The 61,342-nt window shown below is 41.0% G+C and overlaps 3 protein-coding genes across 14 annotated transcripts in view; 1 reads left to right on the plus strand and 2 right to left on the minus strand.

Moving 5' to 3' along the window:
* Nucleotides 1-5,769, minus strand: part of LOC112415437 (zinc finger protein 432-like) — a 37,785-nt gene extending 32,016 nt beyond the window's left edge. Inside the window, 2 exon segments of the mRNA XM_024768442.1 lie at nucleotides 3,906-4,093; nucleotides 5,543-5,769. Coding sequence (XP_024624210.1) covers nucleotides 3,906-3,920 — 15 coding nt within the window. The 5' untranslated portion in view covers nucleotides 3,921-4,093; nucleotides 5,543-5,769.
* Nucleotides 5,770-8,264: 2,495 nt separating this feature from the next.
* ZNF613 (zinc finger protein 613) lies at nucleotides 8,265-53,372 on the minus strand. 12 transcript variants are annotated; one of them, XM_024768419.1, is made up of 11 exons: nucleotides 33,024-33,226; nucleotides 32,468-32,580; nucleotides 30,512-30,712; nucleotides 27,804-27,930; nucleotides 27,432-27,524; nucleotides 19,209-20,837; nucleotides 16,801-17,019; nucleotides 11,450-11,593; nucleotides 11,087-11,182; nucleotides 9,554-9,610; nucleotides 8,265-8,483 (listed from the first exon to the last, which is right to left on the minus strand). In XM_024768419.1, exons 3-7 carry the CDS (start codon nucleotides 30,530-30,532, stop codon nucleotides 16,976-16,978), a joined length of 1,914 nt encoding a protein of 637 aa, XP_024624187.1. In that variant the 5' UTR covers nucleotides 30,533-30,712; nucleotides 32,468-32,580; nucleotides 33,024-33,226; the 3' UTR covers nucleotides 8,265-8,483; nucleotides 9,554-9,610; nucleotides 11,087-11,182; nucleotides 11,450-11,593; nucleotides 16,801-16,975. The 12 variants fall into 12 exon arrangements, with proteins under 12 accessions (XP_024624187.1, XP_024624177.1, XP_024624176.1 ...); XM_024768409.1 differs by lacking the exon at nucleotides 33,024-33,226 and adding an exon at nucleotides 33,580-33,681 and having other exon boundaries at nucleotides 16,801-20,837; XM_024768408.1 differs by having other exon boundaries at nucleotides 11,450-11,577; nucleotides 16,801-20,837; nucleotides 33,024-33,225.
* On the plus strand, nucleotides 43,312-47,010 carry LOC112415425 (zinc finger protein 84-like). Its single transcript, XM_024768420.1, has 3 exons — nucleotides 43,312-43,570; nucleotides 43,856-43,948; nucleotides 44,659-47,010. Exons 1-3 carry the CDS (start codon nucleotides 43,420-43,422, stop codon nucleotides 46,302-46,304), a joined length of 1,890 nt encoding a protein of 629 aa, XP_024624188.1. The 5' UTR covers nucleotides 43,312-43,419; the 3' UTR covers nucleotides 46,305-47,010.
* Nucleotides 53,373-61,342: the final 7,970 nt, after the last annotated feature.

Below are 61,342 nucleotides of genomic sequence, written 5' to 3' on the forward strand. Positions count from 1 at the left end.
AGAGACCAATGTGTATATTTCTTATTATTTCACAAAAGGCTAACATCATATTAGATACACTGAAAATATAACGAGTGAACTGAAATATGCATTTGAAAAAATAACTAAAGATGAAGCAGATGCAGAAAGAGACAGAAAATATAAAGGAGAGTTTACTAAATATGGAGAATACACTGAGGTCTAACATAGGCCTCTACATAGTTTTTGAAAGAGATTATAGAGAAACAGAGAAGCCGTATGAAGATCTCAGGAATTAAGAAAATTTTAGAACTGATTAAACATCCTGTAACTCAGACTTAGCCAGCCAGCAAAGCCAAGCAGGAAATCTGCTTTTAGATGAGTGAGACTGAAGCTATAGAACATCACTTGCAAAAGTCAGATTTGGAAACAAACTAGAAAGAAAAGACTCGGGCTTCCCTGGTGGCGCAGTAATTAAGAATCCGCCTGCCAATGCAGGGGACACGGGTTCAAACCCCGGTCCAGGAAGATCGCACATGCCGTGGAGCAACTAAGCCCGTGTGCCACAACTACTGAGCCTGAGCTCTACAGCCCTCGAGCTACAACTACCGAGCCCACGTGCCACACCTACTGAAGCCTGCACACCTAGAGCCTGTGCTCCGCAACAAGACAACTAGAAAGAAAAGACTCGGGCTTCCCTGGTGGCGCAGTAGTTAAGAATCCGCCTGCAATGCAGGGGACACGGGTTCAAACCCCGGTCCAGGAAGATCGCACATGCCGTGGAGCAACTAAGCCCGTGTGCCACAACTAATGAGCCTGAGCTCTACAGCCCTCGAGCTACAACCACCGAGCCCACGTGCCACACCTACTGAAGCCTGCACACCTAGAGCCTGTGCTCCGCAACAAGAGAAGCCACTGTAATGAGAAGCCCGCGTGCCGCAATGAAGAGTAGCCCCCACTCGCTGCAACTAGAGAAAGCCCGCATGCAGCAACAAAGACCCGATGCAACCAAAAATAAATAAATTAAATAAATTTTTAAAAAAAGAAGTGATGAGGAAAGGATTAAAAAAAGAAAGAAAAAAAAAGAAAAGACTCATTACCATCAAAAGAAAGACAAAATTGATGAAATGAAAACAACAGAAGCCAGAAAAATGTTGTGATGAATATATATTTGGTCTTTGCCCCTGGTTCCTGGAACACAGTTCCAAAAAACCGTGGGCTCTCTAGGGTGATAAGAGTATCTTTTGTGTGCTCATGAGATGACCGGTGCCTGGTCCCCAGAAAGACCCCCAACCTCCAGGGAGGGAACTGGCATTGGGAGTTGAGTTCAGTCCCCAATAGCCAGTGATTTAATCAATTTGTGCCTACATCAGAAAACCACCATAAAAACCCCTAAAACATCAGGTTCAGAGAGCTTCCGTGTTGGTGAACACATAGAGGTGCTGGCAGGGTTGTGCTCCCAGGGAGGAACTTCTGCGCCCCTTCCCCCATACCTCGTGCTATGCATCTCTTCCATCTGGCTATTCCTGAGTTGTAGCCTTTAGAATAAACCAGTGAATGTACGTAAAGAGCTTTCCTGAGTTCTGTGAGTCATTCTAGTGAATTACCAAACCTAAGCAGGGGGTTGTGGGTACCCCCGGATTTAGAGCTCATCATCAGAGGCTTAGGTAACAGCCTGGGACTCTTGACAGGCACCTAAAGTGGGGGCAGTCTTGTGGGACTGAGCTCCTACCTTGTGGGATCTGACGCTAACTCCAGATAGTTAGTGGCAGGATTGAGTTAAATTGTAGGACACCCAGTTGGTGTCTGGAGAGTCACAGAACTAGGAGGTGTGAGGAAAATACCCCTACATTTGGTGTTAGAAGTGTTCTGGATAACTACAGTCCAGCAGTGTGGAAGGTCTTCAATGTCCTGATCCTGTGGCCATGCAGCCTAGGCCCAAATGCCACCAGGGAATGAAATGAGACCTGCTTGTCAACCGAGCTGCCAGATGAGGGGAAATCTGATGGGATAATCTATCCCTGTGTTCTTGCAGAGATTACATCATAGAGAAGAGAGTTACTTGGTTGAGCAAATTCTTTTCTTTTTCTTTTTTAAAAGAGGCGGCAAATTCTTAACACTGCTGATCTTACCACCTTCTGAATTTTTTCACATGAGATGTAGATCCATTTGGAAAAACAAAACCTTAGGTTCCTGCCTAATTTCACACTCAAAAATAGTTTGTCTCCTGTTTAGAGTCCTAGCCATAAAACAAAAGAATCTGTGAAAGGAATAGAGACAAATATGAATTATGTTCATGTCATAAACCAAAAACCATAAAAGAAAATAAGTAGTAAACTTTATAAGAGGAAAAATTAAAATGTCTGCATTGAAAAAGTTACCGTGGATAAAGCTGAAAGAAAAGTGACAAGCTGGGAAAATATTTTTTATAAACAAAAGAAAGAATCAATATGTAGTGGATAGGCATGACTCCTATTAATCAGTAAGAAAAAAATCATTTTGTTACCGTAAAAATGATAAGGACAGGCATATCACAAGAGAAAAAGAATCCAACTGGCCAATAAATATATAACATGGATTTCAACCTTACCTATGATGAGGTAAATGCAAAATAAGGTAAAAGAATAAACATTGGACCATCCAGATTGATAAAATTATACAATTTGATAATGTCCTATTATTAAGTACTGGCAAAGATTTAAGGCATGGATGATCTCACACATCACTTACTATGTAGCAGGCATGAAAAGGAGCAGGACCCTAGAGGGCCTCCCCAGGACAGATAGACACACACACACACACACACACACACACACACCACACCACCATGTGCTCAGCCTGCCTTTTGTCTGCAGAAAAACTTTAAAGAATAAATTTAATCAGAGAAGTGAGAAAATGCATACACAAAGGAAAACAGTCCAACAAGACCAAATAATAATATTTTAGTCATTAAACAAAGTCAAGGTCCTTTAGTTCCTCTTCCAGGGCTATAGATAATATTCTAAGCCATATCCTTTGAGCTGTTTTGTAGATACTGAAACCCTCACCAGTTGGAAGAAGTTAACTACATGACGACCAGACTGTAGCCATGACATAAGCTGCCAAAATTCCAAGAACTGGCTTCAAGGAAATGGGAACAAACCAACCGTGGAACTAAAGATTAACTGCACTCAACACAATCAAGATGACGCTGATCAGACCATGGCATGACCGATTTCAAGATGACAGCCAGAGTTGACTATGCTGTTTCTGCATGCAGCCCCCTCCCTCTGCCTATACAGCCCTGAAACTCCCCTTTAAAAGCTCTGGCCCACTGACTGGCAGTGGGGAGTTGGCCTCTGGACACGAGTCCACCCTCTTCCCCCAGTTGCCAGCCTCTGGAATAAAACAAACTTTCCTTTCCACCAACCTTGCCTCTCGAGTTATTGGCTTTCAAGCAGCGAGCAGCCAGACCTGACTTTTGGTAACAGATACTCATCTAAATGCTTTGCATAGTTTGACTCATTTCTTTGAGTACAATTATAGACGAATGGAATTTTATACAGCTAATATTCACAAACAGTTGCAGTCATTATTCTATTAGATGCTTAAATTATACTATCTCAGGCCAAGGGGATGTTCTTTAGAGTATAATTCCACTGATGTACAAAACATAACAGACGTATTTATGTACACAGATATGTACATGAACCCACATGCATTTATAAATAGGCACACATCTACAGGCGCACACACAGAGTCAGTAACAGTTACACATTATGTTCCCACACTAGTCATTTACTAGGAATCATAAACACTATGTTCTTGATCCAACTTTGCCATGGCGTTGGAGTTTATCTACAAAATTTATTTCTCTCTAGATACTGAACTGATTTTTCTTTTTTTTTTACAGGCCTCTACAAATCCATTCAGGAATAAAGGAGAGAATAAAACAAGACATGAGTCACCTGGGCCTGGATCATTTTCTTCTGTTCTCTGAAAATAGCTGGCAATGCAGAGGCTCTGTCTTTGTCTCTTCTGGATATACCAAAATTTCTAGTTAGATATAACAGTCGCCAAAGTATCCCCAGAAATAACAATATCTAGGTCCTGGAAACTCCTCTTCCTTCATTCATATCTTGTCTCTTGTTAGCACCTGTGGGTTGAAAAGCAAAATTACTTCTGGAATTGTATTCCTTCTTCCTGTGCACTCACCTTAACACGTGGTCCCCAATATTTCTGTCTCTTCATTTGATTCCCCAGCTAATTTCACACCCCGGGCCAATGAAACCTAACTCCCTGAATATATGGAAGTAGCATGAATTTGAAAGGGAAAGTGGCAAAGGAGAATCAGCATAGTACTATATTTCAGTGGCAGGTAATTTTCAGACAATTATAGAAATGAGGCCATCTGGGCAGTGAGAAACTGTAAATTCTTCCTTTAAACTTTGATGCCCTCAAGCCTCTTTAAAAGTCTGCATATAGGGACTTCCCTGGTGGCGCAGTGGTTGAGAGTCCGCCTGCCGGTGCAGGGGACACAGGTTCGTGCCCTGGTCCGGGAAGATCCCGCATGCCGCGGAGCGGCTGGGCCCGTGAGCCACGGCCGCTGAGCCTGCGCGTCCGGAGCCTGTGCTCCGCAACGGGAGAGGCCACAACAGTGAGAGGCCCGCGTACCGCAAAAAAAAGTCTTCATATCCCCTGTTTACATACACATTTTAATATGAGGGACAATGAACACAACAAAAGAAGAAGAGAGAGAAAAGGAATATAAGCCATAAATACAAATTTAAAAAACAATTCAAAAATATAAATACTGGGAGAGGAGCAGCCTTTAAATATTCACATATAGAACCTGAAAAGAAATATGCAGTCAACCTGCAGGAGGAATGATAAAAACAAAACTTAAATGAAAAGATTACTAAATTGAGATATGCTGAATTGTTCTTCCCCCAAACTTCCATTTCTTTGGGTTCAAAAGGAAGGGGTGCTGTAGGGAGCCAAAAGGGATTAGAAAATTTGTGGTGGGGCGGGGACTTGCACCTGAAGCTTTCAGGGAACGTTAACTAACGTTCACCAAGTCTGTCCCAGCAGCCAAAGTCTGGGCTTAACACACGCATTTATCAGGGCTCCTGAGCCTCCGAGCCTTCTGCTGTCACACATCCCTGCACGAAAGACAGTGACCATTACCCCACCGGATTAATACCAAACCAGGTCAGATACACACGTACACTGACCTCCCTTAACCGTTCCTCGACCTTTGAGCTCCAAATTATCCGAGAACCCGAACAAGTCTCCGTATTCATTGACGAACCCCACGCCACCAGTTGTCAATCACCCCCGAAGACCTTAAACCCTGACCTCAGGACTCTCGGTAGTTGATCTGTTCAGACCTTTAAACTCTGACCACCAGAGCCCCCATGATTGACCCCAAAGACACCCCGATCATAGACATTGTACTGACTCCTCCATGCTCCCTTCAAAAACAAAACCAAAGCACCATCCACCCTTGCGCCACCTTCCCAGACTCAAAGGAGCCACAGCCCACCTAAAGGCCGACAGACCGCCCCCATCCCCGTCTTTTCTACAGCCAGACCCACATACCCACCTGGTTCTCTCCTGAACCTGCAGCGACCTCTTCAGGGCCTAACTTTATCCCCCAAACTCCTTTTACTTCTGGTCCCCTCGCCCAGCCCTCTCTCCCGAGACCAACCGACAAGGGTCAGCGACGTTTCTACCGCGTTTCTATGGTGAACGGATTGGGGGTTTCCGGCTTTTCCTTATGAGGTAATACGTCCGCGCCGCCACCACAGGCTCGGCGCCCTGGGGTCGCCATCTTTGCGCACCTGACGTACAGAAGGCGCGGCGGCCGCTGAGAGACCAAAGCTGAAGACTCTCGTATTTCCTGGTACCTCAGCCCCTTAAAGGAAAATGGGGAGATTTTAAGAGGCTCGAGCTCATACAAAGCAAACATGACGTGGGGGTAAATTCATCTGAATGGACAGGGCCCGCTTGTGGACGGTGAACGGCGCAAATTTTTCAAAGGCCGGAGCCCATCAAGACCGAAAGGGCGCAGTACATTCTGAGCGGCTGTGACGTCTCGGCTGCGTGGGAAGTTAAAATTGCTTCTGGACACCTCGATAACTGGTTTAATTGCGAAAAGATTTAGAGGCCGTATGAAAACTTAAGCGTGCTTGGCAAAAAAAACCCTGGCGGCGCGCTGTAGCCGTTTCGGGTTTGAGCCGTTGGGCAGGAGCACCGTGGACGCCGCCCTCTTAGAGGAGATTCGGTGTCCGTACTGCGGGGCAAATGCTGTCTGCGGAGCTCGGCGTGGAACTGGCAGATGGAAGTGTTTGGGGAAGACCAAGGTTTGGAAAAGTGACAGTACGGGGGATGCAGCGATCACAAAGTGAGCGGAAACGGTGGACGTTGTGAGCCTCTTCCCAACCGTGCTCCTTACCCAGCCCATCCTGGGCAGCACTGGACCGCCTTCTGTCACTACAGATTAGTCTGCGTTCTTTTCATAAAATTAGTAGTGTCTGTGCTGGCTTCTTTCACATAGCACGACTGTTTTGAAATTCATCATTTTTAAAAAATATATTTATTTATTTATTTGGTTGTGGCTCACAGGTTCCTTAGTTGCGGCAGGCGGGCTCCTTAGTTGTGGCATGCGAACTCTTAGTTGTGACATGCATGTGGGATCTAGTTCCCTGACCAGGGATGGAACACGGGCCCCTTGTATTGGGAGGGTGGGGTCTTATCCACTGTGCCACCAGGGAAGTCCTGAAATTCATCATTTTAAAAGTATCAATAGTTCGTTCCTTTTTTGTTGCTTTAGTATTCATTGTTGGATATTCCAAAATTTAATCATTCACCAGTTGGTGGACCTTTGCATTGTTTCCAGTGTTTTGGATACTGCCAGTGGAACTTCTACGAACATTTGTGTGCAAAAAATAAAATGACCTCAAAGAACTGGTTTTCCCACAGTCCTATGCGTCTTCATCAGGTCACCAAGAAGTCTTTGTCAGACATTTACAGGCCTGCTACCCATTTCTAACCCTGCTCCAGCTCATATTCTCTTCCTCCTCTCACCCCAGCCCTGAGCTAGAACGCTCATTCACCCTGGGGAAACAGATCTTGAGAACACAGGCTGTGGCACAGATGCAAAGTTCACCTACTTTCTTCAATTACGTTCAACTCCATAGGACCTTGTAAGTCTCAGAAAGCACCGATAAAAGTCATATAACGAAAGGTCAAAGCAGGAAGTCAGTTTTATTTTCTCTCACTGGACCGTCATTACCATGCTGGCCCAGTCTCTCACCTGAGATACTAGAATTGTCCCTGCTTATATCCTTGACCCTTATGATCTCATCTTCATAGAACAGGCAAGGCGATCCTTGTAAAATGCAAATCAATCATGAAAATTTCCTGTTCTCAATTATCTAATGACTACATTACAGGATTGAATAAATATTAGATGGCCAAGTTTAGGTGCTTAAAAATATTATGTTGGAGTAAATTTACCCGATAATCCAGGGTTTGTGATGGAAATGTAGGACAGCTACTGCATAGCAAATTTCCATTTCTTGTTCTTTAAGCAGGACTCAAGATTTTTTAGCAGGATATGTTTAATAGATCAAGGGAAAGACGCTGGATAAGAAGAGGGGATAAGAGCTCCACTCATAAGAGTAAGAAGGAATGAAAAAGATAAGGAAAATCACATGTCTAATTGAACAGATACAGAGGGGATGGAATCTTTTTTTGGGGGGGGGATGGAATCTTTGAAGTGATGGTAACTCTCAAAGGTGATAGGCCTGTGAACAAATAAATACAAGGTTTCTTCTTGAGTACATCCCAAGGGGATCTTACCACTTTTCATCTCCTATACTTTGTTCCAATGTACAATGAAACTGACCTTCGGGATGAAACCATTTCCACAATCTACATATAGAGGGTTTCTCTCCAGTCTGAGTTTTCTGAGGTAAAATGGTACGTGATTCAATGAGGAAGGCTTTGCCACATTTAGCATATACGTAAGGTTTCTCCCCTGTATGGATTTTCTGGTGTCCGGTGAGCCTGGACTTTGTGGTATGTGCTTTCCCACGTATGCTACATCCATGGGGGTCTCTCTCCCAGGTGAATTCTCTGATGTTTAATGAGCCGAGACTTCCTGATGAAGGATTTCCCATACTCACTGCATACATGGGATTTCTCAACTCTGTGATCTCCCTGATGCTTAATGAACTGAGCCTTAGTGCTGCTGAGTTTTCCAATTTCAGGCAGTTTTTGTATGAATTTGCTCATGCTTTGTAAAGAGAGGATTTCCCATCTCTGTTACACCCCACAGGGTTCTTTATTTCATAGCTTCTGTTCTGATTTTACTACATTTAAATTTGCAGAATTTCCATGATTTTGTCTTAAAGGAAAATGCTTTTGGGCTGGATGAACAGTATTTTCAAAGGCATGATGTTCGTGGCATTGTTCCATCCGCTTTAGGCATCGTTGGTTATGCAAGTGTTCCTCCAGTTGATCATCAACTTGCTTGACTTCTAGAAAACATGAGAACGTGAATGCTTAGGTGTGGATCAAATCTTTAGTGTTGGTTGCATGATCTCAGTACAAAAGAATCTTTAATAATGTTCCTTATAATCCTGTGATAAGCCATAATGTAAAAGAATATGAAAAAGAATGCATATATATATAACTGAATCACTTTGCTGTACAGCAGAAATTAACACAACATTGTAAATCAACTATACTTCAATAAAATTTTAAAAAATGTTCCTTGTTTCTTAGACATTGGGAAAACCACAATACACAAAAATCAAGTCGCAAAAGCAGAAAGTGTACAAACAAGTTGAGGTAATTCACAACGAATAAACGTAGATCTGGCTGCTTTCTAAATACTGCCTTGCAAAATGTGCAAAGGTACTAAAAAAAAAAAAAACAAGTCACTGTTAGAAGAGAAAATAGAGGTGGTAGGAAAACCTGATCCAAAATTACAAGGGCTGGGACTTCCCTGGTGGTCCAGTAATTAAGACACTGTGCTCCCAATGCAGGGGGCCAGGGTTGGATCCCTGGTCAGGGAACTACATCCTGCATGCCGTAACTAAGAGCCCGCATGCTGCAACTAAAAGATTGTGCACTCGGCAATGAAGATCCCATGTGCCACAACTAAGACCCGGTGCAGCCAAATAAATAAATATTTAAAAATAAAAAATTACAAGGGCTGCTTTCTTTCATTCAGCAAATCCTTGTTAAATGCCTATTATGTACTGGCCATAGTGCTGATGTTGGTGACACACGAACATATTCTTTCTTCTCACTTGTGTTGACATCCTGGTTAGCAAAAATGAAATAATAATAAATAAATAAATAAATGGATGGACCTATAGATTATCATATTAAGTGAAGCAAGTCAGAGACAGATATCATATCACTTATATGAGGAATCTAAAAAAATGATACAAATGAACTTATTTACAAAACACAAATAGACTCACAGACATAGAAAACAAACTTATGGTTACCAAAGGGAAAAGCCAGGGGAGGGATAAATTAGAAGTTTCGGGTTAACACATACACACTACTATATATAAAATAAACAACAAGGACCTACCGTACAGCACAGAGAATTATACTCAGCATCTTGTCATAACCTATAATGGAAAAGAACCTGAAAAAGAATATATATAATATATATATATATATATAACTGAATCACTTTGCTGAACACTTGAAAGTAACACAACACTGTAAATTAACTATACTTCCATAAATAAATTAATTTAAAAAACAATCAAGCAAAGAAAAAAAGGAAGAAGCTACAAACTATGAGAAGTGGTCTGAAGGAGCAAAGGTGATGGAGAGAGGTGGAGGAAATGAGGGTATATGATAGAGTGAGACACGGCTTCCTGATGAGTTCAAATTGTGGGAGAGGGAATAAAGAAAACAGAACCTCTGGAGAATTCCAGACTGGGACAAAGAGAAGTCTTAGTCCATTCGAGCTGCTATAACAATATACCATAGACTGGGTGGATTATAAAGGACAGAAATTTACTTCTCATGGTTCCAGAGGCTAAGAAGTCCATGATCAAGACGCTAGTAGATTTGGTGCCTGGTGAGGGCCTGCTTCCTCATAGACAGCGCCTTCTAGCCCCCACCTCACATGGGATAAGGGACAAGAGCTCTCTCTGGGTCCTCATGACCTAATCACCTCTCAAAGGGCCCACCTCCTAATACCATCACCTTGTGGTTAGGGTTTCAACACATGATTAGGGGGGACCCCAACACTTAATCTATAGCAAGAAGCTAAGAAACCATATAAACACACAGAGATCAGGTTATGGTGTGGGTACAGCATTTAACGTGGGGTTAAATGTCAGGAAGGGAAATCACTATTTCCCAACGAAGCAGGAAGATGCACTAGTTAGAAGACTGCTGAATTCAAAGATCACTTTTCTTTTTTTAAAAAAAAATAAATTTATTTATTTTTGGCTGCAGTGGGTCTTCGTTGCTGCGTGCAGGCTTTCTCTACTTGCGGCGAGCAGGGGCTACTCTTCATTGCGGTGCACAGGCCTTTCATTGTGGTACCTTCTCTTGTTGCTGAGCACGGGCTCTAGGTGCACGGGCTTCAGTAGTTGTGGCCGTGGGCTCAGCAGTTGTGGCACACGGGCTTCATTGCTTTGTGGCATGTGGGATCTTCCTGGACCAGGGCTCGAACCCGTGTCCCCTGCACTGGCAGGAGGATTCTTAACCACTGCGCCACAAGGAAGGTCCCTTCAAAGATCTTTGGAGTAAGAGCAGGAAGGTAGAATCTTGTAGCAAGGCAGGTGGAAGAAATAGGCAGAGATGCTGTGACAGAGGACAAAAAAGGAGAAGATGTAAGAAACCTAAGAAGAAAAGTAGGTAAACAACAAAGAAAATCAAGATGTATGTAAAATAAACAGGGACCACTGGGATCTGATCTCAGAGGAAGAAATGGGGGTCTATTTCCCTTTAAACACCTGTGAAGAAAAAGCTCTCATATAGGAAGATAGATAGATGCAGTTGTTTAGACATCCTCAAACACTCTCACAGCCATGGGACTTTCTCTTACTGACTAGAATATGACTTCCCTGGCCACCCACCTTGCTGGTTATCAGCTACACACCTGAACAGGTTCAACTGCCGTTTTCATCTTCTATTGGCCACGGTTCTTCCCCTCGTTCCAACTTGGAGGATGCATCTGGTCTGCAGGCTTGACACCCTGTCCACGGGAAATGACAGAAGACTTAGACACATCAAATTGGGCTGGGATGTCAAGATGGGAGAAAGCTACCTTTGAGGGAAGTTTTCACATCTGCAAAGGAGAGGCTTTTCTCTCAGGAGAGGGAACATTATACACTTGTCTGGAGCAGAGAAGGATCTGAGAATCTACTCCTTGAGAGCATTGTAGATACTGAAGAATTAAGCAGCTGAGAAAAATGGCCACTGACTGAAGATTCTCTGAGGGACACAGGGGACACGTCCTCACCCACAAGACACCAGGTTGCTATGGTTCTCCAGCATCACATCTGGGTACGGGTCCTTCTGATTGGGGTCCAGGAGCTGCCACTCCTCCCACGTGAACTTCATAGCCATGTCGTCATATGTCGGGGATTCCTGTCACAACACGGTCCTGTTTAATATAAATTGTTTCCCTTCTATTGATGTAAGGAAGAAGGCATGTAAAGGAAGTTATTCTGTTATTTTCACCAAATAGGCTGCATTAATACAAGTAGTTTTTAAAAAAAACACCTTGTAATAGAAGGAAAACACTATTGGGATATTCTGCAATTATACATTCATAATTCTATTTATTCAACAAATGAGAAATTTGTATAATGCGTAGCCATTATATCCTCTTGCTAACCAAGAACTATATATACATAACTCTACATATATGTACTTATTTGCCAAACACTATACACATATGGGTGATATCAAGATTAATAAAACATATTATTACATTCATCAAGGGCCTTCCCTGACTTGGTGGATCAGAATTCACCATGTAGAGACAAGAGATGCCAGAATTACAAGAGATGACATGTTTAATAAATGTGTTTAAAATGTTATAAAGAATAAAGTATTTTAGGGAATTCCCTGGCGGTCCAGTGGTTAGAACGCTGCGTTCTCACTGCAGAGGGCCCAGGTTCTATCCTTGATCGGGGAACTAAGATCCTGCAAGTTGCACAGCACAACCAAAAAAAAAAAAAAAAGTCTACAGAACAGGAAACTATAGCAGGCCTTAAGCCCTACACACATGAATGCTTTCAAACCTCATTTTCTTCATTTATAAAATAGAGATTAAAATGATCCTTCCCTTGAAAAATAAGAATTAAATAAGAAAGCTCTAAACCCCATAGAAATATTGACTGCATATTCATTCAAAAGTATTTATGGAGCATCTACTCTGTGCCAAGCACTATTCTTGGCCCAGAGATACAACAGTTAATAATAAAGTTTAAATCCTTTTTTTTTTTTTTTATGTGAACCATTTTTAAAGTCTTCCTTGAACTTGTTATAATATTGCTTCTGTTCTTTGATGTTTTTGTTTTTCGGCCCCTAGGCATGTGGGATCTTAGCTCCCTGACCAGGGATTGAACTTGTACCCCTGCATTGGAAGGCGAAGTCTTAACCACTGGACCTCCAGGGAAGTCCCAATAATAAAATCAAAATCCTTGGAAAAAAAAAAGAACAGGAAACTATAAAGAGAAAATTGGTCAGATTTGAGGAAAAAAGTAAAGAAACATACGCCTGTGGCATGTGTCCACACGAGTTAAAAGCTTATGTATAGGCCTTGAAGGGATAATTAGTGAGCTAGAAATTACCCAAAAGGCAACACAGAGCTACTGCAGTTAGGGACAATATTCCATAAGACCACAATAATTTGCAAGAGGGGTTCAGAACTCACTGAAAGCTGTTCTGCTGAAAGTGAGTTACAGTTAAAGGATACAGATTAACATCAGCCAAGGGAAGAGGCTTGAAGGGCAGAGCCCAGGGAAATTGCAAACATGGAACTTCCAGCTGCCCTCCCACAATGGAGTCATGGGCAGTGTGACTTTTTTTTTCCCCTTTACTGATTTTTTAATTGAAGTATAGTTGATTTACAATGTTGTTATAGTTTCAGGTGTACAGCAAAGTGATTCAGTTATACATTCATATACATATATTTATATATATATTCTTTTTCAGATTCTTTTCCCTTATAGGTTATTACAAAATATTGAGTATAGTTCCCTGCGCTTTACCATAGGCCCTTGTTGGGTTATTTATTTTATATGTAGTAGTGAGCATTACTTGCTTGGCATAAATGTGTGACCGCAGGCAGGGAGTACCACCAACCAGGGGAGCTCCCTGAACCCCGATGTCCAGAGGCTTAACTGGGGCTGGGTCACATCAGCCTGGTAGGACACCCAAGTGCTTGACTTCAGTCTCTAGTCCCTGCAGAGGTCCACTGACACCATGGTATCCACAGCCTCCACCTTAAATCACATTGTGGGTGTGGCTTTTCCTTTTTCCCTTGCTGATTTTAGTCTCTATCCTTTCTATAATAAATGTAACCTGGAGGATAACAAGATTTCTGAGTTCTGTGAGTTCTTCTAGCAAATTATCAAACCTGAGGGGGGTCTTGGGGACCCCCCAAACAAAAGGGAACTTCCTCGTTTGATAAACATATATAATTAAATATATTATTAAAAATATAAAATATAATATATATATATATATATATCATTTAAATGAATAATTGATTTTTAACTCAATCTCTAGTCCCGCTCCCTTCCCCATAGTATAAGGGATGGGGTGGAGAGTTCCACGCTTCTAATCATGATTTGGCCTTTCTGGTGACCAGCCCCATTCAGGAGCCTACCCAGGGTCACTTTATTAGAACAAAAGACACTCCTATCACCCAGGAAATTCCAAGGGATTTAACAGCTCTGTGTCAGATGCTCCTATCACCCCCATCACTCAGGAAATTACAAGGGTTTCATGACCTCTGTGTCAGGAACCAGAGGCAGTGACCAAATATATATATTTCTCATTAAGGCTTTGGGATTAAATATCTTGCTCAGGAACATACTCTATGTGTTAGGACTACAATCTGCACCCAGGTCTGCCTTTCTCCAAGCCCATGACCTTAACAATGGTTGTATTCCCTTACCAGATACCCTCAGAATAAAACTTACCTCTCCTTGTTACTTCCTTAAAGGAGTTTACTACCCAGAGCTCCCTTGGAGGATGGCCACGAAGTCACAGACGCAAAACCTGAACTTCTGAAATCATCCCTTATAACACTGTGGTACATGAAACCACTTTCTTCCACAAAGATAGAAACACACACAAATTGGTTCAGCCACTGTGGAAAACAGTATGGAGATTTCTCAAAAAACTAAAAACCGCAGGGAGAGAGGAAGGAATAAATCAGGAGTTTGGGATTAACAGATACACACTACTACATATAAAACAGATAAACAACAAGGACGTACTGTAAAGCACAGGGAACTATATTCAATATCTTGTAATAACCTATAATGGAAAAGTTCCTATACGGAACTGAATCATTTTGCTGTACATCTGAAACTAACACAACATTGTAAATCAACTATACTTCAATTAAAAAAAAGAAACTAATAATAGAACTACCATATGACACAGCAATTTCATTCCTGGGTATACATCTAAAAAATGAACTCACAAATTCAAAAGGATACATGTACCCCTATGTTCACAGCAGCATTATTTATAATAGTCAAGATATGGAAGGAAACTAAGTGTCCATCAACAGATGAATGGATAAAGAAGATCTGGTGTATATATATATATGGTAGAATACTACTCAGCCATAAAAAAGAATGAAATTTTGCCATTTGCAAAAACATGGATGGACTTTGAGGGTGTTATGCTAAGTGAAATAAGTCAGAGAAAGACAAATACTGTATATCACTTATATGTGGAATCTAAGAAATAAAACTAGCGAATATAACAAAAAAGCAGCAGATTCACAGATACAGAGACCAAACTAGTGGTTACCAGTGGGGAGAGGGAAGTGGGGAGGGGCAAGATAGGGGTAGGAGATTAAGGGGTACAAGCTACTACGTATAAAGTAAATAAGCTACAAGGATATATTGTATAACACAGGGAATAGAGCCAATATTTTATAATAACAATGAACGGAGTTGACCTCTAAAAATTGTGAGTCACTATGCTGCACGTTTGAAACTTACATAATACTGTCCATCAAATATATCTCAATTAAAAAAATGTTTTTCAAGATAGAAACACACAAACCTCAGGCTCCATGATTGCCCCAAGAGCAGCAGATCTGAGGCTAGCACTTCCACAGCTTTCTACAGCCCAAACCCTGGAGCCTGGGTGAAAGATTTCTGGGGTAAGTCACCAACTTCCTGGATCATCTTGATCTCATCTTCCACCAAACATGGCCACAAATTATTCTCTGATGATGAGCTTCTGTGACTTTCCTGCATCCTCCCAGCTCACAGGGCCCCTCACCTCCCATCCTGTATCTCAAATATCAGGACTTGAGTTTGAGGCCCCAGGACCTTCATATCTGACTCTTTGCAACACCATTAAAAGAAAATGTGTACAGCCCAAATGCAGTGCTACTCAGGGGCAGAAATGAGTGAATGAAGCTTCTTAGAGGCATCCAGGGTATATTACTTCTAAAGTCAACTCTTCCAACGAGCATCCATGGTCCTCCACCGAGGAAGGAACAGCTGAAGAGCTTCTACTTCATTTTTCAGCCTAAAGCACTTTCCATAAACGGAATCTCTCCTCTTGCCTATAGTGGCTATTTCTTATCTTTGTCCCCAAGGGAGCAACTACTTTTACAGAAAATACATGTGTTTGTGTGTATAGTGTCTGTGTACGTATATATGTATTTCCCTAAAGAGGGACTCACTTGAAGGACTGAAGATAAAGTAACAGTCATTGTCTGTCCCAGTGGCCCAGGGATCCTGGGCCTCCAAATCTCCAGCTTCTCAACACAGACACACGTGGGCCTCCCCAGATACTGACCATATGACCCTTTGTTAACTGTCAAATCTGGAAAAGACACTACCATTTACTGACGACCAGACAGATCCATCAGTTAGCCCAATATAAACTTGAATGGCATTCACTGACAAATACCACTGTTACGGGCTTAACTGTGTTCCCCCCAAATCCATCTGTTAAAGTCATAACCTCCAGTACCTCAGAATGTGACTGTATTTGGAGATAAGGTCTTCAAAGAGGTAATTAAGTTTAAGTGAAGTTATTACAGTGGGTCCTAATCCAATCTAACTGGTATAATGTGAAGACACGGGGAGAAGATGGCCATCTACAAGCCGAGGAGAGACCTTGGAAGAAATCAACCCTGCTGACACTGTGATCTCAGATTTCCAGCCTCCAGAACTGCGAGAAAAAAAAAGTCTGTGGTACTTTATTATGACAGCCCCAGCCAACTAACACGACCACCACCGACCCCAGTTCTCCATCACTGAGACACACAAGGTAGAGCAACCCACTAAGACTCCAAACCCTGATGTTGGGACTCTCATTTGACAGACACGTACAACTGCGTAGAGTAGGTGGTTACCTGTACTAAGGAGAAAGGAATTAGCTTTCAAACGTATACAAACGTTTGCCTAAAATACACAAAGATGGAACATTGGAGAGTGCTAAATAAATGATACGGTGACTGTTTGGCAAACAGCACACTTAATAACTGTTAGCTATAGTTTTTATGAATGCGAGGGGTAGAGGAGTAGGGGATAGACGCTGGTATGGCTTTCTTAAAGAGGGCGACCAGGAATTCCCTATCCCATTAACGTTTTCATTTACCTGGAATGCCAACCTCTGAAAGGTGAGTTCAGCACCTGGTCCTCAGGGCAGGCTTGGGCAGCCCATTCGGGAACCCAGACGGACGATTTCACTGGGAAAGACGCCGTGACTGCCATGACAGGACGTGCAATTCACAAGAAGTGGAAGGGAGCTGCACTCCGAGTTGAAGAAGAATCTATTTCTGAAGCTTTACTGAGGAGCATCTGTCCTGAATCCATCCTGTGAAAAGGCCACCACTTTGCATGTTTTGTTCACCAGCATATCCTGTGTCTACAACAGTGCCGATGCTCAGAAATATATTTGTTGTAGTGAGTTACTCACACACCCAGAGTTTGGAAATTCAATTATGGGACAGCCACTCCATTGCAAATTTCCACTTTTTTGTTTTCTTCCTTATAAGCAGGACTGTTTTTAAGCTGTATACATCATTATTGGATCAAGGGAAAGAACCCTAGGAATAGAAATAGAGGACAAGGGCCCCAGCCCCAGGAGAGAATGAATGATGAGGCTAAATCACGTCTCAATTCGTTGAGCTACAGAGGAGCTTAGATCTTTGAAATGGCGGCAACTCTAAAAGGTGATAAGCCTGTGGACAAATGTAAGGCTTGTTCTCCAAAACAGTCAAAGGGATCTCACCATCACCTGTCTCATGTACCAACCTCCATTTTAATTAATTTTATTTTTTGGCCGTGCCGCATGGCTTGTGGGACTTATTTCCCCGACCAGGGGTCAAACCTGGGCCACCACAGTTGAAACTGCCAATTCCTAAATACTGGGACCGCCAGGGAACTCCCCAGTCCTCCATTTTTAGTGATGTTATTTTCTTCCATTAATTGGGCTTATTCTATGGATCCTAGTCCTTCTTTGATCTGCCCTTTTTATAGTCTGACAGGAGCCTCTATTCAAGAAACAAATGTTTCTTGGAATAATACTGAGCCTGAGAATTGCTTACCAGTAGCTCCTTTCCTTCAGTGACAAAAATAAATTTGATTGGTTAGTCCATGAGGTCATTCATTCGCCTTCATTCATTTTTCAAATCTACATATAATTCATTTCCTATTTTGCTATGTGCTGGGGAATATACAATTATCTATACACTGTCAAGGAATTTATAATCTAGGTGGATGTGAAAGATTTTAAAAAGTATCCATAACTTTTTCTATGTAAAATTAAGTAAATCCTTTCCCTTTCCCCCTCTGATATGTCCCTTAAACAGGAAATTATCAGGATACTTTGTTCCTTATACTATATGTCCTTTTCAACAAATGTAGGTGTACACATCCTTTGATTATCTTTGCCAGAGGGTAAAATTGCTATAGACATGAAACCTAGCTTTAAAAAAATTTCCAGCTCAAAGGCGGCAAGGACTTTCTGTTAAGTTCATCACTGACATCATCTATAGGTCCTAGGACAGGACCAGGTCAAGGAAACAGTTGTTAAAGTTTTTCTGAGTGGTGTGTGTACAGGATGGGAACTATCTTCTAGGGCAAGAGCTTGGCTAATAGGTTATTCATGAATTTTGAGCTTTGTTCCTCCAGGTGAGATTTATAAAGTTAAGCATATCCAAACATGCTATGTTACATTATCAGATTAAATGTATTCAGTTTCCTTCTGAAGGACTTTTGGTAGACTGAAATAACAAACTGAATAAATTTAGAACTGAAGAAATCCAAGAGTTAACAACATAATGATCCTGGGTGGGAAAAGAAGACCCATGTCCCCCAAACGAGGGGGGTGAACTGCATTATAACTTTAATCAATTATGTGCAACACAGACACCCTCCTTTGATTTAAAGCATTACTGACGTATCAATTAGGCATTTGATTCAAGGTATACTGTCCTAAAATGTACACTATGTATATAATCTTATATATGATTATGTTAGGATTGTGACAGAAATCTCTAAAAGATTCACTTTCACAGGGCTTATTTGCTTCATGAATTTTCTGATATTTTGCCAAAGACATTCCATAGTTGGTGTGTTCAGAATTTTATTTCTATATGATTTCCCCTGCCAACCAATGAGGCAGAATGTACCACTGACAACCCTGCCACAGTTACTGCCTTCAGAGGTCCAACAATTTCCCTCCTGTGTAAACTCTCTGATACCAACTGAAGTCTTATTTCTGGGGAAGGATTTTCCCATGGTCATTACATTTCTACCAACTATGTCCTCACTGACAGTATGTGACCTATGAAGCCCTGATAGGGTCTATCTTTCCACAAAAGGCTTTCCCAGTCTCTGTGTTTATACTGTTTGTCTCAGTATACACTTGCCAGCCACAGGATGATCTAGAAGGTTTTATTCAAGGGTTTTCCACCTTCACTGTATCACAGTTTACTTCTGTATGTTTTCTGTGATGTAAAATATGACATAATTGATCACTGAAGGTGCTACCACACTCACCGCATTCATTAGGTTTTTCTTCCGTGCAAATGCTATTATCTGCTGACACTGCACCTGTGGCACCTGGCTGTCCCACAAGGGCTACTACATTCCTATCTGCTAGGAACCCATCACTGTGGAATGGAGTCTCAGCTGCCACAGAAGGTGTGTGCACGCTCACCACATTAACAGGGTTTTTCCCCTGTATGATATCACTCGAACGTGATGAGCTGGGACTCTCTGAGAAAGGATTTTCCAACTTGACTGAATCTCCACGTTTCTCTCTTGCATGCAGCATCCCTTTGTGGTACACGAGGCATGACAAGTGGGAGAAGGCTTTCCCACAGTCAGTGCATCCATAGGGTCTCTCTCCTGTATGAGTTCTCCGATGTCTATTGAGGCACGACTTATCCCTGAAGGCTTTCCCACAGTCACTGCATGCGTAGGGTTTCTCTCCTGTGTGAATTCTCTGATGGTTAATGAGGCCAGACTTGTGTGAACACGATTTTCCACATTCGGTACATACAAAGGGAGTCTTTCCAGTGTGAAATCTCTGATGTGAGATGAGGCATGTTTTCTGGCTGAAGCCTTTCCCACATTCAGTGCATACATAGGGTTTCTCTCCAGTGTGAGTTCGTTGATGTATGAGGAGATTGCCCTTCTGGATGAAGCCTTTTCCACATTCATTGCATATATAGGGTTTCTCTCCAGTGTGAGTTCGCTGATGTACAATGAGATTGCCCTTCTGAATGAAGCCTTTTCCACAATCACTGCATATATATGATTTCTCTCCTGTATGAGTTTTCTGGTGTGCATTAAGCTGTGATTTCCAGCGGAAGGCTTTGTCACATTCAGTGCATTCATATGGTTTTTCTCCCGTATGAGTTCTCTGATGTTCGATGAGCCGGGACTTCCTGGAGAATGCTTTGTCGCATAGACTGCACCCATGAGGTTTCTCTCCTGTATGAACTCTCTGATGATTAATGAGCCGAGACTTCTTGATGAAGCCTTTTCCACATTCCTCGCATACGTAGGGTTTTTCTCCTGTATGAGTTTTCTGATGAATAAGCAGCCGTGATTTCTTGGGGAAGGCTTTGTCACATTCAGTGCATGTATACCGTTTCTCTCCTATATGGGTTTTCTGGTGTTCAGTGAGCCTGGACTTTCTGGAGAAGGCTTTCCCACATATATTGCATCCATGAGGTTTTTCTCCTGTGTGCACTCTCTGATGATCAATGAGGCGGGACCTCTTGATGAAAGCTTTCCCACATTCAGTGCATAAGTGGGGTTTATTTATCTTCTGAGTTCCTAGATGCTTAATGAACTGTGAATTCGTGTTCATAGAACTTCCACATTCGGTAAATTTCATTTCACTATGAAATTGCTCATGCTTTGCATGGAGGAAGGATTCCTCATCTCCAAGAGGGTTCTTTACTCCATAGCTTCTGTTCTGGTTGACTAAACTTAAATTTGATTTCAGTGTTTTCCCATGAAAGTCCAACATATCATGATTTTGCCTTAAAGGAAAGTTACTTTTGCTCTGATGAACAATGTTCCCAAGTGCATTATGTTCGTGACATTGTTCCATTCTTTTTGGACATCTTTGATTTTGCAAGTCCTCCTGCAGAAGACAGTCATCTTTCCTCATTTCTAGGAAAGAAGAGAAGAATGAATCTTCCCATAGCTTGGTACAGAGTGAAACTACTTAACAAACGCCTTTGTGTAGGCTGGCCCTCTATGGACCACACTATGACTTCAGTTTAAAGAAACTCCAGAGCTTCCCTGGTGGTGCAGTGGTTAAGAATCTGCCTGCCAATGCAGGGGACACAGGTTCGAGCACTGGTCCGGGAAGATCCCACATGCCGCGGAGCAACTAAGCCCGTGTGCCACAACTACTGATCCTGCACGCTAGAGCCCGTGAGCCACAACTACTGAGCCTGTGCTCTAGAGCCTGTGAGCCGCAACTACTGAACCCATGTGCCACAACTACTGAGCCTGCGCTCTAGAGCCCATGCTCCGCAACAAGAGAAGCCACTGCAAGGAGAAGCCCGCACACCCCAACGAAGAGTATCCCTTGCTCATCACAACTAGAGAAAGCCCGTGTGAAGCAACAAAGACCCAGTGCAGCCAGAAATAAATAAATAAAATAAATTAATTAAAAAAAATAGAAAAGCATTAAAAAAATATATCTAAAGAAACTCCAAGTAGAAAAGGGAACCCTCCTACACCATTGGTGGGAATGTAAATTGGTGCAGCCACCTGGAAAACAGTATGGAGGCTCCTTAAAATAGAGGGGCCATATGATCCAGCAATCCCACTCCCAGGCATATATCCAAACAAAACTATAATTCAAAAAGATATATGCACCCTGTGTTCATAGCAGCACTGTTCAGAATAGCCAAGACATGGAAACAACCTAAATGTCCGTTGACAGATGAATGAATAAACAAGATGTGGTACATGTATACAATGGAATATTACTCAGCCATAAAAAAGAATGAAATAATGCTATTTGCAGAAACATGGATGGCCCCAGAGATTATCATACTAAGTGAAGTAAGTCAGAAAGAGAAAGACAAATACCATATGATATAACTTATATGTGGAATCTAAAATATGACACAAATGAACTTATCTATGAAACAGAAACAGACTCACAGACATAGAGAACAGACTTGTGGTTGCCAAAAGGGAGGTGGGTGGTGGAGGGATGGATTGGGAGTTTGGGATTAGCTGATGCAAACTATTATATATAGGATGGATAAACAACAAGGTCCTATTGTATAGCACAGGGAAGTATATTCAATATGCTGTTATAAACCATAATGGAAAACAATATGAAAAAGAACGTGTGTGTGTGTGTATATATATATATATCTGAATCACTTTGCTGTACAGCAGAAATTAACACAACAGTGTAAATCAACTATACTTCCACTAAAAAAAAAAAAAAGAAACTCCAATATATGTTTGTTATCACTTGGACAAGGGTAAAATACAATAATGTAAACAAAGAAAATAAAAGGTAAAAACAGGGCATAAACGAGGTTAGAGCATTCAAAATGAGCAAATAGAGATTTGGCTGCTTTGTAATTGTAACCTTATAAATTATGCTGATAGTAAAATAAAATCAAGTTATTATGAGCACTAGACCACAGAAGACAGAGGGATATTTTTTTCCAAATGCTGTGGGACACATTCATACATGCATAAATCCTTAAATGCAAGGAATCAAGTATTATTCCTAATTATGTGACCTAGGCCACTGGATAGGTGAGTAGTGGTTTTTAATGAGATGGGGACTATTATTGAGGTTCACAATGTGGGGAAATCAAGTGTGCATTTCAAAGCATATCAACCTCCAGGTGGGTTTTGGATATCCAAAACAGACATGAAGAATTCAATTGGCTATGAAGATCCTGAGAAAAGTCTTAACCATGTGGGAAAGGAGATAACAATGTGGGAATCATTTGTATATAAATATTATATATATAAGGATAGAGGACAGGATGGAAAATGTGTAGACTGAAAGTATCAATAGATGAAGGCATGTGACCAAGTTTACAATTATTATTACATTAAGACTTTGGGTTTTAAAAAGCCCATGGAGGAGCACCAAACATTGACTATACCAATACTAATAAAGGAAATAAGTGATCCTATACTCAGGAAGCTACAAGACTTTTAGGAGCTCTATGCCAGAAACCAGGCCAAAGACCAAGTACATATATATCTTATATTACAATGTCATACTAGGGAACTGGCATCTTTTTCATTCACCCTTTGTACTTGTATATATGGAACATTTAAATTGTTCCCATTTCATTGTAGTGATCCCTAAACCCACATCCTGCCATTAATAGCATTTTCTTTCAAAAGTCTGCATACCCATCTTGGTTTCTACCATTTAAGGGGTCCTAAAGGATCACACTTCTGATCCTGGACCAAGACTCTTGACAGTTTTGCCTGCCATTTGGCTTAGAACTACTGGATGTACTTAACTATAGCTCACACTGCTGCCACCCAGTTCAAAAGAAAGACTACGTATCCAAAGATAATACAGATCAAATTCACAATGCCACCACTATACCTCAATTACAGGTGACGGTTGAACAAGGTGGGGGATAGGGGTACAGACCCTCCATGTGGTCAAAAATCCAGGTATAACTTTATAGTCAGCTCCCTGTATCCAAGGTTGTGCATCTGAGGATTCAACCAACCTTGGATTGTGTAATACTACAGTATGTAGTCACTGAAAAAAATCCGCATATAAGTGGACCCATGCAGTTCAAACTCATGCTGTTCAAGGGTCAACTATACTAACAAAGTCCAGAACAGCCTGGAAATAAAAGTTACATTACCAACTTTTACTCCATTTATCCATGTCCACACTCTACTCATTCCTCTACAAATAGCTTCTAAAACTGGCCTTCAAGTGGCTTCAGGCCAATCTTTTGACCAAGTTCCTCAAGGCCTTGCACATTTCCAAATTCACACCTTCATTACTTGCCCTTCCTCATCTTTACTCAAATCCCAGATATGCCTCCTATATATCACGCTATCATTCTATGTCACTGTAAGCTCTGTTTCCCCTACATTTCTAAAGTAGTCCCCACCTTTACTGTTCATTTAGACAATTTAGTTCACATAACCCCGAACTATAGAAAAGATGCTGCATTCAAAAGAGGAACTTCCACATATTACCTGCAGATTTATCCTCTGTTTGTTACTAAAATCTTATTCCTAGAATGTACTGATTTATTTCTCACTATTCTCACTAATCTCCTCTAGCACACATTAAGTCTGTGGTTCACCAAGTAGGTTCAAGAGGGCCTGCTTACAACATTATGTATAGACTAGTCCAGGCCGTCCACCCCAAATCTACCAAAAATACACACTCTGAAAATAAGAGGTCCTAGTACATGTATTAGGAAACCATGCATTTCACAAATCCTCATCTTCCGGACTGCTAGTGGTCCAAGGCTCTTCTTTTTTTTTTTTAATTCTACCTTGCATGTATGTAATCTCTACTCAAAAGAATCTTTCTTCCTTCTTTTTCAAATCAAGGTATAATTGACATACGACATTATATTAGTTTCAGGTGTACAACATAATGATTTGATGTTTGTATACATATAGCAATTTTTTTCGATTCTACTGTTTTTATTTTTCAATTTTTTATTATTTTTGTATTGAAGTATAGTTGATTTCCAACATTGTGCTAGTTTCAGGTGTACAGCAAAGGGATTCAATTTTATATATATATATATACATAGTATGTATAGATGTATATGATAAGATAGATAGATATACATATCCATATGCATATATACAGAGATAGAGATAGATAGCCTATCTCTGTCTCTCTTTTCTTTTTTTCTCTTTCTCTGGAACTCCAACATACATATTTATATAATTTCTATAAATATATTTATATAAGTTCATTTCTATAAATATATTTAGTTACATATTTAGTTATATTTATATGAATTTACTTATATAAATATATTTATCTATATGAATCCTCCTTATTTTTATATATATACATATTCTTTTTCAGATTATTTTCACTTATAGGTTATTACAAAACATTGAGTATAGTGCTCACAATTTTTTTTTTTAATCCAAGTCTCTTCTTAATCTGTACTCATCCCATAGGAGATCTCAATCTGTCCACATTTCTAACTCTAGTCCTAAACTCTCCCTGAATTCCTTGGGTAGATCCAAATGCAACAGAGCATTTGCATCCAAGGTGATGTGAACAAACACGTCTAAATTACAATGGCCAAAACAAAACTCCTGATTTCTCAACCCACATCTCCTTCTCCATACACCTTCTTCATCTCAGAAATGGCGACTCCACTCTTCCCCAGACTCATGCCAAGAACCTTAGCGTCATCCTTCAGTTGTATTTTTCTTTCAACCCATTATCTACTTCAATAGGAAATGCCTTCTCTCCTTTATAAATATATTTCCAAGCTCACTAACCCTCACCCCCTCTACCCAGGTTGAAGACAAGCATTCTATCTTATACTACAGCAATGGGCTACACTGACTGGATTTCAGGCTTCAACTTCCCTTCTACAAAGTAGTCAAAGTGATCATTTTATTTTATTTTTTAAATGTTTTATTTTATATTGGGGGTATAGTTGATTTACAATGTGTTAGTTTCAGGTGTGATTCAGTTATATATATATATATATATATATATATTCTCCTTCAGATTCTTTTCCCATATCAAAGTGATCATTTTTTTTTTTTTTTGGCCGCACCACGCAGCACGTGGGATCTTAGTTCCCCGACCAAGGATCGAACCTGCACCCCCTGCAGTAGAAGTATGGAGTCTTAACCACTGCACCACCAGGGAAGTCCCACAAAGTGATCATTTAAAATATAAATTATATTATGCCCTACTGTTTTCTCATCTGATTGTTTTTAAAAAATGAAGTCCTTGGGAGTTCCCTGGTGGCCTGCTGGTTAGGATTCGGGGCTCTCACTGCTGTGGCCCAGGTTCAATCCCTGGTTGGGAAACTGAGATCTTGCAAGCTGCACGGTGCAGCCAAAAAAATTAATTAATTAAAAAGAAATCATGGACTTCCCTGGCAGTCCAGCGCTTTAAGACTTCGCCTTCCAATGCAGGGCGTGTGGGTTCAATCCCTGGTCGGTGAGCTAACATCACAGATGCCTCGCGGCCAAAAAACCAAAACATAAAACAGGAGCGATATTGTAACAAATTCAACAACGACTTAAGAAATGATCCACATCAAAAAAATCTTAAAAAAACAAACAAAAAAATCAAGTCCTTGAAGTGGCCCTGAAAGGTCCTACATGACCTGTCTACTCCAAACTCCACCTACTACCTTACTGCCGTCATCTCCGTACTTTCTCCGTCCACTGTCCGTCTCACTCACTCCACTGTACTCATACAGGCTTCCTCCAGATTCCTAAAACACGCTCCTGCCTCAGGCTACTGACCTTGCTATTTTGTCTTCAAGGGACCTATCCACATCGCTGATATAGCTGCTTTAAGGCATCTTACCAGAGACATTCCCTTTCCTAAAGGATGTAAGATGAGGGGGCCTAAGCTAAATTCCTAGCTGCCAAGAGCACAACGTAGCCCCCTCACACATGGCTGCATTTGCTGGAAGGACTGGAAATGAAGTTAATGATCAGTCATGCCCAGGGCGATAAGGCCTCCTTTAAAAATTACGGGGTTCAGAGAGCCTACAGATGGCTGAACAGAAGGAGGTGTTGGGAGAGCATCACACCCAGAGAGGCCATGGAAGCTCCACGCTCCTTCCCCGTACCCTGTGCATCTCTTCCACCTGGCTGTTCCTGACTTAAATCCTTTCATAACAAACGGGTGATCTAGTAAGTAAAATGTTTCTCTGAGTTCTGTGTGCCACTCCAGCAAATGAATTGAACCTGAGGAGGAGGGAGTCTTGGGAAGCTCCGGTCTACAGCCAGTTTGTCAGAAGCACAGGTAACAATATGGACTTGTGTTTGGCATCTGAAGTGGAGGTCGGGGAAGTCTTGTGTGATGGAGCCCTTAACCTGTGGGATCTCATGCTTTCTCCAGGCAGACAGTGTCAGAATTTAGTTAAACTGTAGGACACTTAGCTGGTGTCACAGAGAATTGCTGGTGTCAGAAGTGCCATGAGTGTGGCAGTGGTGTGAGAACAAAGAAGAAACACAAGAGGAGGACTGAGGTTTCTCGAGCACAGCCAGGATATATGAAGAAAGAAACAGAAGGTACTAGAGACTGAACGTTTACGTTCCCCCCACAATTTATACGTTGAAATCCTAACCTCCAAAGATGGCGTGAACGTTAGGAATGGAAATCAATTATTATCCAAAGGGGCAAGAAGGTGCAATTGTCAGAAGACAGCACTGAAATCAAAACATCTCTCTTTAGAGAGAGGTGTGCAAGGTTGAATTTCATAGCAAGACAAGTAGAAGGAACAGGTAGTGATACAGTGCTGGGGGAAGAAGGATGGGAAGATTTGAGAATTCTAAGATTTGAGAATTCTAAGAAGAAACTTAGAGGAAAAAAAAAAATCAAGACCCAGGTGAAATAAATAGGGATCAAATCCAAGAAGAGATATGTTCCTTGACACCACTAAAAGAAAAAGAGCTCTTCGGTGGAGGCTATGCTTCCATGTCCTCAGACATACACAGCTGTGACATCTCTGAATGATTAGAATATGACTCCTTTGGCCGCTCAATGCTGGTTCTCTTACTCACCTGGACAGATTTGACTGTGGATTTCATCTTCTACTGGCCACGGTTCTCCTCGTTTCAATCTGGAGAGAGCATCCGGCTTGCTGGCTTGATACCCTGTTCGTGGGAAACGACAGAGAGACAGACTCTTGAATTGGGCTGTGGTCTGCCAACATGGAAGAATGTTACATTTTACGAACTATGCAATTTGCGGCTCAGCAAAGGAAAGGCTCATCTCTCAGGAGAGGGCACGTTATACTCTAGTCTGGGACCAGAGAAGGAACTGAGACTCATCTACCACTTCAGGGCACCATGGACACTGCAAAACTTTCAGAAGCTGAAGAAAGAGAGGCCACTGACTGGGGACTCTGAGGGACCAAGGGGAGCTGTTCTCACCAACGGACAGCAGGTTGCTATAGTTCTCCAGCATCACGTCCCGGTACAGGTCCTTCTGAGCAGGGGCCAGGAGCTGCCACTCCTCCCACGTGAAGTCCACGGCCACATCCTCCAGTGTCAGCAATCCCTGTAACAACACGGTCCTGTTTAATATGAGTGTTTCTCTCGTTACTGAAATGGAAGGCAAGTGAAGGAAGTTGTTCTGCTCTTTTTCACCATTTAGGCTACATCTATATACGGAGGTGCTTTGATTTTTATTTATTTTTTAATTTTTTAAAAAATGTGGCTGTGCTGCGAGGCTTGGGGGATCTTAGTTCCCTGATCAGGGGTTGAACCCAGGTGACTGGCAGTGAAAGTGCCAAGTCCTAACCACTGGACCACCAGGGAATGCCCCTGATTTTTTAAAACTACATTGTCATAGAAGCAAAATCTATCCATGTTCTAACTTATGTATTGCAAAATATTCTGTAATTATACAGTCAACCATTATTCAGCAAATCAGAAGTTTCTGTGATAAGTAGTCATTAATCCTCTTGCTAAACTAGAAATATATACAATATATATTTAAAACATTTGCTGTATATATATATATATATATATATATTTTTTTTTTTTTTTGTAGCGAGTACATATTTGCCAGGTATTAAGTATATTCTAATGACATCAGGACAAACAAAACATATTCCTACATTCACCAGGAATCTTCATAACCATTATCAGAATCAACCATGAAGAAACTCCAGACGCTATAATTAAAAGATACAACAGGGGGCTTCCCTGGTGGCCCAGTGGTTGAGAGTCCGCCTGCCGATGCAGGGGACACGGGTTCGTGCCCGGGTCCGGGAAGATCCCACATGCCGTGGAGTGGCTGGGCCCGTGAGCCATGGCCGCTGAGCCTGCACGTCCGGAGCCTGTGCTCCGCAATGGGAGAGGCGACAACAGTGAGAGGCCCCGCATACCGCAGAAAAAAAAAAAAAAGAAGAAGATACAACATATTAAGTATGTTTTATATGTTAGGAAGAATAAAAACACCTTTCTAAAACATATTAAAAGAATGAGAGACTAGTAAAGAACATTATTCAAAGTAAGAAAATAAATAGCATCCTTCAAAAAACACACAAGTACATATATACATAGGTACATTATTTATATTTACATTTCTAGTCAGGTTCACAACATATCAGATACATTGAAGAGATAATAAACAGGAAGGTAGATATGAAGAAATTACTCAAAATGCAGCACAAGGACAAAATGATGGAAAATATAAAAGAGAGAATAATAAATATAGAGGATAAAGTGAGGTCTCACATTCCCCAGCTCAGTTTATGAAAAAATAAATACAGTAATGGAAAGGCACTACCCAAAGACCTAAGAGCTGAGTTAGATCCACCCGCAAACATCCATACAGACACAGATGTACACACAGCTCAGTGACTGGAAGTACACACTCCTGCACATTTGTTAAGTGACACCAGGGGATTAGGAAAGAAGCGTAGGAAGAGGACTCTTACTTTTTCACTAGATGTACTTTGTCATCACTGGAGTTTTACAAATGTATTCACGCATATTTGTATTATGAAAATTTTAAAGGTAATGAAAGATGAAGCAGTAGGACTTGGCTTTGAACACAGGGAGGGGAGGTGGACTACCTTCAATAGCTGGAAGTTCTTTTTTTTTTTAATTTAAGTATCATTGATTTACAGTGTCTCAGATGTACAGCAAAGGGATTCAGTTATACATATACATATTGAATATGTCTATTCTTTTGCAGATTCTTTTCCATTATAGGTTATTATAAGATACTGAATATAGTTCCCTGTGCTACAGAGTGGGTCCTTATTGTTCATGTATTTTATATATAGTAGTGTGTATCTGTTAATCCCAAATTCCTAATTTATCTCCCCTTGCCCCTTTCCTCTTTGGTAACCATAAGTTTGTTTTCTATGTGTAATAGCAGGAAGTTCTAAAGCAAACCCTGAGATCGCAACAACTTTACCAGACACAGATACTTTCAACTCCCTCCTGCCAAATCTGTACTCAAACACCTGTTCGATCACCTGTTCATACGGGACCTTGGAAAGTCATGCAACCCTTTCATTTTCTTATGTCATCTAGGTTTTACTCCCAAGCTAACCCTGACCACTACAAGGTTGGGTCCATGGGTCACCTTGCTATGGTCCCATGAAGCACTGTGCCCGCTGAGTTTTCTTGGTCTATTTCCAAAGGGATCTCTGGAGAACCAGCTTTTCATTTATGAGAAGGTTGTGGTTAAGGACACTGTCTGCCATATCACCTCTAGGACGAACCATTTGAAAAGTCCCAAGACCTGAGTGCCATGAAATATACAGTGACATCCTCTGAGGAACTGGTCGGCTTTCTCCTCAGAGTCAATGTCTATCCCGTCATCATCAGGAGTCTCTGGCTGTGGTGACCGTCAGAGCTATTAGACATGAGTCGACAGCGCATGTAACCCACTGGATACTCCAATCACAGAAGATATTCCAACATTAGTCATTTAGTGTAGGTCCCACAAACAATATATTTCTGATGCTACTTTGCCTTGATGTTGAATTTAAATCTAAATTTATTTCTGCACAAATTCTAGTTTTCCAATTTGTTATTTCTGTTGAATTCAATTGCATTTTAAAGTCCCCCCAGAAATCAATCACAGAATGAAGGAAAGAATAAGACAAACCAGAAATCACCTGGTCCTTGATCATTTTCATCTGTTATTGGGAAACAGCCAAAGCTAGGATGTCTCCTGAGCCTCTTCTTGAACTGCCCTAAATTTCTGGTTAGAAATCTTAGTCTCCAGGCAGTGATGTCCCCACAAATGGTGATATCCAGGTCGTGAAACCTTCTCACATCACATGATGTATCTTGCTCCAGGAACCACGACCTGTGAGCTGAAAAATAGATTCACTTTGAGTGTAAATTTCCTCTGGACCCAGATGTTGTCACTGCCACTGTCACCCACCTGATTTCAAAGCCATCTGTTCCTTTATTTGGGGTCCCAGAGGCTATTACACCCTGGAGCAATAAAATAGAAGGTTGTGAATGTGTGGGTACTGTTTCTTCCTTCTGTGAAGTGGAAGTGGGGTGACTGTGAAAGGGGAGATGGGAAAGGAGAACCAGCACAGCACGATGCCCCCGCGGCAGGGGGATTATCACAGACCAGTTTTTGGAAAGAGAACATATAAAAGGTGAGGACCTGGACAGCTATTCCTTGGAAACCATGTGTGCTCATGGACCTGTTTAAAGTCATTGAACCATCTTCACTAATCGTCATTATGTGAAAGAAACAAACAAAGGAAAACCAAGAGAAAAAATTAAAGCATATACAACAAAGATTACTATTTGTGGACATATACACATTTAGTAAAAGTATAAAAACATGCATTATATAAAACGAGTTCAAGGAATGTGATTACAATAAAAAAACCACTGAATTGTATGCTTTAAGTGGATGAATTGTACGGTGTATGAATAAAAAAAGCTGTTACTAGAAAAAAGCTATGAGTAGAACTCTAATTATATGCTTACTAAAATATTTACAGGAAATGTATAAATATCTGCAACTTACAATAAAACATACCCTCAAAAATGTAAAAAGGGGCTTCCCTGGTGGGCAGTGGTTGAGAGTCCGCCTGCCGATGCAGGGGACGCGGGTTCGTGCCCCGGTCCGGGAAGATCCCACATGCCGCAAAGCAGCTGGGCCCGTGAGCTATGGCTGCTGAGCCTGCGCGTCCGGAGCCTGTGCTCCGCAACGGGAGAGGCCACAACAGTGAGAGGCCCGCGTACCACCAAAAAAAAAAAAAAAAAAAAAAAAAAAAAAATGTAAAAAGGTGGATTGATGATGATTAGAGGAGTGATATACGGATACATACACGATAAAGGAAACTCAATAAAATCATGATGATAAAATCCACGTGGCAAGCAGGCAGGAACTCAAATGTACAGTTCTTTAAACCTTGCTATATGTTTGAAATTTTTCATAGTAAAATCATGGGAGGGGGGAAAGCTTGTAATAATGAGATCAGTAGGGTGAGCAGAAACAAATCTTTTCAATGTAATTACTCTTCTGTGTAATAGTAAATTAAAAGTGAATAAAAAGATCGAAAGTAGAAAGACACCATTCACAATGGCAAAAAAATTAAAAATCATGGTGGAGATGAGGGACAGGGAACCACACCCTTATGTAAATGCAGAATCATAACCTGTTCTCAGAAGTGATAAATGAATATTTAAGCATTTAAATTCTATCTAAATGAATGCACATATTGAGCGATTCCAGTCATTAATGGAACAGGTTTGTCTCTTGGTATCTGTAGAAATTCTTAAAAACAACTCTTACAGAAAAAAAATTTATGATATATTTATTAGTAATGTTTATGATAGGAAATTAAATGATGAGGCAAATTATACTAAAATTTCGGCATTTCTTGGAATTGTGAAAATCAAGCATAGAAAAATGAAGACTAAAAGGAACTGTATGGAAAATTTAACAAACGTTATCGTTGGAGAACAGAATTGGGGTAATAGAGATGTTATTTTACTTGTGCTAGAACAACTCTGAAAGGAAATATTTACAAGTGTCTGTATACACACACGCAGTAAACTTGCAGGAAGGGCAAAATCCTCATCTTTAGTAGAAACCTTACCACTTTACGTGGGCTTAATCCTCGATCTCCAACAACGCTTTCATTTCTACGGGGTCGACAGAAGATGTGGAAAGCCAAAGGCGATTGGCAAACGAGGCCTTGGACTTGAGGAACTGAAGGAGAAAGTCACGTTTGAAAACACCCACCCACCGACCAGCTTCAGCTCTCACAAACTTCTCAACGACTGACACACCTGGACCACCCACGGCAACCACTGGTCACATACACTCGGAATAATCCCTAAACCTGGACTAGATGCCCAGGTTCGCTGGCCATGAGACCCCCACTCCTGTCATTGAGCCCGCTACTAAATCCCGACTCCAAACCAGACACCGCTTTCATTGACAAAAGTCATTCCCTACCGCAGCCCTCAATCACAGAGCACTGCAGACAGACACAAAACTCTGATTACGGACTTTCAATCCTAGATTTCGACTGGCCTGTAATCACTAACACCAGAATCCTTCAGGACTGACTCCGTCACCCCAATCATAAATACCCCAGTCACCGACTTCCACTTGCTTCCTCTCCCTCTACGGACCCCACCCACAGACACCTCGTTTCCCTCATCCTATTCCACGCAGAGATCCACACACGGTCCCGATTTTCTCCTGATCCCACCGCTATCTCCTAGAATCCGCACTTCCGTGAATTCTTTTACTGTTGCACCTTCGCCCGGACTCCGCGCCGGACTACGGCTGCCGACGAGGGCCACGCAGCGTTTGTACGGAGCAGGCACGGAGATAATGTCTGCGCCCATCTCGCCACGGATCCCGGGGCCGCCACCTTTCAGGACTCGCCGTACAGAAAGCGAAGTGGCAGTTTTTGTCCAAGTAGCCACGGAAGGCACGGAACGGATAAAAGCCATCCAAAGTACCCCCACTTAAACCCTGCGCCGCAAACTGCACGGATTTTCAGAAACTCGAGCTCACACAAGGGAAACGGGGTAGGATACGTCCGCCTCAGCGGGCTGGGGGGAAAAGTAATCCACTTTGCACGAAGATTGGGAAACGACACAGTGGGCACAGCCATCTTAGAAGTTAGGTGTCCGTACAAAAACCAACAAACAGCCAAAGGAAAAGGAGAAAACATATAAGACGAAAGGCAAATACCCCGAGGACGCTTCTGGCTCAGTGTGGACGGTGATAGGATGACTTTGAGGACAGAAAAGAGTCTGGAGAAGCACTCGCGGTAACGGGGACAGCATAACGCCGTCAAAGAAAGTAAAAAAAAAAAAAAACAGCAACTGGCAGAAACCTAGCATACATTTGGGGGTGGAACATGGTTACCGCCCAGTGAAGGGGAGGAGAGTAGTCATGAGCCAATGGGAAGAGGGAATCCAGGGGTGGGGTGAGTTTTTCACACGTGACACCCCGCTTCCCTTCTGCCAGCGGTGGAGCCAATAACAAGTGCGGAGCTTTCTGAGAACCAAAAGGCCAGAAATTCTGTAAGGAGTAAATAAGACAACTCCAGGGAGAAAAAAAAGTTGTACAAGAAAGGAAAAGTAATCATAGTATACTAGTGGCTGAACTATATGTAGTATTTACATAGTCATCATAATGTAAACACTAAATCTGATCCAACCATAATTAAGATATAACTCTATTGGAAGAATGGGAAAAAGGAAATGCTTGTGTGAAAAGGGTTGTTTCTGTTCGTAGGGAGAGGTGTTTGAAGCATCCTTCAGGACACCACGGACAGTACCCCCAAATGAAAACTCCATTATCATCACGTGAAAATTAATAAACAGAAACCTCATTTAAAATGGAGTTGGTAGGATGAACTCCACCAAACTTTTGTTGTGAGAAGTACCCTAGGGTAGAAGAAACAGTTTTCCTTTAGTTGGTATTCCTTTTGTGCAGCTACTTTGGAAAACAGTCTTAGAGTTCCCCAAACAGTAAACATATTTACCATATGATCCAGCAATTTCACTCCAGGTTTATATCCAAGAGAAATAAAAGCATATGTCCACACAAAAACTTGTACACAAATGTTTACAGCAGCATTATTTATAATAGCCAAAAGTGGAAACAACTCAAATATCCATCAACCGATGAAGGGAAAAATAAAATGTGCTGCATCCATACAACAGAATATTATTCAGATATAAAAAGGAATGAAGTACAGAAACATGCTACAACATGGATGAGCCTTGAAAGCATTATGCTAAGTGAAAGAAGCCAGTTACAAAGACTAAATATTATATGACTGAACTTATGTCCAGAATAGGTAAATCTATAGAGACAGAAAGTAAATCAGTGGTTGCTTAGACATGGGGAGAATGGAAGTTGAATTGATAGTCATAAATATCCACAGTATGATTAAGAAGAAGATAACCGGGCTTCCCTGGTGGTGCAGTGGTTGAGAGTCCGCCTGCCGATGCAGGGAACACGGGTTCGTGCCCCGGTCTGGGAAGATCCCACATGCCACGGAGCGACTGGGCCCGTGAGCCATGGCCACTGAGCCTGCGCGTCCGGAGCCTGTGCTCCGCAACGGGAGAAGCCACAACAGTGAGAGGCCCGTGTACCACACACACACACAAAAAAATTAGAAGATAACCAACCTAAAACAGAAAAAAATAATACCAGTAAATAAACAATTAATAAAATAATATTTTTAGTCGCTCTTAGGTTGGGCAAAATTAAAAGGTTGATGAGGTGGTTAGAAAATAGGCACTCTGATAGAATTAGCCCTTTTCCCCATATATAAAATGAGGGTAATATTTATGTCCACCATCAATGGCTTTCAGAATATTAAGCAAGATAATGCTATTATTATGCATGAACATGTCCCCTATTCAAAAAAAATGTGTATACACTTAACAAAAACTAGCTATTACTTTTCAGTTGGAGTTCTTGGAAGAAGCTGGATAGCAGCCAGTAAAGTGTATTCACTAACAAAACACGTTTGGACAACAATCCGGAAAAATCTATCCAATTAAAAATTTTCCTTCTCTTTGACTCAACAATTCCAATTCTAATAATTTCTTCATGAGAAAAATTATATGAAAACATTTGAATTGACAGAAAGCCTGCACAGAAATTTCTACCAACAATTTCTGGTCTTCCACCAGAAATTTCACCACCTTCCACCTCAGTCAGAAACATAACCCCTCCCTCACTATTAGCTCCACCCTCTCTACAGCCCTCTCACCTTTCACCCTGGAGGTGTCACCAAACTTCCACCACCAATTTTGGCTGAAGAAGATCATTTCCTTCAACTAAATTTGTTTACTCTGTGCCCACAGTGAGGCATGCTACCTTCCTCTACCACCTGGCTTCTCCAGACCCTAAACCTTTCTTCAGAAGCATTCCTGCAAGTCGCTCCACCTGCTCCCAACTCCCTAAAGGAAGACTCCTTTTCCCTTACGGATTTGAGCACCTTTTTCAGCATGGCTGCGCCCGCTCTGATGTTATGTAGCTTCGTAAGGTACCAGTTGCAAAGCGGAGGCAGACATCTTTGGGCTTGGGACACCTTACCGGGAAGAGACCTGAATCCGGTGGAGATGGGCTAGAGCATGCGTATTACCCTTTGCGACGCTAGCGATTGACATAACGCAGGCAAGTTTTGTGGGGCAGGAAAAGTGGTTGTACGGCTGGTTTTCCAAGATGGCGGGTCCCACATAAATCAGCTAACAGGGCGCCGCCATACTCTGTCATAGTGTCTTTGTCTAAAAGAGGCGATAGTTAAACGGCCTCTTGGCCGGTGGAAGGACGCCCCGGGGTGATGGTTGGCAGCCTGCAGATTCGGGTGCTACAGAGGATAAACTTGACCTGCGAGGTGGAACAGCCGGGTTTGTGAATCTGAAGAAAGTAATGGACTGTCCCTATTTGTACCCACCCAGCTGGCGCGCGAAGGATCTCTTAAGGGGTCTCAGTTTCGCGTTCTGGGAGCAGAATCAGGTTGGGCTTTGCGGAGGCAGGGGAGGGATACGGGAAGTCTGTGGGAGGAGCAAGACCTTGTAGGGCAGGGGATGCATTCCATTATTGAGGGAGTAGGATGGTAGGAAATGGGGCAGCCCTGGGGATGCTCAGGGTATTGGAGTAGCATGCAGAAAGATTGGGATGGCTTGGGGTTAGCATTTATAGGAGAGGTCAGTGACTGGGCGGTCTTGGAGGCAAATCAGTGTTTGGCATGATTTAGGGTGTGGGCTAGTGACTGGGATGCACTTAGGGGACAAGTCTGTGATTGGGGCATCTTTCGGGGAAAGGTTGATTGGGGGTGAATGACTGGTCAGTGATCGGGTATCCCTTGAAGGAAGTCAGGGATTGGGGTGTCTTTGAGGGTGTGTCAGAGCCTGAAAAGGTCTTCTGGGGGAAGATCAGTTATTAGGACAGCCTTAGAGGGATGTCAGCGATTGGAGCATCCCAGGAGGGTCAGTGACTGGGGAATCCTTGGTACATAAGTCAGTGATTGGGACGTCTTTGGGAAGGTTCACTAATGGGAGTGTCCATGAAGGGAGGTCAGTGATTGAGACATACTTGGTTGGCAGTTCAACGTGTTTGATGTCCTTGGCTTAGTGAGTGTTTGCGATGTACTTAGGGGAGGGGGTCGGTGATTGGGGTATCCTTCCCCAAATCACCCCAAGGCCAGTGAATGGGGTGGCCTTGTGGGGAGGTTAGTGCTTGGGGCAGCTTTGTTTCTTTTCTTTGAGGGTCTCCAGTGGTCACTGAGAGTCATGGGGATCTGGGTGTTTGGGTCTGGATAGGCTAATGATAATCTGTTAGAAGTCATGAACTATGAAGTAGCCATGTGGCCCATATTTTGGGTATGATGTAGTTAGGCATTGTTACCTGAGAGATTTATGGGAGTTGGAGCTTGAGCAGTCTCTGCATTTTGGAGGGCTTTGGGGGTTTTAAGGCCCAATGACTTCTCATAGACTACATTAGTGCCTTCTTCAAAACCTGCTTTCCAACATCCTCTGTCCTCTAAATCAAGCTCCAACTCCCGGGGCCGCACAGCAGGAGATGAGCGGCGGGCAAGCGAGCGAAGCTTCATCGGCTGCTCCCCATCGCTCACATTACCGCCTGAACCACACCCCACTTCCGTGGAAAAATTGTCTTCCAGGAAACCGGTCCCTCGTGTCAAAAAGGTTGGGGACCTCTGCTCTAAATCACCTCCTCCTCTCACTGTCTCCACGGTGCTTTGTAATGACCAAGATCTAAATAAAATCTAAGGTAAAATGCTTTTACGAAAGATGTGGTATCTGGCCCTCTAGTTTTCAAATTTACCGCATATTTCTCTGGGATCCTCCCTTTTTGGACCTTCTGATGCACGAGAGGACATTTCCACATCCAAAATCTTGATAGCCAGAAATACACGTTGTTAAAATTTTGATATGTTTCCTTTTCCAAACTTTTCTGTTACTCATTTTATTACAAAGATGTGATAACACTGCATAAATGGCTTATAACTTGTCTTTTTAAAGAAACTTAACCTTCAAAAAAGAAAGTTAACCTTATACGATAAAATTGTTCCAGATTACTGACTTTTGGAACAAAGTCTTATTGATAGCTGCACAGTATTCTATAATGTGGATCTCGTTGCAATGTTGACTGAAGTTATATTAAATCTTTGCAATAACTTGGATAGACATGACTTTAAAATATTCATATAGATCTGGACATTGCTCGTTAAGTTTATTCCTAGATCTTATCTATATTTGCTGCCATTACAAATAGCTTCTCTTTCCCTTTAACTATTTTTTTTTAAAATATTTATTTATTTACTTGGCTGTACCAGGTCTTAGCTGCGGCGTGCGGGATCTTCATTGTGGCATGCGGATCTTTTTAAGTTGCGGCCTGCAGGCTCTTAGTTGCAGCATGCAGGATCTAGTTCCCTGACCAGAGATTGAACCCGGTCCCCCTGCACTGGGAGCGCAGAGTCTTAACCGCTGGACCACCAGGCAAGTCGCTTCCTTGAACTTTGAATTACTTTTATTTTATAGGTATAAAAGTAGATGATTAAAAAAAATTTTTTTTTTCATTTCCTTACTGAACTCTTACTATTACTAATGTGTTTAAAGTGCTTCTTGTAGGTTTTCCAGGTAAGCAGTCAGCTGCAGTTAAGTTTAACTCAGAGAAAAGAATAGGGACTTTGGATTTCGGCAGACCTAGGTTTTTCTCCATATTCTGCCACTTACTATGTGAACTTGGGCATTTCTCAACCTGTGATTCTTTTCCCATTTGTTTAAAAAAAACTCAGTACTAACTACTCATATAGTTAGAGTACCTAGCACATAGTAAGTACCAAAGACACGTTTTAGCAAGCAGTATTCCAGTATATATATACCATTTCTCTGGATTTTAGGCTTTTAAATTTTTCTTCTTTTTTTAAATTTCTTTATATAATGGTCCTTCTCTAAATGTAGATCTAGTTTTTAATAATTTTAGCACAATTACATAATTTAATGAAGATAGCTTTGTTGTTGATGTTTCTTTATTATAAAATAGTTAGTTTGTTGTAAAATAAACCATCCAATAATACATGTTACTTTTTTTCTTTATCACATTAACCACCTGAAGAAAACGTAATTAAATTTTAGATTTTTATATGTGTGTATATCTAAAATACATACACACATACAAATAAGGACGCACACAACTCAGAAAAATATTATGCTCCCAGTTATAGTTTATTACAGCAGTGAATTTCTGTAATCCCCCAGGTCTTGGCTTCCTGGGATGAAGTAGTTCCAATGAAGGAAGGAACTGAAGATACCAAGATCAACATTACATCCTTCACCAGAGACTCCGTACTGGAGCTTCAGGGAAGAGACCAGAATCAACAATAGAGCAGATATTAGAGTTGCTGGTTGTTCCTAAGGGCTCCAGAAAATGTTCAAGTCCCAGGTGAGTTGGGTTTTTTTGTATATTTATTTTCCATTTGGCTTTCCAGTGGATTTTAGGAGGTTAAATACATATATTTAAAATATATGTTTATTCAATATTTACGAAGACTACACTATACCAGATCAGCATGAAAAGATAAGTGTCAGAATTCAGGAAAAAGGACTGAGACAAAAGATCAACTTCACAGTAAGGACGCAATGAGAATATGTAAGTCATATGTTTATACAAATTGTTTAAAGTTAACACATAGATTATAGCCTGTGAGCTCTAAATATTTAATAAAATTGAGCACAAACTTGTCTCTAGTATCCCCCGTTCCAGTTATCTATTGCTGCCTAACAAGCCACCCCAAAGTCTAGTGGTAAACGTTTATTTTGATCATCCTCATGGATTCAGTGGGTCAGAAAGTGAGACAGGACCCTATGGTGATGGCTTTATGTTTTTGGGTTACAAAGGCCATCCTCAGGTTCAGTGATTTACAAGAAGAACTCAACAGTACTCAGCAATGCAGTTATAATCACAGTTATGGATTATTACAACAAAAGGATACAGATTAAAATCAGCAAAAGAGGAAGGTGCACAAGGCCAGGTCCAGGAAACACCAGGCAGAAGCTTCCAGTTGTTCCCTCTCAGACAGAGTCATGTGGACATTGTTTTATTTTCCCAGCAATGATTTGTAACAACGCATATTGGGTATTGCTAATTAGTGTCTAGGCTTTTTATATGATGTTGGTTACATAGGCAATGGCTGACCTTATGTCCAGCCCTTTCAGAAGTCAAGTTGCTACAGTGTGACCCAAGGCCTCCACCATAAATCACATTGATAGCAATAGACTATTTGGTGTGGCCCAATGCTCCTGTGTAAACAAAGATATTTCAAGGGCTTAGAGGTTACTTCCCATAAACTGGCAAGAGCCAGACCTTTCTTTGGCATGTGCAGGATATGGACAATACAGACTTTCTGTGCTAATCCTTTACTGTACAGCTTGTCTTACACACCATGATGTCTGGAACTTCAGCTGGGAAGACTCAAAAAGTTGGAGACTGGAATCATCTGGAGGCTTCTTCATTCCCATGTCTGTTTTCCAGGATCACTTGACTCAAAAGCTAGGCTTAGCTGAGGTTTTTGACCAGAGCACTTATGCATGGCCTCTCCATGTAGCTTGGACTTCTCACAGTATGATGCTGTATCCTGCGAGAAACAGACTGAAGCTACACTGCCTTTCTGCCTTACCCTTGGAAGTTAGCATTTTCATTTTGTTACACGCTATTGGTTAAGAGTAAGTCACTAAGACCAGCTAGATTCAAGGGGAAGGGAATAGGGTCCACCTCTTGATGGGGAGTGGAAGAAGGTTTGCAGAAGGTTTTTTGTAATGGGAGATAAACTATTGTGGTCTTCTTTGGGAAATATAATTTACCACATGGCCATAATGAAAAACTTGCTGGTGATTTGTTTTGCCTTAAGGAGAAATCTCTTCTAGGAAAGTGAAATAGTTCATGTCCCTGAAGTAGGAAGAAATTTCTTTGATGGGTTATTATTTTGATCATATGGTGCTCAGTGCCTTCAGTGCAAGCCACTGATAAAGTGGTACGTTTCGTTTGGTTATTTCTCAGCAGTCCTCAGATAAGCCAGTGGTGTCCTGCCAAAGCCAAAATCAGAGTGATCAGAGTGCTTCAGGGTTTCAAAACAGTGTAGCCCAAATCCATGACCTCCTGGTGGCCTGGGGTGAAACCTAGATTATCAAGAAGAATGGATGGATTCTGTGACTATCAAATGGTCTTCCACTAACAGTCCTCAAAATTCAGTTTTTTATTTAAATCAGTGGTTCCCATCTGGGGATGATTTTGTCCCCCCAGGGCACATTTGAGAATATCTGGAGACATTTTTGATTGTCATGACTGGGGAGCGATATTAATGGGATCTAGTAGATAGAGGCCAGGGACACTGCTAAACATCCTACAATGCACAAAGCCTCCACAAAAAAAAAAAAAAAAAGTCTCCATAACAGAGAATTATCCAACCCCTAAATGTCAATAGTGCCAAGGTTAAGAAATCCCAGTCTATATTAATTAACGAACAGTTCCAAGTTACCTTTACTAGCAAAGTCTTAGAATATTCCCATCATGATCTCTTCACACCCAAAAATGTAGTATAAACTCTCAGTTCATAGTTAATACTTAACCTCTTTCTTTTAAAAATATCCAATATCTCAGTGTCAAAGTTTCAAATAGTCTAGAAGTTTATAGAGCTAAACCCTTATGTCCTCCATCAGTCCTTTTTCTCTACCACCAAGATAAATAATCCAAAAACGTTTATGTGTATTATTCTGACTTCCCATGTCATTAGTTACATATGTAAATATGAATTCATATGAATTTGAGTTGAGGTCCCTGGCTCACCCTCAAGCTCAATGATTCTCTAGAAGAACTCACTGGACTCAAGAAAGCAGTTATACTCACAGTTATGGATTATTAAAGTGAAAAGATGCAAATTAAAATCAGCAAAGGCAAAAGATACACAGAGCCAAGAGCTTCCAGGTTTGGAATTTTTAAAAAAATGATACAAATGAACTTACTTACAAAACAGAAAGACTCACAGACATAGAAAACAAATGTAGGGTTACCAAAGGGGAAAAGGGGGGCGGGCAGGGATAAATTAGGAGTTTGGGGTTAAAATATACACACTACTATATAGAAAATAGATAACCAACAAGGACCTACTGTATACCACAGAGAACTATATTCAATATCTTGTAATAACCTATAATGGAAAAGAATCTAAAAAAGAATATATATATGTATATATGTACACACATACATATATATTTGTTTTGTTTTGTTTTGTTTTGTTTTTTGCTGTACGCGGGCCTCTCACTGTTGTGGCCTCTCCCGTTGCGGAGCACAGGCTCCGGATGCGCAGGCTCAGCGGCCATGGCTCACGGGCCCAGCTGCTACACGGCATGTGGGATCTTCCCGGACCGGGGCATGAACCCGTGTCCCCTGCATCGGCAGGCGGACTCTCAACAACTGCGCCACCAGGGAAGCCCTACACATATATTTTTAACTGAAATACTTTGCTGTACACCTGAAACTGACACAACACTGTAAATCAACTATATATCAAAACACAAAAAACACTGACATAGTGTAGCCCAAGACCTCAGGAATATAAAAACATTCATCAGGCTGGATATTTCAGGGGTTCAAAGTTATCTCCCAGGAGCAAATCAAGGACAGGCCTTTCTTTGGAATGTACAGGGTTTGGGCAACCCAGGTCTGCTTTACTACACAGTACCTAAATATACACATTGTCCTAATTAATGTTAGAGTTTATATACTTTCTTTTAACATATATACACTTAACCACTTATTTGGAAGTCTCTCCATTATCAGCATATAACTAACAAATAATAATAAGTGGAAAATGTTTTGAGTACACCACCTGCTCTAATTCAGTCATTTAATTTCACAACTTAGGAGGAAACGTATTTTCAGTGTTTTGAATGCTCATGTTTTCACTGTGCTATCATTCATATTACTTCTTTCTGGAATGCCATGCCACCTCTTCCCTCTGCAATTCGCCGTAAAACATAGACTTGATCTCGTAAGAATTAGTTCCAGATTCACCTCTGTGAAGTTTACCCTTTACAATTTTTCTCCTCCCCATTGATGCCCACATGGTATATATTTATATATACTTACTTGACATGTATAAATCTATTGTTCTCTTGTGCACTTACATCTCTCTCTTTGCAAGCTAGTGTGTTCCTTCAGGGTAGAAGTGAGACTTATTTACAAAGGAACGCTTGATATACTGTCTGACATATAGGTGCATACACACAGGTTGTGTGGGTTCCTAGATTAAAGGACTTAAGCATGTTCTCTTTCTACTCCTTTTTTTGTGAATGGATGAACATGTGAGTCAGTGAATGATTGGATGTTAGCACAAATATAGGATATTTTAAGTAAAAAAATTGGTTTTCCTACAAAGTATAATGCAAAACTAGTTACATAGAAAGAAGTCAAATAGCTTACCATGGGAAAAGTAATAAGAATTTCCTATTTATCTTCCTATTATGAACCAATGATGATCCCTTTAGGATGAATAGGAATGTTCTATTACAGGGCTCACTATCATTCAAGGATGTGGCTGTGGTTTTCACCTGGGAGGAGTGGCAGCTACTGGACCGTGTTCAGAAGAACCTGTATCAAGATGTGATGTTGGAAAATTATATCAACTTGGTATCAGTGGGTAAGGAGAGCGTTCCCTGGGTAATGTAGGCAGCGGATTGCCTTTTCTTTCTCAGGGATGAAAGGGGTGGAGGCTTACAACTGCCTTACTTTCTTAGAATTGAGTTTCATACATCATAGATTTCAGTACCCTGTGGCCTCTAACAGTATTTTTCTCTCACTTCCAAAGCAAAAGTTCTTTACTTGGCTGAGGTGCAATTTGTTCAGCCCCTTAAATGTAACCTTTCCCAGTTTACAGAGGGCTTGTATTTGGGTCCATGGGTCCTCTGTAATTCCCCTCGAGTAGGGTATCAAGTTACCAAAACAGATGCATTCTACCGGTTGGAACAAGAAACACCACGGATAATAGAGGAAGAAAGCCAGAGTCAGATTCACCCAGGTGAGTGAAAAAATAGCCCTGTGGGATAAAAGGAAGTTAAAATCCTAGTTGTCCAGAAAGAGGGAGGTACCTCTCAAATGTCTGGAGAAATCTTGAAATTTTTAAGCTTTGAATGTGACTCAGAACAGCTGGCATGGGCTCCCATATACATTAACATTGACTCCACTTTTTTTTTTTTTTTTTTTTTTGGCTGCACTGTGCAGCTTACGGGATCTTAGTTCCCTGACCAGAGTTCGAACCCAGGCCCTCGGCAGTGAAAACGCCATGACTCCACTTTCTAATCTCTCCGTATTAAGTCTCTTTTGCCTGATTTTAAAAAGCACATTTCCTTATTTTAGATATTTTGATCAGATCCCTCTCTAGTCCATCTTGGAACTTGCTCTCCTAAATAATCTTCCTCCTTGTTATCCTCAGTTTACCTGCCTTCTTGTCTCTACCTCCCTAATCCATGGTTATAGCCCTCTTTTCTTATATACTCAAGCATTCATAAATTCTCCCTTCTTCCCATTCTGTGTATCTCTCATGCCTCTTGTAGTTTATTCCTTCTTTTTTTTTTTTTCTTTTTCATTTTCTTTATCTCCTTTCACTTATAAATGTCACAGACTTTAGGTATATACCCACAGTCTCCTTTCCTCTTCTCTCTTTGGCCTTTGCTGAGATTCTACTCCTTCTATTACATGGTCATTATGGATTCATTGGTCTGTTTCTAGAAGACACATGGCAAGTTGATAATCATAGAGACTGGCACAAAGGAAACCATGGCAACCTGGAAACTATGGAGAGTTACCACAAAGATAATGCATTTGGAAAAATATCTTCTCTGAGCTTAAACCTTGATATCTCCTTAGCACAAAGATCTCATACACTTGACATACTTGGGAAACATCTGAAACCTAATCTAGAGTGTATTACTCAGAATAAAAGCTATGCAAGAAATGAAGTTGAATTTATTCAATATGACAAATTATTTCTTTACACTAAGCATGAGAAAATTCATACTGGACAAAAATACAATGAATATAATCAACATATGAAAGTTTTCAGCCATAAGTCACAGCTTATTAAATATTGGAAAACTCAAACAGCAAAGAAACACGATAACTGCAGTGACTGTGGGAAAGCCTTTTCTCAGAAGTCAGACCTTATTAAGCATCAAAGAACACACACAGGAGAGAAATCCTTTGGATGCAGTAGATGTCAGAAAGCCTTCAGGCAGAAGTCCCATCTCATTTTACACCAGAGAACCCATACAGGAGAGAAACCCTATGGGTGCAACAAATGCGGGAAAGCCTTTACTGATAAGTCATGCCTTAATAAACATCAGAGAACTCACACAAGAGAGAAATGGTTTGAGTGTCATGTATGTCAGAAAGGCTTCAGCGATAAGTCACAACTCACTTTACATCAAAGAACTCACACAGAAGAGAAACCCTACAGATGTGAAGAATGTCAGAAAAGCTTCAGCAATAAGTCACAGCTTATTATTCATCAGAGATCTCACACAGGAGAGAAACCCTATGGTTGCAGTGAGTGTGGGAAAACATTTCCCCTTAAGTTTAGCCTCATTTTACATCAAAAAACACATACAGGGGAAAAACCTTATGGATGCAGTGAATGTGGGAAAGCCTTCATCCAGAGATCTGAGCTCATTAGACATCAGAGAACTCACACAGGAGAGAAACCATATAATTGCAGTGACTGTGGAAAAGGCTTTAGTGTAAAGTCACTCCTCAATACTCACTTGAGAACTCACACAGGAGAGAAGCCCTACGGATGCAGTGAATGTGGAAAAACATTCTCCATCAAATTTAGTCTCATCCTACACCAAAGAACTCATACAGGTGAGAAACCCTATGAATGCAGTCAGTGTCAGAAAGCTTTCACCCAAAAGTCACATCTCACTATTCATCAGAGGTCTCACACCGGAGAGAAACCTTATGAGTGCAGTGAATGCCACAAAGCCTTCAGCCGGAAGTCATATCTCCTTATTCATCAGAGAATTCACTCAGGAGAGAAACCTTATGAATGCCATGAATGTGGGAAAGCTTTCTGTCACAAGTTTAGCCTCATCGTTCATAAGAGAATCCATACAGGAGAGAAACCCTATGGATGCAGTGAATGTGGGAAAACTTTCCCTATCAAGTTTAGCCTCGTTTTACATCAGAAAACACATACAGGAGAAAAACCCCACGAATGCAGCGAATGTCAGAAATCTTTTGCCCAGAGGTCACATCTTATTATACATCAAAGAATTCACACGGGTGAGAAACATTATGGATGCAGTGAGTGTTGGAAAACTTTCTCCCACAAGTTCAGCCTCCTTTTACATCAGAAAACTCATAGAGAGAAATTGTGAAGAAACATGCAAACAATATCCAGAAGTTGTCATTGAAAGGAAATAGCTCCTTACACTCCAGAGTTTACATAGGAGTGAAACCTTAAGACTGCAGTAGATGTGGACCTGTTTTCTTTTCAGAATCACAACTTATTACCTATCAGAGAGCGGTACTGCATAGAATGCCAGACAGGAGGAAATACCTTTCCCGATGAATGTCAATTGAATGTAGCCCAGAGAGAATAAATAGGAACTTCTGCATATGTTTTAATTGTGGGGATGTTGTTGGTATGAAATTCAGCTACATTGGTATCAGAAAATTGACATTCAGGGGAAAAGTCTATGCTTTAAAGAATCTTGGAATCATGCTTTCATGGGTATCATTTTATGAGGGAATTAATTTTCTGTAACTGTGACATAATAAACAGCACTATAGAAAGTATTAAATACGTAAATAAATACAGTAGTCAGAAAACAAAGCAAAAGTTATATCAGAACCATGTGAGAATATGTAAGTGTTTTGTACCTATTTTTATTATAAAATGATTGTTTGTATTTGGGAATTGCGTGTGTTAGCCTAACAGTTGTGACTTCCTAGTCCATGTGCTTAAATGTCATAAAACTTTACCATAGAATATCTTCACTGAGTCTTTGTATCATTACAATGCTACATAAATTGTAACTGAACTACATGGTTCATTATTTTAGTAAAAACTCTTAAGGGCTTCCCTGGTGGTGCAGTGGTTAAGAATCCACCTGCCAATGCAAGGGACATGGGTTCAAGCCCTGGGCCGGGAAGATCTCACATACCATGGAGCAACCAAGCCTGTGTGCCACAACTCCTGAGCCTGAACTCTAGAGCCCACAAGCCACAACTACTGAAGCCTGCGCACCTAGAGACCGTGCTCCACAACAAGAGAACCACTGTAATGAGAAGCCTGCGCACCTCAACGGCCCCCACTCGCCCCAACTAGAGAAAGCCTGCACGCAGCAACAAAGACCCAACTCAGCCAAAAAAAAAAAAATCTTAATACTGAATATCTCATCTCCTCTACCACGCCCCACTGTATGCTGGTATTAGTAAGTGGGCCTGGAAATTTTTGAGTCTCTCTTGAGTGAAACTTTCTTTCATCGATTCTAAGATGGAAAATTTTTCCCACGTATTAATAACTCTGAAGTTAAAATACAGCATAGAGTTGATGGCTTGACATATTTATTTATTTATTGGAAGTTAACATTTTTAATTTTACTGCTGCTTTTTCTATCATAAACTACATCAAGGTGTGAATGGGACTGAGGCCGCAACATTGATTTTTTTTTTTTACAGTTACATTATTTTATTTAGGTTTCTTTAAGGAATTTTTGTATATTTTACACATCTTAAATTTTATAGCATATATATAGGAACATATTGATAGAAATATATAGAAATAGAAAATACGTAACCTGGAGGGACAATTCTGAAACACCAGATCCTAAATTATGCAAGGCCATTTGTGGACAAAAGTCTCACCTGCTATTTTTCTGGTTACCAATTCTGATGTGTTGCAGAGTGGGAGGGGGTTTCCCTATGCCACTAAGAAATTCTTAGACCCTGGCTGTCCTACAATTCAAATCAATTCTGACCTATCTACCCAGAGATAGCATAAGATTCCATAGGTTAAGGGTTCAGTTTTATATGGCTGTCCTCCTCTCCACTTCAGAGGATAGCAAGTCCAGATTGTCCCCTGTGCTCCTCACCAACAGGCTACAAATTGGAGGTTCTGATGACTCCCTCCACAGATTCAATAATTTGCTAGAGAGGCTCACAGAACCCACAGAAACATTTTACTTACTGGATTATTGGTCTATTATAAAAAGGTATAACTCAGGAACAGCTAGATACAAGAGAGGCATAGGACAAAGTATGGGGAAAGGGTGCAGAGCTTCCATGCTCTGCCTAAAATGTGACTCTTCCTGAACCTCCACATGATCACCAACCCAGAAGCTCTCCAAATCCCATTCATTTGGAGGCTTTGTTACATAGGCATGATTGATTAAATCATTGGCCACTGGCTATTTTTTTTTACAGTGTGATATCAACATGTTTATCTGAAAAATAAATAAGTATACATATAATATATAAATTCATACAATCTGAGTAACTACTGCAGAATATTTTTGTCATTGTAGTTGAACCATCAGAAGATACTCCTATGAAAAACTTTAACTCCAAACCATATTTTTGACAGGGTAATGATCCACAGTTTTGTACATTTTAGAGTTCACTATGTTTGATGGCAACTAAGCTGAAAAAATATGCTAATTTTTCCTTCTTATCACCATCATGTGCAAATTACACATATTCTTGATGAACGCAAATGTTACTAAATTCTGCATGTAAATGATATTTAAGTTTTGATGGTTCACCGATTCTTTTGCCAGTACACCTCCACAAATTACATACCACATACCCAGAACCCACAAAATTCAAAATTTCTGGAATCCAATAAAGATTACCAAGCCTACAAAAAACAGGAAACTATGATCTAAACTGAGGATAAAAATCTATCAGAGTTGACACAAATGTTAGCATTAGTAGACAAGGACACTAAAAGAGTTATAACTGTAATCCATAAATTTTAAAAGTTAAGTAGAAACATAGAAGATATTTTTAAAAACCCAAACTGAATTTCTTTTTTTCTCCACAACTCACACACACACACACACTGTATTTTATTGTTACAAGAGATAAATAAACTGACACCAAGCATTGTATAGGGATGACCACAACAAAAGCAACAATGATTGCAATTACCAAACGCAAAACACACTCATACTATGTCATAATATTGACATTCAGTCCAGTAATCCTTCACTGCAACAGCCCCTCTACTTTGCAGTGAAAATTGATTTGTATATTTTTTCCCTCTGAGTCCTTGTGGGATTTTTTTTTTATTCAAACAGAAAGTCACAAAAATTATAATCACCCTCATCGGTTCACTCAGTCACACAAATAACCCAAAGAAAGTTTAGTGTTAGTTATTTTTCTTTTTTGTTTGTTTGTTATTTTATACTGCAGATTCTTTTGTTTGTTTGTTTGTTTTGGGGGAGTTTTTTTTTGCGGTACGCGGGCCTCTCACTGTTGTGGCCTTTCCCGTTGCGGAGCACAGGCTCCGGATGCGCAGGCTCAGCGGCCATGGCTCACGGGCCCAGCCGCTCCGTGGCATGTGGGATCTTCCCGGACCGGGGCACGAACCCATGTCCCCTGCATCGGCAGGCGGACTCTCAACCACTGCGCCACCAGGGAAGCCCTGCAGATTCTTATTAGTCATCAATTTTATACACATCAGTATATACATGGGCTTGACATATTTAAATGGAGAACTTGGTACATAAAATAGTAGTGTATCATACAACCGAAGTTATCTTAGATTGGATGAAATACAGTAGAAGTCAACATCTTTATAATTTTCTTTCTTCTAAAACAGCCACATATTTAGGGTTTGAAGATGATGACTGTTCACAGGTTTTATACCCCATTTGAGTTCTAAACAGTTTGAGCAAAAGTCCCCGGTATCAGAAGATAAAATTAAATATTAGCTTGAGTCCTGGTATTGCTTGATTGGATAATGTGTTTTGTTCCTATGGTCAAATAAAATGGTCTCCTATTTCCCCCATATTGCACAAGATGTACTTCCTTTTGAAAGAGCATAAGCCAAACTTTAGATATGTTTTTATTAATCCCTTTCTAGAATGTAACTGCAAAGTCTCAAATTCTTTTCTGAAATGGGGATTAAACTCAAGTTACAATGAGCTTGACTTTAACTTTACAAGATTTGGTTTCCTTTTCAAGCATAACATTTTACTTTAAAATAAAACACAGACGTCAACAACAGTAAGAACAAGGTGCAGACTGGAAGCATATATCGCAACACTTAACTGAAAAAGACGAAAACTTAGACTGTAAAAAGAGCTCTTATGAATCTGGGGATGCAGAAGAATTAGGATCACTAAGACAAAGTCTCAACATCCAGTTTGACGAGGGTTAAGTTGTAATCCACTGCAGTTGCTAATCAACAGTGCACTCCGAGAGGAATTTAAATAGAAAACAGAATGAGGCACTCTGGGCTTAGAATGTACATGAACAGGCAAGCCCCATAGGTAGTTAGATGAATATCTCAGGAAGAATTTTAATGACACTGGATTCTCACATCTTCCCATACAGAGATAAGCCCTAAAAAGATTAACTTGAGAAATGTTTTTCTTTATGATTAGCAATAAATCTTTTACCAAGATGTATGCCTTACTGCATGTAGTTCCTAGCCAAAACTCATATATAGAAGGGCTTCTCCCCTACCTCTTCAGAGCGATTTCCTCAGAGCTAATGTCACCACAAAACTGGGTTCATCTCTTGGTGACTGCCGAGCCAACAGGCACAACCAAGCCAAAGATGGGGAGAAGGAAGGATTTATTACTTGTAGTAAGTAAGAAGAACACCATGGATCTTTTCCAAAGCAGTGTCTCCCAGGAACAGCAAAACTGGGGAAGTTTTAAGCTAAGGGTACATGCATATTCAAGAGGGGGCTTGAGCAGAGGAGAATTCAGCATAAAACTGGGGCAAAAGTTGACAGTGTTCAAACTTTAGCTGACTGAAGTCAGGAGAGTCAAGATCATCATTCTCTCCTCTACCTAAGTGAGGGCCTTAGTTCCTGTGTAACTCAAAGATACATTATTATGTATATCCCTTGAGGAGGAACTAGAACTCTGCTTTATCACTGCACTATTGTTTGACTGCCTTTCCTCTGTTCCAGCATTCCTTTGTTCCCTTACGATCATTGATTATTGAGACCTGTTCAAGGGCAAGAATTATGGCTAGGCTTAGATGACAAAATGGCTTAGGCCAAAATGGGTCCTCTCATGTCAAGAAAGCCATTCCTGGTTCTCTGTCTCCAAGGACCCCCTAACCTATATGCTTATACTAACTGAGTGGCTGCCTCCCGGGCTATGATCCTCAGCAAGAACCTGAATAAAACTTACAACTCACAACTCTTATGTTGTGTGTCTTTAAGTCAACAAATCAATAAGAAAATGACAACAGAGTAAAAACCAATAGGCAAATATCCATGGAAGAGGTGATTCTGAATAGCCAATTAACAGGAAAAGACACTAAACTTCACTTTTAACTGGAATCAGGCCAATTTGTGGAGGGCCGGTTCTCAGATTTTATTTCTTTCAACTTAAAAAAAAAAAATTATAGCCAAGTCTTACCTGATAGGATAGTTTTAATAGCTTTGGGGGACATATCTGTAAAGTTACCGTTGATCGACTTATATGTCTTAAAAGTTTGTAAGGAATACTTGATTTGTCTCTGCCTTAGCGAAACAGGAAGGAAGGGGGCAGGGCACAGACACTGAAAGAATGACACAGCCATTAAGGATATGATATAAACTGGTTAGAACTTGCTAGGTCCAAGATTTGACTTCCCATAGACCTTAAACCTCATTATACACTCACTGTAATACATTAACATGCTAAATGACACACCCACCAGTGCCATGACAGTTCCAAGCCTGAACAAGAAGGACCAAAAAGTGGGTGGTGGCCCAATTCCTGAAAAATCCTGCCCTTCCCCCCAAACAGCTGGAATAATCCTCCCACTTGTTAGCCTATGAAATTACTCGGGCAGCTCTCACCTTCTGCCTATGGAATGTGTACTTCTCCGTATAAGCTAGTTTTCACTTTATTATTGCTCGCTCTTGAATTCTTTCCTGCAAGAAGCCAAGGACTCTCTTGAGACCCGGGATGTGACCATTCTCTTGCTCCCCCCTTCTCCTGCAACAATAGCTCACTGCTGCTATAGCTGGAAGGAGCTTGGACTAAGATGCAGAGATAGCGTAAGGGGTGAACAGAGAGAAGGGGCTGGACATAAAAAAGTGACAAAGCAGAACACAGATGCTCCAGAATCGTCTCCCAATAATCTCAGATACAAGCAGAGGTGCTAAGACCTTGATGACATAGTCCCAGAAAGAATAGTTGTGTGTAATTTTGAAACCTAGCAGAACCCTGTGAGTCCTCCCGGGTATAAAAGCCTTTCTGTGTCCCCCCTTTCTTGTTCGTAGGAAAAAGTCTTCAGCCTCCTAGACATTCCATGAGTTCCAAAGGGCAGATTCAAATAGCTTCTAATTAGGGAAGTAAGGAACGCAGTAACAAAGGAAAAGCAGTCAAGAAACAATAGTGCCGCGGTAAAGCAGGGTCCTGGTTCCTCCTCAAGTGATACACATAACAATATACCTTTGAGTTCTGTAGCAACTAAGGCCCCCACCCAAGCAGAGGATGGTAACTTCAGGCTAAGCAAAAGATTCCTGGACACCGCCCTATTACCTCACCACCAATCAGAAGAAAGTCACATATCCTGCAGCCCTCACCTCAAATTTTACCTTTAAATACTCTTCCCCCCAAACCATCAGGGAGCTCGGGTTTTTAAGCACGAGCCACGTATTCTCCGTTCTTGGCCCTGCAATAAACCTCTCTCTGCTCCAAAGTCCAACATTTGGGTTTGCTTAGCACACGAATTTGTGTTCAACAGCAATTTCTTCAAAAAATATTGGCACTGCATTGCTGATGCTCTGACAGCATCACAGTAGCTGTTTTATCCACTTATTTCATAGACCACAACTTCAAATTTCAACACTTGGTGTTTTCCGAACTGGCCTGAAACAAAAGACAACCTCGACAATGAATTCACACTTTGACCCGCACTCACCTGCTAAGTCTAACCTCACAAGCTGAAATGCAGGGACTTGTCATGGGCCCTTCTGTTACCCAAGCTTGGCGGGCCATCCTCCTGTTCACTTTGTGGGGAGAGGGGGAGTGTTCTCCGCTGTACGGACACCTGAAATTCCTCTGACATGGCCGCGCTCATTGGGCGTTTCTTTCTTGACCGCTGAAGGGGACGGCGCCCGCGCCATGTTTGCCTTGTATAAGCTCGAGCCTCTGAAACTCTACGTAGCTTGTGCAGTGCTGTTCGCAACTCTTCCAGCCTCGCCACACAGGGGATGAAGTATCAGGTGAGGGAACAGTTCAGGGGCCTTTTACTGGTCTCGAGCCATCCGGATTAGTGGCGCAGAAACAGCCATCTCTGTTCTGAATGATAAATACTCAAAGATGGCTGCCCCCAGGGAGGCGAGGCGCAGAGGGGCGGACACATTACCCTCTAAGGAGAAGCCGGAAGTCCAATTGTCCGTGCTGCGTAGAAAAGTTTCAGTCCCTCATCGGCCGCCGTAGTCCGGTGCCGAAGCTGGCTTTAGAGAACCCGAAATGAAAGGATTCACGAGTGTAGCCGCTAGGAGATCGGAGTGGGATCAAGAGGAAATCAGGTCAGTGTGTGACTCTCTCCGTGGGATAGGGTAAGGGGTGAGAGAGGATCTGTGGGCGTCCGTGTAGGTAGGAGCCGCAGAGTCCGCGGGGAGAGGTGGTGGTCTGGCACCATGGGTCTGAAGTTGGGATGCCTTTGCTGTCGGGCATGGGGGAGCTCTCGTGGTCGTGCATTAAAGGTCCATAGAAAGCAAGGACTCAGAGTCCTGAGGTCAGAGTTTGGGGTCTTTGCAGTTCACTTTGTTAGTAGGGCTCAGTTATTGGGAACGGGAGGGGGGTTGGTATTTGTCAATGTAAGTGGTGTTTGAATTAATTTGGCGCTCAGTGACGGAGTAGCCAGGGGTGAGATAGACCAGATGAACGCTACAATTCCCTTCAGTCCTTGAAGCCCACTTTCCTCTCCAATGACTGCTTTGGAAGTCTCCTTAGGGTGCTACATCACCTTCTCCTTTCGTCCCCACAGATACGTAATTTAGGGAGATCAAGCATTAAGCAAGTCTAAAGTGGTAAACTTTCTAAGATGAGTTTTCTTTCCTCCTTACTGAGAGTTTACTTGGATATTTCTTTTCAGATTTTTTTTTTTTTTTTTTTTTTTGCAGATTTTTTTTTTTTTTTTTGCAGTACGCGGGCCTCTCACTGCTGTGGCCTCTCCCGTTGCGGAGCACAGGCCCAGTGGCCATGGCTCACGGGCCCAGCCGCTCCGCGGCATGTGGGATCTTCCCGGAATGGGGCACGAACCCGTGTCCCCTGCATCGGCAGGTGGACCCTCAACAACTGCGCCACCAGGGAAGCCCTTCATATTCTTTTTGCCACCAGTAAAATAACCCTTCTAGTCCGTCAAATTCTGTTTCCCAACTTTTATTCAAATGTTAGTATATTTCAATTTTTGTCTTGTTATTTTCTCTTAATTTTCATAATTCAGATAAACTATAGAAACAGGTGTAATTTGCCTCTTTTTGAAAAGTTAATTTCATATTTTAAACATTTCCATAATACAAATTCTCTTAGTTATTACTTTTAGGATTACATTAGGATTTGGTATTTACCCGAGGGTTTGTTTCCCTGACCCACATCTCCTTGGTTTTTTGCCTTTGTTGCAATTGAAATTAGGGTCTTTTTTTTTTCCTTCTATTTTTTTAATCTCCTTTCAATTTCTTTAACATAGTAAAACAATTTAAAAATATATTATTAAATACTTTTTCTTTTGGTTACTACACTGAAATTTTATGATTACTAATAGCTTTTTCCAACTCAACAGTTCATTATGAAATTAAGAACTCAACATTTTATTATGAAAAATTCCAAACATAGCAAAGTTGAATGAATTTTACAGTGCACATGTACTATACCCACCACTTAGATTGTACCATTAACATTTTACTATATTTGCTCTGTCAGTTATCTATCCATCCCTCCATTCATTAATTCATCTTGTTTTTCTTTTTTTTTTGATTACTTTTATTTATTTATTTTTCTGGCCTCGCCGGGCAGCACGCGGGATCTTAGTTCCCCGACCAGGGATGGAACCTGTGCCCCCTTCAGTGGAAGCTCGGAGCCTTACCCACTGGACCACCAGGGAAGTCCCTCTTTCTTTTTAAAAAAAAAAATTTGGTGCATTTCAAAGTAAACTGCAGACATCAGTATACTTTCCCCTAAATACTTAAGCATTTCTATCAACTACAGTTCTTCCAATAGCTTAATTAATTCCTTTATATTTTCCAAGTGAATGATGATCTGAGCATTTCCAAATAATATTGTCCCAGTGACAAATGTATGGATTTGCGAATGAAATGAATCTGGCTTTTAAAAATCTGGATTCTTGCTCTTACTGATGACTTCGGTGAATAACTGTGATAGTGTGATTTTCAATAAGAAATATTTGGTCTTGGTCCCGTTTCTGGCACAGAGCTCCTAAAACCTTTGGACTTTTCAAAGTTTTGAGAGTGATTTTGGTGTCTCTTGTTATGTTAATGGAGTGACTTTTGGAATGCACCTAAGGATGGGGCTAGTTGTACTGCCAACCATGTGATTAGAGGGTTGGAACTTTCAGTCCCACTCCCTGACCTCTTGGGAGGAGAAACGGCTGGAGATTGAATCAACAACCAATGGCCAGCCAGTTACTCAATCATGCCTATATAATGAAGCCTCTTTAAAAACCTAAAAGGAAGGGATTCAGAGAGCTTCCGGTTGGTGAACTCGTGGGGGTACTGGGAGAGTGGCTCTCCTGGAGAGGGCATGGAAACTCCACACCCTTTCCTCATGCCTTCCCCACTGCATCTCTTCCATCCGGTTGTTCCTGAGTTATATTCTTTTATAATAAACCGGTAATCTAGTATGTAAAATATTTGAGTTCTTGAGCCACTCTAGCAAATGAATTGAACCTGAGGAGAAGATCTTGGGAACCTGTGATTTATAGCCAGTTGGTCAGAAGTACAGGTAATAATCTGGACTTGAGACTGGCATCTTATGTGATGGTGGGTGGGTGAAGGGGGGGTAGGAGGGCAGTCTTGTGGGACTGAACCCTTAACCTGTGGGATCTGATGCTGTCTCTGGGCAGATAGTGTCAGAACTGAACTGAAGTAGGATGCCCAGCTGGTGTCAGGAGAATTGCTTCGTGGTATGGGGGGGACCCCCTTCCCTCCACCACAATTTGGAATCAGGTCCAGAACACTTATTTAGTTACTGAACCTGAGTCTTGTTCTTCATTTGTGCAAATAAAAGTTTAGTCCCTCTCTCAAGTTTGCTGAGAATTAAGGGAATTAAAATATATAAAATTGTGACGGTTAGTGGCACATACATGGTAGCAATAAACAACTATTTTTCTGTGTTTGTACTTTCATACTTTGTAAAATTTATCACTCAGGTCACTTACTCATTTTTTTGTAATGAAAACTTAAAAGACCGTAAACTTACAGTAATAATTAGGCAACAATAATTTTATATTCTATTACACATATTTTACATACTTGTGAAAAGATAATTAAGAAAATAAAATGACCTATCTAATAATATCTAGGTATAATCACATTATCTTTTTGGTATCGGTATTTTTTGGTATGTCTGTATAAATATATGCACACAAAAATGTCACCTGCCATTCCAGTAAACAAGGAATGTTGCCCGCCATCAGCCACTGCATCAGCACGCCCCCAGCCCAACCATGGTGCACCCAGAGGGGAATTCAGGGTGGGGAAAAACAGGATACTGGCCCTAGATTGTTAAGATGCATATCTAAGGAATAATTTCAACGAGCCCAGACTCTTGCATCTTCCCATACATAGAAAACCACTAAAATCATTAACTTGAGATATGGTTTTTTTGTGATTAGCAGTTATCTTTTCACATTCAACTACATATTTCTTTTTCAGCAAAAACTTATGTATATGTCCTGGGTCCTCCTTACCTTACCTCAGCAGTTCCTCAGCTACTGAGAGGTTGCCTCTCAGGCTGTAGTCCCCGTAAGGTCTTTGATAACACATAACTCTCAACTTTTAGGTTGTGCATTTTTCTTCAGACGTGTTTTACACATTTTGTATTATGGCAGAAAAACATTTATGCTACATATAACTTTGAGTTACGTATTTTTTCACTACATATAGAATGTTTTAAATAGCTGCACAGTATTCCATTGAGAGTTTATACTAATCAGTTAATCCTCTATCACTGCATCTATATAATACTTTATACATTTATGTATAAATATAAATATATTATGTATACATTTATGTATAAATATATATACACACATTTATAGGAATATGTATCTTTGCATGCTTATGCCATTATTTCCTTTGCAGAAATTTCTAGAAGTAAAATTTTTGGTTACCAATGATAACTGTTTTGAAACTTTCAGTATACAGTGTTAAAATATTCCACTAAAATGTTCCGCCATGTAACAGACATCAATTTTCTTTTATATAATTTTATCAATTTCTTTTTGTGGTAAAACACACTTAACATAAGATTTATCATTTTAACCATTTTAAAGTGTATAATTCAGTGACATTAAGTACAGTCACAACATTGTACAAACATCACCACTATCTAGTTGTAGAACTGTTTTATCATCCCAGATGGAAACTATGCATCCATTAAGTACTCACTTCCCATTCCTGTCTCCCCCGCCAGTCCCTGGCAAGCACTAAATGCCTTTTTGTCTCTATAGATTTGCCTATTCTGGACATTTCATATTAATGGAATCATATAATATGTCGCCTGTTACTTCTGACTTCTTTCATGTAGCATACTGTTTTCAAGGTTCATGTAGCTCCTTTGAGTACTTTATTCCTTTTTATGGCTAATATTTCACTTTATGGATTTTGTTTATTCATTCATCTGTTGATAGACATTCGGGTTGTTTCCACCTTTTGGCTATCATGAGTAGAGCAGCTCCGAAATTTGAGTACAAGTTTTAATACCTGTTTTCAGTTCTACTGGGCATATACCTAAGAGCAGAATTGCTAAGTCAATAGTAATTCTGTATTTAACTTTTTGGGTAACCGCCAAACCGTACTCCACAGAGGCTGCACCATTTTACGTTGCCTCCAGCAATGTATGAGGAATCTAATTCTCCACATCCTTTCTACCACTTATTATTTTATTTATTTTTATGGCCATGCTGATGGTTATGAAGTGGTAAAGTGGTATCTCATTGTGGTTTTGATTTCTATTTCCCTGATGACAAATGATGAGGAACATCTTTTTATGTGCCATCTTTATACGTTCTTTGGAGAAATGTCTATTCAAGTCTCTTTGTCCACTGTTTAAATTGTCTTTTTGTTATTGAATTGTAATTGTTCTTTATATATTCTGCTCACTAGACCCTTAATCAGTTATATTATTTGCAAATATTTTCTCCCATTCTGTGGGTTTCCTTTTCACTCTCTTGGTAGCATCTTATACAGACTACTTATAAATTTTGATGAAGTCTAGGCGCTTCCCTGGTGGTGCAGTGGTTAAGAATCCGCCTGCCAACGCAGGGGACATGGGTTCCAGCCCTGGTCCGGGAAGATTCCATATGCCGCGGAGCAACTAAGCCCATGTGCCACAACTACTGAGCCTGTGCTCTAAGGCCGCGAGCCACAACTACTGAAGCCCGCGCACCTAGAGCCCGTGCTCCCCAACAAGAGAAGCCACCGCAGTGAGAAGCCTGTGCACCACAACAAAGAGTAGCCCCCACTCGCCACAACTAGAGAAAGCCCACACGCAGCAATGAAGACCCAATGCAGCCAAAAATAAATAAATTAAATAAATTTAAAGAAATTTTTTGACGAAGTCTTATTTTGTTTTGTTCTTTGTATTTTTTGGTGTCATATCTAAGGCTCTGTTGTCAAATTTGAGGTCAGATCGATTTATGCCTAGGTTTTCATCTAAGAGCTTAATAGTTTTACCTCCTACATTTTTCTTTTGGCACTTTGACTTAAGAAGGCGCTGACTTTTTTTTTTCTTTCTTTTCTTTTTATCAATTTATTTATTTATTTTTGGCTTTCTCTAGTTGGGGCGAGAGGAGGCTACTCTTCATTGCAGTGTGTGGGCTTCTCATTGCAGTGGCTTCTCTTGTTGTGGAACACAGGCTCTAGGTGCGTGGGCTTCAGTAGTTGTGGCATGCAGGCTCAGTAGTTGTGGCATGTGGGCTCTAGACGGCAGGCTCAGTAGTTGTGGTGCGTGGGCTTAGTTGTTCTGTGGCATGTGGGATCTTCCTGGACCAGGGCTCAAACCTGTGTCCCCTGCATTGACAAGTGGATTCTTAACCACTGCACCACCAGGGAAGTACCAGGAACACACTGCCTTCTGATCTCCGTGGTTTCTGATTGAAATCAGCTGTTCATCTTATTTCATATCCATTGCATATGACAGTTGGTTCTTGCTGCTTTGAAGATTCTCTATGTTTGGCTTTTGATAGTTTGAACTTTATGTGTCTCACTGTAGAACTCTTTGAGTTTAAAAAAGAAAAGAAAGTGATTTTAAGTTCTTTGCATATTGGCTCCATTTGGGGCAATCCTTCAAACTTAGCCAGGCCATTTATAACAGTGCCTTAGGCTTTTCCTGCTTCTGCTGAGCCTGAGTACCAGACAGAGGTGAAAGCTCATGTTCTTCTCCGTGTGTCTATTGTACGCAGGCCTCTTGTGTCAGTCCTTTAGGGAACCCACAAATAGGTCAAAACAAACAATTCCTTGGGGACAAGATTTACTTTGCTCCCTACAGGTCCAGGTATCCATCCACACCACGAATACAGGCTGCCGCTCTGCCACAATGGCTGTGGGGGCAAGGCTAATTTAGAATGCCATAAAAAGTCTCCTGTTTCAGTGACCTTTCTCCTGGTCAGGTGTTCACTTTGTTTCTGTAAACCATTGACTGTCTTCCAGAGTTCCAGTAAGGTTGATTCTGACAGTTTTTGTCAGTTTTTTTAGTGCTCCTGAGGAATCCCCTGGAGGTGTCTACTCCACCATTTTTGCTAATGTCACTCTACGATGCTGTCAATTTTTACATATAGATTGTATAACTGGTCAGTTAACTTAATACTCTTATTTTTGGTGTTCACTAAAGTTGACCTCCATCTTTTATGTTAGTAATTTTTTTTTTAATGTTAGTAATTCTTACTTGATTCTTTTATCAGACTGCATTGGGAGTGTTTCCAGAACAGTGGTGAAAAATAATGGTATTGTTGCACTAGCACGTGTGCATGCGCAAACACACGCACACACACACACACACACACACAAACCCACCCGCTCTCTTAATGAGTGCCTTTATCTCTGGCTTTCAGCTGGACATATGTGGGATTTATTGTTTTGTTTTTTTTATTATGGTTCTTTTTCTTTTTGAAAGATCTACAGATACAACTTAAGTCATATCATCTTCTATTTCTCCCCTTCTCTTCCCATGGATAACTGCTATCTTGTTATATATTACGCATATTTTCATACTTTTACTAGATGTGTATGTATCCACAAACAACACATACTCTTGTGTTTTAGAAACAGATGAAGATAGTAGTATATATTAAAAAAAAAAACTATAGGTTGTGTTTTGTTTTTTCATGCTAAGGCAATAATGAATTCCTGACCTACCCAGGGCTCATATTTGAAATAGATGTTGGATTTTTTTTTTTTGCTGTACATGGGCCTCTCACTCTTGTGGCCTCTCCTGTTGTGAAGCACAGGCTCCGGATGCACAGGCTCAGCGGCCATGGCTCACGGACCTAGCTGCTCCATGGCATGTGGAATCCTCCCGGACCGGGGCACGAACCCATGTCCCCTGCATTGGCAGGCATACTCTCAAGCACTGCACCACCAGGGAAGCCCTAGGTGTTGGATTTTTATGAAATATTTTTCTCAGCATCGATTTTGGCAATCATGTTACTTTTCTAATCTATTAATATATTGTAGCAGACACTCTTGGTTCCTTGCTGTGCAGAGTTGACGTAGCTGACCTGAGACTGTTCTCCTTGGAAAGGCCTGCTGACAAGATGCCTTCCCTGGCATCTGGGAACTTAGATTTTGGGAGGGTTCCCACTCTTCCCTATCAAGAGCGGCTCACTGTGCCAAGACTCTTCTTTCAAACAATATGGTTTGTCTTGAACACGTGTTTTCCTCTGGGATTCTGGAATTTTGGTATGTACTAGGAATAGCCCCCCCATAAAAGCCATGGGCACTGAGTCTCTAATAGGCTAACACATTTCACATGAGTTATTACAACTTGTT

Source organism: Neophocaena asiaeorientalis, unplaced genomic scaffold (assembly GCF_003031525.2).
Source record: "Neophocaena asiaeorientalis asiaeorientalis breed wild unplaced genomic scaffold, Neophocaena_asiaeorientalis_V1.1 scaffold629, whole genome shotgun sequence".
Lineage (NCBI taxonomy): Eukaryota > Metazoa > Chordata > Mammalia > Artiodactyla > Phocoenidae > Neophocaena > Neophocaena asiaeorientalis.

Excerpts from the sequence above, each read along its gene's own strand:
- ZNF613 (XM_024768415.1), bottom strand. The coding sequence starts at position 30,532 with ATGAAAATGATCAAGGACCAG. Across the intron at positions 27,931-30,511 it reads TGAAAATGATCAAGGACCAG|GGATTGCTGACACTGGAGGA; the intron begins GTGATTTCTGGT and ends GTGTTGTTACAG. Across the intron at positions 27,525-27,803 it reads TAGCAACCTGCTGTCCGTTG|GGTATCAAGCCAGCAAGCCG; the intron begins GTGAGAACAGCT and ends TCCCACGAACAG.
- LOC112415425 (XM_024768420.1), top strand. The coding sequence starts at position 43,420 with ATGAATAGGAATGTTCTATTACAGGGCTCACTATCATTCAAGGATGTG. Across the intron at positions 43,571-43,855 it reads TATCAACTTGGTATCAGTGG|GGTATCAAGTTACCAAAACA; the intron begins GTAAGGAGAGCG and ends CCCCTCGAGTAG. Across the intron at positions 43,949-44,658 it reads CCAGAGTCAGATTCACCCAG|AAGACACATGGCAAGTTGAT; the intron begins GTGAGTGAAAAA and ends GTCTGTTTCTAG.